Source organism: Falco punctatus, assembly GCF_963210335.1.
Source record: "Falco punctatus genome assembly, chromosome: 7".
In the NCBI taxonomy this organism is placed as follows: Eukaryota; Metazoa; Chordata; class Aves; order Falconiformes; family Falconidae; genus Falco; species Falco punctatus.
The window spans coordinates 39,607,940-39,680,028 of record NC_137587.1 but is presented as its reverse complement, the minus strand read 5'-3'; the positions used below and the strand labels follow the sequence as shown (position 1 = coordinate 39,680,028).

The 72,089-nt window shown below is 45.1% G+C and overlaps 1 protein-coding gene across 4 annotated transcripts; it reads right to left on the bottom strand.

Moving 5' to 3' along the window:
- Positions 1–24,201: 24,201 nt before the first annotated feature.
- Positions 24,202–64,402, bottom strand: TMEM260 (transmembrane protein 260). Of its 4 annotated transcripts, none has more exons than XM_080394488.1 (16): positions 64,027–64,402; positions 58,686–58,717; positions 57,773–57,924; positions 44,316–44,493; positions 41,855–41,968; positions 39,312–39,491; positions 36,844–36,884; positions 36,394–36,477; positions 35,902–36,019; positions 35,554–35,726; positions 34,279–34,450; positions 33,163–33,311; positions 32,100–32,276; positions 31,480–31,533; positions 30,962–31,052; positions 24,202–29,870 (listed from the first exon to the last, which is right to left on the bottom strand). In XM_080394488.1, the coding sequence occupies exons 1-16, from the start codon at positions 64,283–64,285 to the stop codon at positions 29,598–29,600; spliced, it is 2,247 nt and encodes a 748-aa protein (XP_080250614.1). In that variant the 5' UTR covers positions 64,286–64,402; the 3' UTR covers positions 24,202–29,597. The 4 variants fall into 4 exon arrangements, with proteins under 4 accessions (XP_080250614.1, XP_080250615.1, XP_080250616.1 ...); XM_080394489.1 differs by lacking the exon at positions 64,027–64,402 and adding an exon at positions 61,294–62,908; XM_080394490.1 differs by lacking the exon at positions 57,773–57,924 and having other exon boundaries at positions 29,284–29,870; positions 64,027–64,165.
- Between the last annotated feature and the right edge of the window lie 7,687 nt (positions 64,403–72,089).

Here is a 72,089-nt window from a genome sequence, read left to right as displayed (position 1 = left end):
GCTGATAAAAATTTACAGAGGAGGAATTGAGCTACCACACCACCCCCCAACCTATGCCCCTGCCCCTGGAAAATGTGTCAGTATTAAAGTGATAATTTACAAACCTTTTGGAATTCAAGTCTGTGACTGATGTTACCTCAGCCCCGTGCAAGGCATTTTTATGCAGTTTGTAGAACTGACCAGTCTGCTGTGCATTTCCAAGGTGGATAGGACAAGAAGCAACAGGATTAAGATGCAAAGGAAAATGTGAATTGGACAGTAGGAAAAATCTCTGCAGAGTGAGAATTGTGAAGCGATAAACTAGGCTGGTGGTGGTACAGCTTCTTTTAAAGTGGTGATTTTTAAGAACAGGTTAGTGAAATAGATAGTAGGCCTGATTTCAGTTTTGTTGGTTACTGGGACTGGGAGATTGACTAAATAGCTTCCTAAAAGCCTTTGACCCTTATTCCTTGGTTTTATGAGTAGTACGGGTCTTTCTCAGCCCACCATTGCAGGTATTGTTTCACTGTGTGTGCATTTGTCACATAAGTCATATGGGCACCAGTCCCCTTTCCTGGCTGGATCTTCTAAGCTCTTAAATGCATTCCCCTGAAGAGTGCATAGCAGAAGGGCGTATTTGACAAGCACAATTGGAGATAAGCAGCCCTGAGGAGTTTTAGGACATTGAAGAAAGAAAATAATCTTCTGGTTTCTTCTTTGCACAAAAAAAGATTTAAAATAACTCCATCCCCTCTGGACTGCAGAAAGAGACACTCTAAACCAGATAATCTCCAGCTCTTAGACAGAACATTTTCTCTGTTGATCTCAAAGATCTTTGCTAAGGAGGTCAGCAGTATGATCCTGTTTTGCTGATGCGCACAGGTGTGCAGATCTGAGTTGTGGCCATGCTACCAGGTAAGCAGAAGTGGGAGCTACTTTTTCTGCTTGGAGGCAGATCCAGGCCATGCTCACCCCTTCTTGCAGATGGAAAGCACAGCACCTCCACCCTACGCATCTGTGTGGGCAGACCAGCTGGGCCCCAGCAGAGCTAAGCTTGCCATGTCTAAGTCCATCAGCAGACAGCATAAGACCAGCTCTTTCTTAGCACACTACAGATGCTTTGTGCCTCACTGACTGCTTGGCAACACGGGCAAGAAGCATGCATAGGTCACAATATAGTGGTTACTCTCATTCCTCTTCCTCACCATGCTGTGTAGACATATTACTAGCAACTGGCTTATGTTCACCCCATAGGTCATAGGGTGGAGTAGAAGTACAGCTAAAGGCACCATCCGGTTGTCCTGATGCTTTCCAGGCATGTGTCTTTGCCTGGAGCAAGCACGCTTATGGAAGACACACGTGGTTGTGCACATTCCACCTGCAGAGACTGCAGCTCTTTGTCTCGTAAATGCTGCTGTGACAAAGCTGTTCCCTATCACTCCTTTTTATTAAATATTTCCTACAACAATGGCTCAGTGCTTTTCTCAAACTCCATAGTCTTGGATTTAAGACTGACAATAGAGCAGCAGCACAGAAACAGTATATGTGTGCACAGGGATAACACCTAAAAATTCAAAGTCTGGGGTCCTGACATCACATGAGACTTTATTTGTTTCATCAGCCAAGCTTTGAGGGAAAAAAACAAAACCAAAACCCCCTAAAAATATCTAGTTTATTTTTGTCTAGAACTGCAGGGCAGATGAGTTTTCCAGAAGGGATAGAAAGCTGCCATCGATTTTATTATTGAGTCAGTTTTAATGAGTCACAGTATTTTTGGAAGGCTTTTAAGATTACTGTAAAGTGCTTAGTTACAGTGGCTACAGGTGCCAAAGCAGGAAAGGAAACAACAAAGAAATGCACAGCAGCTGTATTGCTACGCTTCCCCTCAGAACTGGGCTCAGCAGAACAACACTCATGGAAAACGCAAAAGAAAATAGGAGAAGATGTAAGAGATGACAGAAGTCAGCACGGTCAGCTGCTACGCTGAAGCAAAATGCATTTTATTTAAGGGACTGTCCAACACTCCTTAGTTGCAAGTTGGAAAAGGCCACTGACAGACTCTGGTTTGCCAGACATTCAGTGAATCGCATGTTTGCCTTTCAAGCTGTCCTTTGGTTGTAAGTCATTTGCTCCCATAGCTGCCAAGCTCTACCACTGCCATCCTGCGTTGAATGAAACTGTGGAAACATCTCATTTAGCAGATGAGAGAAGGGAAGGCAGAGAAGGGGGAAAAGAGGAGGTCTCAATTGAAAACAAAATTATTTTTTTTTATGACTTAAACAGACTCGCCTTTTTTTCACCTGTACCATTCTGAAATACATAGGGCACAACTTTCAGAAAGCTCACAGAGATGCTCTGTGTTATATGGCAAAAAAATATGCAGTGTTTTCTACTAAAAATAATGTACCAAAAAGTACATTCTGAAGATCTGGGGACAGAAAACAAACAGCCTCAAAAATACAGGGATAGAGAAAATGCTTCTAGTTACTATATGATGTGCCAGCTAGATTTTTCAGATACTTCCCATGATGATTGGACTCAGAGTTAGGTAGAAGCAGCAACCATGATTTCAGCGAGCAAGCTCTGAGCAGGATCCATTTAACATGCACATGCCTGCCTTTGCTTCAGCATAGCAAGTGACTGAATGCACAGCTGGATACTTGCATATGCAAATACTGGTTTGTACATGCAGATAGCTGCACGCAGCCCAGAAATCAGTTCTGACTTTGGAGGCCAGTTTTCACTCTCCTCCTGCTGCCCCCACCCCCTTCACCAGACAGGGACATGCAGAATATTCTCCAGGCTGCAGCAGCATTGCGAAGGGTCACCACCAACTTCACAGCATCTTCCAGCATCCTCAGCGCCAACATTGCTCACCCTGGAGATGCCACATAGCAACCTGGGCACCGGCCGCCCCGCGTTTGCACACAAACACGCATGCATCAGAGTGGGAGGGAGAGCAAAGGAAACTACTTATTGTCTCCGGTGGAGCAGAGTCGCAGCGGATCCAGTCTTGTGTCTGCTCTTCATGCGTGACTGGCATGAGTCCCACTGCTAAGTCCTTGGCTGACAGCCAAGCACAGAGTGGCAGGCACCTGTCCCTGCTGGGAGACCTGGCGACCCTGACTTGCCCTAACGGTTAGTTCTTTTCTAACATCACGTCTACTCGAATTTACCTCAGGATTTCCCCCCTCTGAGTGCCAGGGAGCTAGGCTGATGCCAACTGCTTCACCATGGATAAAGCAAGGAGCGTTCCCAAGCTGCACTCGGGCACCCTTGAAGCATTCAGCTGTACTCTCCTCACTGGAACAGATGGGGCCCATCAAGGTGTTAGCGTCCTCCGCCACATCAGCAAAATGCCCCAGCACTGGGACAAAGTCAGAAGAGAAACACAAACCCCAGCCAGGCTCCCTCTTGACTATCCTTAAAATGCAGTTTGAGACATGTGTTGAGGAGCAGGCCTGGCTCTGTGCTCTCACCTCGAGTGTGGCAAGGGACCTAAGATCCTCTGCCCCCATCCTTCACACAAGGACATTATCTCTGTACCCAGGGAACCACAGCTCCCAGAGCTCTGGGCTGCATTTTGGTTCACTTTCTTTGGGAAGCCTGTTCCAGAATTTCCCTGCCTGCTCTTTAACATCTGCAGCAGCACCTTGCACACACAGATCAAAACCTTTCACAAGTGGCTCTGCTGGAAAGGAGGACAAGGAATTTCATTTCACAGGAGAGTAAACAGAGACCAGCCAAGAACAGGTTTTTTTGCAGGAAGTTTAGGGCAGGGATAGGACCAGGACGTGGATGTCCTTATTCTGCAGCCTGTTTCTTACATAAAACTCTACTTTCTTCAGCGTTACAAATGTGAGTGGAAATATTTCCAAAGCGTGGAGAATTTTTGAGTGATCTCCCATTATTTCAGCTTTATTTATGGTCTCTTGTCCCAATATAGGCACATTTTACTTATCTTTCTGAAGAAAAAGAACAGAAGCTTTTGCTTTCTGACAAATGATCTGCATTGGAAATTGGTGAGTTCTGCACACCTCATCCTCAGTTTTAATAATGAGAAGTTCATCAGATAGAAAGACAAATGGGGTTGAAGAGATCTTATGGTTGGCCCTTGCCAATAAAATTGGAACTTATTGTGTACAACAGAAGCTGCCTGCTCTGTGATGAGGAAGAGAGGGTGGCTGAAGGCAGAGCATCCCAGCTTTGGGCCAGGCACTCAGTGGCTCTGCAGCCACCTTTCTCCTCAAGCAACCATGGCCCGTAGGTTTCCTCTGTCTGCCCTGTCTCCCTGACCACAGAGCTTCACAGCCCAAGCTCTCATCTGCAAGGAGGATACAGTACCTACAGGCTGGAAGCTTTATCTCAGCAGGCTCCACTGCAAAAGAAATAACATGAGGAAAACTAAAGATCCAAATCCTCTCTCTTAGAAATCAATGCTATTTTGTATTTAGGTTCAAAGGGGTGCAGCCAGCATAACCAAGGCTGGAAAATAGAAAGGACCAAGCAAAAAGCACTTTGTGCTAGAACCACAGACCAGGACTGAAGTCAGTAATATTCTCAGGTCTGTTCATCTGTAAAAACAGGCTAAAAGCAGCCTAACAGCAGTGAGATGAAGGAAAAGCCATCATTTAGGGCAGTGGCAACTCGTTAACCCAAATGACCTGCATCTCTGGTGAGCACTGACCCAAGGACTTGCAAATTTACCTCCACTGCCCAATAAACTGTCGCTGCCCAGCTTCTCTAATTAAAATAGTCCTGGATTTGCAGGACCTACCCAGAGAATAAACTGGAATTTATCAGATTAGCTAAGCCAGATCATACGCAGAGCATATAGGCTGGCCAACAGCCTACTTTGGACCAGATTAACCAGCTAAAATAATTGGGGATTTTTGCAAAGTCTGCCCCTAAAGACTGGCATTAAAGAAATGCACCGAAGAGTAAGCATATATTGCAGCCCATTTCTTTTTACCCTGTTTAGTTCTTAGCTTGATGTTCTTTGGCAATTGCCAGGAATCAGCTTTTTATCTTTCACTAACCAGTGAGAAGAATTCTCTCTCTGCAGCTCCTTCAGGTGAGCTGTTTCAGTGGGAAGTGGTGGATCTCTGAAAGGGTAGGGAGGATGTATTTAATGTATTCCTACATCAAAATTCTGTTCCCCTTATTCCTACACTCTGGTCCTTGCGTTATGGGGAGTTTGTGCACTGATGTCTGAGCCAGAGCAGAGCTGCATGCTGTCCTGATCAAGTCAGATGTCCTTGCTGGAAAAGGATGAGCAAATGAGAAAGTCTTGCAGTCTGAAAAGGATAGAACCCAGGTGCCTGCAGAACTGGGGTGCCTGCCTGGGGGCTACATGTGAAACGGGGGTCTTTCTCCTGGCCTTCTCAAGGGAAATGTGTGCAGTGGTGCATCCCTCCACCTGCTCTCACCTAGTTATGCGCATTGGAGCCGGCAGTGACATTCTGGCAGATGTTTCTTCTCTGCAATATGGGCTTCACTGCCACTCAGGCAAAACAGGTTTTGCTACCAGAGCCAAAGGACTGCAGCCACGGGGAGGAGCAGGAGGAGGAGTAGAGCCAGGAGACACCTGAGAGCTGGATTTCCTGCCCCTGTTCTCTGTTCTCACCCTCCCTCTGCAGCCCTTGCCCAAGCCAAACAGACAGCAGAGCCATGGACATCTTGTTCCCCTCTGTGGGTGCAACCACCCACTTGGCTTGTGCCTGGGGCAGGCCTTGGGCATTCAGCACTGCTTTGAACCTATATACAGCCTCTTCAGAGAGGAACGAATCCTGCATTTTTTCAGGGACATTTCTATGAGGCTCTGCTTTTTGATGTCATTGGTTTCAGCCTTTCCCTTTTTCTTTCCTTTCCCCTCCACATTTACTGGTTGGGTTTTGTTTTTTTTTTTTTTCTACACAGAAGCCATATTTAATAAAATATGTAAAACATCCTAAAACCAGGAATGCTGTATTCTGCTGACCTCAGCTGTGACATGTACCAGCATTCACTCACCGCTGTTCCCCTTGTTGAGGATCTGATTGAACACAGCCAACAGGGAAACAAAAGTTTTATCACATAGTAGGTGACAAATGGGGAAATAAGATGCTGCTGTCCTGAGCCAGTGCTGGTCTGGAGTCCTTGTCCCTGAACAGTGAGGCAATAGAAAGGAGGATAAGTCATTAAAGGACAGAAAAAGACCTTCTCCCCCTAGTTTTGACTTTGTCAAGGACACCAGGAGGTTTCTGTTTTGTTATAGACTGAAAAGGGGGGAAAAAATCCCAGTACTCAGTCTTTTCATACAAGAGAACCACAGCTTCCATCAGAGCTGTGGTGGGTTCAACCAGTGGCTAACATCATCACATCTCTGCCTGTCCTGTAACTCACTGCACTCACCACTCTGGATTTTACTGGTTTGAGCTCCACAGAAAAACATGAAAAACCTCACGCCTCTCTCACCAGCTGAAAGCAAATTTCCTTTCTCACGAGCACACATCCATCCGAGCGCTTATTTCAGCCATGGCATTTGCAAAACCCAGCCTTGCGTGCACAAGCTAACTCTTCTTCTGCACCCATAATAGCCACCCACAACAATTCTGCACTTCCAGGCTAAAGTGAGGGAATCTGTTGCTTGCTGCTGGTTAGAGGATATGACCCCAGGATTACTGTGAGGCCAGCAAACCAAATGCTATCTGGCCTGCAAATGAATCTTTACATACCCCAAACCAGGGCGTGCATCTGCTTTTTGGACAGAGGGACAGCTGCCACAGCAGGAGAGAACAGCTCAGACCCAGCATTCAGTCTTGGCTGCAATGACCTGGCTCCTGAATTTCCACATGTGAATTTTCTACTGATGTAAATGAGGGAGCTTCATATACTGAACAACTGCAAAACACAGTACATATCCAAGCAGTAAGGTGTTACTCCTGGGTGCTCAGAGAGCCCACCCAGCTTCATCTATGAAGTACACCAAGGAGTACTCAGAGGGCTTGCTACAGGATCCAGGGCTGAACCCCAAATTTTTCACCAAAGTTATCATTTCACCCTCTTTTCTAGAAGCAAGTCCAGAAGCTGACCTAAGACACCCGCATGGGGGTATTATATAACAATGGAGATTGTGTGTATAGTTTATGTAAAAACACTTAATCTCACAGCTGCTTCCCTCCCCTACACCCTTGGCAAAATTTTGCTTCCATTTCCCATTTAAATACCTGGTATTTGATCATTTCACAGGGTTGGCAAAACAAGCACAATGGAGGCAATGTTTGCTCAGATCTATTTTTGTGTGTATGTGTGCGTGTGAATTTTTGGCAGAATCAGTGTTTGCAAGAAGCAGATAAAACTTTTCTGTTCAAGAACCACTGACAGCCAGGAATTGCTGCCTGCCAGCAAATCTCTACTTACCAAGGGAGATCATGTCATTGTCAGCCAGGTAGAGGGGCTAGAGACAGAAATCTAGAGAGCTTCCTTGTTAGGCTATAAATGAAATACTTGTTTAGCAGTTACTTTAAGACAGTAAATCTCTGTGTGTGAACCCACTTCAAGATAAAATCCAAACTTGGTTTGCCCTGCTTATACAGCACAGATGCATATGCATCCTGGAAGCTACATAACCCAGTAATATTTTATTCACATCACACTCCAAGGAGCTCACTGACTGGAATTCAATAGAAACTGTTCTCTGTGTGAAAGTAATTTCAGAAAGTAATCTAGTTTATGGAAATGAAAGGCATCAAAACACAAAAAACACTGTTTCTGTACAAGTGCTTTGCTTCAAATATTTGACATGGAAATTTATATAATCCCTCTGGGGCACATGGGTTTCACGAGTGTTAACATCTTTTGAAATGAATTTCACAAATGTTTATTTGGAATACCAGGCATACAAATAATTTAGAATATCAAGGCATCTTGTTGAATCAGTCTTAATGATACAGATCTCAGATGGCTGCGAAGGTTAAAAGGTATGAATTTTAATTGGGTGTATGGAAGATGTCATTTTCAATCATTGCACTGCATTACTAAAGCTATCACTTTCCAATTCTAAGCCTCCTGCTACCTCCTCCTCGACTCTCTGTTACTTAAAGACCAAAATGAAACATTTTTCACATTTTATTTGTGTGCTGGGCATGTATTAAATACAGACTTTTGCTGCCTATCTTGGTTTATACAGGACCCCATCACCGTTGTATTGCAACACTTCTCAAGCAATAAAGGGGTTGACTTTTTCCAGACAGATAGTGCTATATTGTCATTCCAGTTCTATAAAAAGTTAAATGATTAAAGGCAAACAGTGTTGAGGCCATCTACAGCACAAATGGTTGCTAAGACTCTGGTCAAAGTCAGATTTTACAGCTGCCTTCTGTCTTCCCTGCTCCCATGGTGGGCCCTACTTAAAATACGATGTAAATCAGAAGTAAAATTATTTTGCTGTTTAAAATATCTCTTAGTTAGTGGATCCATATTTACTTCTGGCTTTGGATAATGTGATGGATAAGCAGGAAAAGAAAAACTAACTGGGTGCCTGTTAAGAGATCTTTGTCCATCCTGTGTGGCAAAGGAGCAAGGATCCTGTGGGAAAAGATATCGTGTGATTGGGTAATTACAATTATCATAAGCCATAGGCAGTAGGAAGGCAAATTAAGCCTGCAAAGGCAGCATGAGTTCTGAGAGCTCCTCAGCTAATGATTACTCAATATTGCAACTTTAACACTCCTTTTAAGTTTGCTTGTAGCCTAGGTTTGTAATCAGCCAGATTTTATCCAAGATACTCTTCTTTATATTACAAAAAAAAGAAACTTGGGAGAGAAAACTGAAGAGCAGTTTGTTCACATGGAACAAATTGGTTGGTCCCTTCGGTGGCTCATTCACTGGTTAACCTTAATGTGCTCAATCAATGTGAGGGTGTTAAGTCAGGCATGTTCTGGGGGGAAAAAAAGTCCCTCTCCCATTCAACAGTCTTGGGCCAGAGCAAGCACTATGCAAACCATGCCTTCAGAGAAATGAAGCAGCCAAATTTCAACAAACCTCTGAAGAACATGTACACTACTGATAACTTGGCCAAACATGGGTGGATTTCAAGAAAGGCGTGAAAAGCACTTTGTTCACAGGCAGCATACAGCCAATTTCCTTTCTACTCCCAAGTGTGATGATAAAAGCTCAGCAAATGGCTCTGAGATTTTTTTCTTTTTACAAGCAAATTTTATTCCAAGAAATCATCATTGTTTTCTTTGAAATGTCCACTGTCAGCAGCAGGAGAAAAATGAGTGTGAGGCAACCATCCAACCCATAAAATTTGAACCACTGGCAGAAAAAACCCATCGGTCTTCTAGTAGGACACATTAAAGGTGCCCTGCTATAGACTGAACTGTCAGGTCTACCTACACCCAGAGTGATTCTGATTTCAAACACATTTTTATTTGCTAGGACTGATGGCCTTAACCATCAACCATTTTTGCATTTTGTAGCAACCATTCTGGGTCAGGCAACTGACGGTCAGATCAACAACTTTGGCCAGTATTTAGAACAAGAAGAGAATCAATATGCAATTGTGCTTCCTGAGAATAAGCTTCCAGCCTCTGGCAATCTGTGCCTTCAGGGCTTATGGGCATCCTGGCCACAGACAGGTAGGACTGAAGGTCACTGACCTGCTGTGAGGCACAAACGTGTCTAGAGCACCCCTGGGAGGTGCTGCGCAGAACCTCTGACAAAAGGGGAATCCATAAGCCTTTGGGGCTGGCTCAGGGTTTCAGCACCTTCACAAGCAGAAAGTATTTCCCAATATCACCTTTAAGAAACTCCCGTTTTAGAGGATGTGGATTGGCCACCAAATCCCCTTTTAGTTTTTGCCCTCAGTTTCCCAGCTCTCCCCACCCGGGTGGGTAGCTGGGCCGTGTTGCTGCTGCCTGGTGGTGCATGTCTCCTCTCCATGGTGTGTGAGCACACACTCCCCACTGCCAGCCTGAAACTCCCCCCTCGTTAAGGCTGGCTGGTAGGAACACAAAGGTCTCTGTTTTGCTTGAGTCTCTCCTGTGAATAGGCGGAACAAATGGTAAGCACAGAAAGCAAGAAGAAAAGTTGTCCAAACGGCGCATCAGTTTCCCTCATGAGAAAGGCTTTCCCAACCCTCCCCTTCCCCGCTGCCCTGCTCGGATGGGAGCGAGCCTTCTGCTGCGCAACCTGGACAGCAGCTCCCCCCATCTCTCCACTCGTGTTAACTTTCTTTCCCCCTTCCATTACACGCATGTCCTCCCTTGCAGCCTTGCAACACGTGCAGGCTGTGTCAGACCGTGAGCAATGACAAGGTGGTTGAGCTGGCTTCCTAAACCCCTCTGTTAGCAGAGCATTGGCAGATGTGTCCCTGGGAAGAAAAGCACTGGCAGGAGATCCATAGACTCTTCTGAGAAATGTCTGTGGTTGTGATGTCTTTTCTGCACTACAAACCACCCTTTCAAAACAGCAGAGCAGGGAAGAAAAGGAGAGCAGTGTCTGCCACAGAGCTGCTGGCTGTGCTGGAGAACAAGTTCCAGTTGCAGGCTGGAGGGACTAAAAGACTTCCTTTGCTGGAAATGAGGTGGCAGGATGGATCCCCTGCGATGAAATGCCTTTGCTGCCCTCCCTTAGGGAAGCAAATCACCTGGTGCTGCTGCTGGTTTGCAGTGATGGTTGGCTGAGGAAGATCAGCCCTAAGGACACTCAAAGCACTGGGGTGCAAAGGAGTCCCCGACACAGAGCGGGGCTGATGCTAGGTGCAAAGCAGGGCAGAGGCTGTCTGATCCTACAGTGGCTGCCAACAATACGTCCCCTGGCTGAGCTGTGTGCTTGGGGTGTGGAGCATTCTTTTTTGTTCCCAAAAGCGTACTACTTTGTTAACATGCAGTGGAAAAATACCTTTCAAAGGAGCGTTCATCCCTGAGTTTTCACTGCACGCAGATAGCAGCACCTTTTCAAAGGTCAGTTCCATTTTGTTCAGGTCTTCAGTGTGCAGCAACTGCATCTACTTGAGCATCTGCAGGTTTTACAGGTATGCTGAGGACTGCTCAAAACAGACCCATGGGCACAGAGGAGTTCTGAGTTCTCTTCTTCGGCAAACCTATTAACAACCAAGCAGCACCTGGAAACCAAATGCTTACACAGTGCTCACTGGTCCAGAAGGTCTGCTCAGGCAGTAGTAGTATAATGCATGATTTAACTGCCCAGCATTGACTGATGCATTATTTCTTCTACTGATGGGTGTATGTGCAACACACTGATTTTGCAGATACCCAAAGAACAGGGAAATCAGTCTGGAAAGAAATCTTTCAAGGTCAGGGTATATATGTGTATAGTACACTGTAGGATATAAGACTCTGGGAAAACCTGGAGTCTTTAGGAAGCAAAAAGTCTGCAAGATCCCACAAGTGACTGGCTTAGGAGGGGCTGGGAAGCTGACAGGCATACAAAAAGGAACAGGTATCTCCATACAAACCTGCAGCAGAAAACAAGCATAAGGTAGGGGGGGATCTTTTCAGTTATCAGATCCAAACTCCTGCTTTAAATGATGTCATACACTCCCGTACTCAAACCAAGTGCCAAGATGCCAGTCTGTATTACAGAAAGTAGAATAGGCAGCCACTGGATTGGCTACTTCAAACACAAATTTGAAATTCTGGAAGTGCTAAAAATGGCCTTTTGCAATGTATGTGATGTCACATTAGAGATCACAGTTCAGGGAAGGGGCTCAAATGAATGGTTGCCAGTTTCGTATATACTGAGGATAGGAAAGCAGTGCAGACCACCAAGAGGTCAAGGCAGAGCATTTGATTATACCAAAACAACAGCCCTTCATCATCAGCAAGCCCAACATCAACAGCAAGCAGAGTCCGACAGCACTTCCAAGGCACACATTTCAACCAAGGCACACTTCATCCGTGTCTGCCAGAATATGCCAAAAGCCTGAAATGCGGTGTAAATTGCCATGGTCATCAAAACATGACAGCAGCTCCAGGACTTTCTGGGAAGCACCTCCAGCACCAAACAGGAAACTAAAACACCCTAAAACCCATCTGAGGACAAGAAGGGCCCCCTTTAATCACCAAGTCCTTCCCGTCACATTCCCCGGCAACCAAGTCATACAATCCCATTTCACAGGCTGAACAAGCATCAGCTTTAAATGAGCTGGAGCATTTGCCCCAAGGCCATTCCCAAATCTCTGTTGTCTGAGAGTCTCAAACTCTCTTCTGATATCCAGCTTGAATATATTCTTCATCATTTCATGTCTCTCTGTATTTGCAGCAGCACGGTCCATTAAAGCCAGGCAGCCTCACCCCTCTCACAATCAGGCTACGCACAACCAGCAGCCTTCAGCACGCATCAAGCCAGAATAAATCATCCTGGCTGTGCCCATCTTCTCTCTTCATTCCTGCCCTAAATTCCAAACAGTCCCCTCTTTCTGTTCCCATCTGATGTCCCCAGTCTCAAACCCAGACAGTGCACCAAAGGAGCCCATGCAGAGATCTATCTCAAAAAGCAGAGAACACTGCAAAAAGGAGATTATGAAGCTGGGGTGGAAGAATGTCCTTAAAGGCTTTGGACTTTGGGATGGTTATACCAGCTGAATGCAACCTCGCAGATGTTCATCCTTTGCAGAATTTTTCTGCTTCACACAGTGCTGGTAATTTTGGGAAACTCTCTTAAGCTGGGCCAGGTGACTGTTGCTCTCATTACAAATGTTTTGGAAAGGAGTTTTACAAGCAGTCTCGATCTGGGTTGCTTGCCTGGTAATTGGGGCACACATTTTTTTCCCCCGCTTGATACAAAGCCCCAAATAAGCTAGCTGTGCAGGTCAGCAGGAATTAATGTTTCTTCTCCCCACCGCTCCCCCCCTGCCCCGCCCCTTCCTCCTCTTTTGTTGTAGTATTGGAAGCACTGGTTAAAAATAACTATGTAAACCCGCTGCGGGAGGTGAACATCCCTCACTCAGCACTTCCAGGCAAGCTTCTAGCATGGTCTATCAAAAAGCATTCACCAAGTCTGCATGCACTTTGGGATCAGCCTGATGGCCTGGGCCACCCTGCAGCACCATTCAGCACTGGGTGTAGCTAGGGCAGCACAGAGGCAGGCAGAGCAGTGCTGTGCACCCCTTGGTGGCTTAGGAGTGAGGCACCCCTGGAACTAGGGAACCTGAGGTGGGAACCTGCCATCAGGACCTATGTCTCTCCCACCCAACAATCCCATTCCTCACTGTCCTTTGGCTAACAGCAGTCAGAGGATAATTAGTCTCCTTAGATAGATGCTAACCCCAGTGAACACCCTGCCTCCCCTAAATGAGTTCCCAAGGTTGGAGAGGAATTTGGGATAGAATATAGACATCAGGATGGGCTTTCCGAGACCTAGAAGGGTACCCTAGGCACCTCTCTCCTCTGTGACAGATGTGCCAATGGTTAAGTAGCCAAACTACCCAGCAGGAGGGAGCTGGTCCTCAGGACTTCATGCTTGGGACAATTCACACAGGAGAAAAAACAAGACCCCTAGAAATGCTGGGTGTCAAATTAAGAAGGTGACCAAGAATCACCAAATTCTTTCCCAGCCATTGGCTTTATTTTAATGTTGCTTGAAGTACCTTTTGATGGATTTTCAAATCCATTTCAGTATTCATGTCAGTTTGATTACACTCTTTGCAATCAGTATTTATTTGAATTTGGACAAGGATTGTTGTGAATGGTGGTAAGGAAAGATCACATGTACAGTTATCATCTTGCTCACAGAAAGATAAGTTTAACAAAATAACAATCAGCATCAAGAAGGATTGCTTGGGAAATAATTTTCATTACAAAATGTAATCATCTATATTGGATATGATGTTTATTTGTTAAAAAGAAAATAAAAATGGAGTTTAGGAGCTCTCATGTCTATAAAAAGACTACTTTTCCTGGCATTTATAAATATTAATATGGAACGCTAGTGAAGAACAATACATAACAATAATGAGAATCACCAAATCCCATCATTTTTGACATTGTCATATCAACAGCTTAAGGATTAGCAGGTGAACTTTAAACATATTGCTTCCAAATAATAATAATAACAGTAATGATAATAACATCAGATGAAAAAAACTCCTTACTGCATTATATATTCTTGATGGCTTTCTTCTTCTAATAGCATTTACAGGATCATTGCTTTGAACATTTGGATGACATGCTTAAAAAATTAACCTGAAGAAGGGGGAGGTCTCCTTATCTCTTTCCATTCTTGCAAAGCTTTGCTTTAGCTTCCTCTTTGTTTCCCACTAACCCCTGACATTGACAGAGTCAAAGGCCTATCAACTAATACCCTAATTTCAGCAGGATTTTATATATACATATATCTATGCGCATCTGCAAATGTTTTGTGCACGTGTGTACATATATGCATAAAATGAAACAGTGTTTTAAAAGATAAAGTTGCACCAGGTGTCAATTTTCACACCTCTTACTAAGTACGTATGGTAAAAAATGATGCCACAATTTCATTGAAAATCCAAGCTATTGAGATCTAATCGCTGCTTAAGCTGTGGCTTTATTCAAATCTGGATCACCAATAGGGCTCAGGATGTAAATGAAGTGCAAAGAGAAATAAAGCAAAGGAAAAAAAAATGTGTGATAGCCCTTTCCTTCAGCCATTTGATTCCCAAGTCCTTATCAGTCAATTAATGCATACTAAAACTTTAGTGGCAGCCTCAGTTTAACAGACCTAATAGCTACAGCAAGTCCCAAGCATTAGCCAAACAAAACACACTTTCAGCAGCCTTAATATGAGACTGAAAAAAGGTCAAAATAGACAGGCTTTACAGAATAAATCCTGAAGATCCATTCTAATTTCCACTCAAGGATCTTTTAAGCAGTTCTTGGATGCTCTTTATGGTACTTTGATCCAAGCATAGTTTCATTAAAACTTTGTGGCTTGGTATTTTTAAACCTGATAGCTTCACTAAACTAGTTCTCAAAATGTTAGCTAAGCCGCTATGCATAAAACTACTTTACTGTCATGGTGTCTTCTAATATCACCTAAGTACAGGCTGTTGCAATTTTGAAAATGAACCTTTTCTACATTCACTAGATCTCAGCTTGGGAATTTTTGCTTTCGCACTTGAAGGCTGTCTCACAGTATAAAGGGAAGGTGCTGCCTTACCCCCTTCCTCTCCCCCTCCTTGAAACCTAAAACTAAAATTAGCTGCTGTACCTTATTTGTTCTGGAAGCAAGTTACACAGTACTTTTATCCACTGTGGTTTCCAATTGCAGGATTAACACTGGATGCTAAAAAAACACTCTGGAAAAATAACAAAACATTAAATGGTGTTTTAAAATCCAGTTTAATGATGGCAGGATAAATTCCCTAAAGACCCAGGAAAACAAATGTTACTTCCCACCTTCATAATGTGGCATGTTAATAAATCTGATTTAACTGCCACAGATAAAAAACCCTGTGTCTCCAGAGATTGTCCTTTGCTCCCCTGAAAATGAGGATGGCTGAAAGGTTAGGCGACAATTTTCTTCCTTTCGCCTGGTGTTCACAAAAGCCTTGATTTCTCGAGGAGCTTTTGTGGTGAGTTTGCATTACAGTAGTTAAGAGAATTACAGAAAGATAGCTTCAGAAGAGGCTGGGCTGAGTTTTAGAGAGAAATATAAACAAAGGATTATTTTTAATAATAATAACAAAACCGAGGAGATGGGATCCACACAGACACCCTGTTCAGCCCTGCTCCAATCTGAGCCAAGGGCCAAACACCCACTAGCTTTCATGGGAACAATTTGGCCAGCATTGGAACAAATCTTTCCCAGCAGGGGAAAAAAAACATGTAAAACTTGCAAGAGAGCCAAAAAACTTCTCTGGGCTGTTGGGTGGGAGACTACTTCTGTGCATGGTGGACATTTAAGGCCAAAACAGGAGCTTATTTCTATAAACATACATGGAAGTGCAACTTCTGTTATCTGCATAGTCACTCCCTGTCCCACATGGGTACAAAACATTACACCGACATGGGCCTGATTCTGGTTTTAACCACAACCCAGTGACTCCCTAGGTCTGCCCCAGCCAGGGTCTGAGCCTGGAATCCCATCCTCCAGCCTCACCTCTGGCCCCAACACCACCAACAAAGTGGTTTGCAGAAGTAAGCATGGAACCCTTTGGCATCCAAAACCTCAGGAGATATTCATGGGTTTGGGAAAAAAATTGTCCCATTGACCACTTCTTGGGCAAGGGTTGCTTTTGACTGTGTTATGGGAAAGGCCACCAAATCTTTGCTGTTTAATTCCCTCAGATGCTCTCTCAAAACAACCTGTGATTTACCGATTTTGTGAGCAGCCACTGCCTGGTGGGTTGGGATGAGACTCTCCCACTTCTCCCTGGGTCCCCATCACCTGGCAGAAACAGTTTGGTTGTTTTCACTGCTTCACACACCTCCAAAGGGTCAGCAGAAAATCCTGTCAACTGAACGTCTGACAAAAGCATCCTGATGTCAGGTATAAAGAATGCCACCTACAGCTTAATGTCTGCAAAAACCCCTCTGACTTCGGGCAAACAATGAACGTTTTTGTCTTCTTAATGCCCAGTATGCAATCGAGTGGAAATGCTACTTCCATCCTTAATCTACAAATGAAATTAAAGTTGTTGAAAGACACATGATAAACCAGGATCCTTTGTTTCTTACAGAAGAGGGGAAAAAATTGAAACCACTAAATATTTTAGCAGATTTACTAAATTTCCAATTAAATCTGGAATTATGGCGGAGCCTGTATCTCCCTCTCACTCCACCACACACATTTTCTATTTGAATAAAGTAGGTTAGACGCGGCGCTCCCTCCACCCACCCACCAGAGCAGGAATATTAATGAAGCACATCCGTCGCTGGCGCGCTGGGCCAGCAGGGATGCTCGGGCATCCCTGGGCCCGAGCGTGTGGGAAGGGCTGGTTTATAGGGGAACAGCCTTGGCTATCCGGAGGGAGCGGGATATGCTAGGCAAGAGCACCCTCTGCCCGCTGGCAGGAGGGTCTGGCTCTATTAACATGCCCCCCATCCCTCCCCCTTCTTCCCTTTGCCGAAGAAAGGTCACGGGAAGCAGCTTACACAAGCCAGATGAGGTAGAGACCAAATCAGGACCAAGATTATATATCAGGGACTTAAAGGCAGGAGCAGAAGAACAGCGTGCAGTGCTGGTGCATGCTTCCTGCCCATTCCCAGCCCTTCCTCTCCCCCCGCAGAGCACTGGTCATGTCAAAGTGAGAATACCGGGTATCTCCTCACTTACGGGTTTCCCATGCGGGTGGCCAAGTTGGCTCAGACTTGGCCAAAAAGGTTTGAGAGACAAGGATGTGCTTACAGTTCTTCCAATCTGGCCCAGTCTCGTTTGAAATCGAAGGGAAAAGGGATGTGATGGTTGGCCCTTGAGGGAGACACAACCTCACTGTCCCCTCCTCTGCTGGGAGGAAAGGTGGGGATTTCTCCCCTGCCACAGGTCAAACAACAAGGGACAGGCAGACCCTCAGTGAATTTCTGACCCTGAAGACTAGACCAAGAAAAGCTAACACCAGCTATAAGAACAGGGTCAGGTCTGTACTGGGTCAGGTCTTGTGTCCAGCCCGTGTGTTGTCCCACCTCCCACACCAGCCACACTTCAGAAATTAGGCGAGGGAAGAAGCACAGAGGAATCTTCCCCAGCCATGTCCCTCAGCTTCCAGCAGTTAGTGCTTTAAAGATGCCTTGAGCTGGGCTTTTGCATTTAAGACCATCCCCTCTATGTTTTGGCTCCATATAATTTCCGACATCTGTGGGGATCTCAGCTCAGAGATGTACAAACGCCAAAGAGGCCAGGGAGACGCTCACCATGAGCACTGCCTGCAGCGTGAGCCCAGCCACGGGAGCATGCTGTATGGGCTGCTGTGCCAGAAAGGCGTGGGCAAGGATGCCCACCTGCACGAAGGCAACGCCAGACCTCCCAGCAAGGCTCTTGGTGTGGCTTATCCTTGCACACCTTTTGTCACACCTGGGTGACACCCGCTGCACAGGTATCACTCACAAGCACAAAGCTCTGCTCCACCCCTGCACCCTTGAACATCTCTTTGCAGGGAGAGCTGATGAATTTCCTTCAGGCTACTGCTACGGCAACGTGCCTCAATGGAAAGCAACTTGTGATTTTGGAAAATGTTTCCTGTCACCTAGTGAAACCTGAGCTCCAGAGGAGACCAGGGGAGTATTTATGCACCCACTCCTGAGTTTGTCCTTATTAGCCACCAGGACATGTCACTCTCTTCTCCCAGGTATTCTGAGCTGGGTTGTGAGGCTGCCTGCTCAGTGCACACCTTCACCATAACCCTGGGCAGCTCTCAGCCCACCAAGCCTTCCTCAGAGGGACTGGGAGGCAGTCGTGTAGGACAGGAGGGACTCACAAAAATTGCCTTTGCCTCATCACTGACTGCAGATCACTTGCTTTTCATACGCATTAGCTAAGACTTTCCCTCCCTGGAGGCTCTGTGCATCACTCCCTCCCACGTCTCTGCTCCAGCTGCTTGTTGCAGTGTTCAGGGCAGGCACCCTCCTTTTTCTTCTACTCGTGGGCACTATCTTGCACAGAAGGTGGTTTCTTGGTACCATTGAAACAAAGTAACAGAGAGGAAGCTTCTTTTTTTGCCTTGTGTAGCAGCTAGGCCCATGCAAAGTTAGTACAAGACTTTGCCACAGCACAGAGCAGTGAGAATAAGGCCAAAAGAAGAAGCAATTTTGCTTATTTTTGCCTGTTAAACCCAGCTCAATTGGTCCATTGCAACTTATTCCTGCTGTCTCTATTCATATATTTTCTCCTAGGCAGCTGCCAATTGATGTTGCATGTTTGTATTGAGTGGAATATACCAGCAGGTTTTAGAATTCACATGTTGTTTCAGTCATACTTCAACATTTAGCTTATACACGTCTGTATAAGGCCTGCTTTTTTCATAACCTCGTATGCCAAAAGAGCTAAACAGTATTATTTGCTTGTGGTCAGAAAATGCAAATTGCAGCTGCAGAAGGGTTTGCCACCTTGTGTGGGATTTCCTACACTGCAGATGCCCGCGCCTGAGCTGGCAACCTGGGCTCCCTCCAGCGCTGACCAAGAGAAGAGGACCCCTGACCACACGATCCTCCCAGTCTCCCTGGGATCGCTGCCTTGGGATGGGATAAATCACCCGGAGCTGTGCTGGCTGGGATGCAGCCGGGTCCTCTTCCAGGAGAGGTTTCCCTGGGCTGCTGGGAAGAAAAGGCTGAGCTGCAAAGAGCAACCTGCAAGGGGGGATTTGGAGAGGTGCCTTCATGCTGTGATGCTCCCACCCTGGAGACCCAGTCAGGAGGCACGTCAGGATACATCTCATTTCCCATGAGACATCAGTAAAGCTGAGGAAACAGGGGCAACTGTAGGAAATTCAAGGAAAACCGGCAGAGATGTGAAGTTACTATTGCAGGGATGTGCTGACCTTCCAGAGTCACCTTCCAACCCAAGCTGGACATGACTGGAAACCATGGAAGGAAACCAAGGTCAGGGCAGGAGGGGGAGAGCAGTGACATGGAGGGATTCCCAGCAGACAGGAGCAGCAAGGCAGTTTGGGGGAGTGTGGACCAGCAATAACAGCTCAGAGACAAGTCATGTTACCAAATCCTCATCCTCTCCACCATCTCGCAGCATGATGCTTGTGACCCTGGAGAGGACTAAACTGATTTTTATTCTTCCTACATTTTTGTATTTCTCTGCTCTAGTATTAAAGGACTGGGAAACATATCTACCGTCTCCCACAAGGATCTCAAATCTTATTTGCAGTGGTAGGTAAAGGTACATAAGACATTTTGAACAGTCACTAGCTAAATCAAAAACAGTCCTGAGACATCAGACCCATTGCTATATTCAGGATGATTTCAAGACATTTCAACCACAAGAAATGCATTAGAGATGCACAAAAAAATGCACAAGCAAACATCTAATTATTATGATTTTATATTTTCAGAATTTAGGTCTGAAAATTCATGGGTGAGGTTTTTTAAACCAAAAGCATGACTTCTCATTTTGAACACAGTCATTTCCATTTAAAAATGGACCTATAAGGAAGATGGCTGTGAAACTAAAAGGCTCAAATAATCCTCCAAAGGAGGCAAACCATTTTGCTGCTGGCATCACAAGGAAATACTTCAACAACAGAAAAAATAACCTAGTCTAATCTAAACTGACTGCCCTCCAAATCCAATAATTTCCAGAATTCCCAGCGGGAATTCCTCCTTGCCATTGCCATGTAAGTGGTAAAATAGCCACTACCACCACCCTGACCCAGATACCTCGGAGGGAGATGGTCAGCCCCAGGCACCAGGACATTCACCTTGGGTGGTGCTGGAGGGAGAGCTGCGGAGGGAAGGTCTTGGATGAAGGATATGTGGACAGGCTAATGGGAGTGCTTTGCCAGAGCAAGGGCCCCGGTTGCATGAGCCCGTGGAGGGCAAACAGCCTCTTCCTACCAAGTGGACAAAAAACTTCCTTGTAATGGGTTCAGTCAACCTCCACAGCTTTTACTCTCTCTATGGGGAAAAGCAACTACCTGCCAGTGGGCTTACAGGGAAGGCACTGCTGCAAATTTCCAACATACTGGATGAAACTCCACCAAAGGGAAGACCAAGAGCAGCCTTCTCTCCTCCTTGGACCCTGCATCTCCATTTCTGGGGGTCTGGGGTTGACCACAACAGAATAGCAGCACCATTGCTTTCCTGCCTCATTAGAGGTGTCAGTTTTCCACTTCTCACCAGCCTCAAGTTTGGTAGAAGGTGTGCAAGGCATTTAGGGTCTGAAGGACAACCTTGCCAACCCAACAATGATTGCACAATGGCTTGGGATTGCAAGAGTTCTTGGCTGCTTTCTCCTTACAGAGACCTACAAGTAGACCTCAGACCCTACCAGCCTGGACTGGGGGACTCAGTGATCTGTGTCCCTAAAAACAGTCAGCAGAGGCCTGGGGCAACTTGCTTCTGCAGGTCTTGTAGGTACTACCATAGGTTTTGTGATTAAACAGCAGCACTGAGTTGGCAACGCTGTCAATCCCATACCTTTCATCAGCACTTAATTCACAAAATAATAATAATAATAATAAAAAAAAAAGCGCCACACCAGCCCTTAAAAGCTTTGGAGCTGCATTTCTCATGGTTGCAGTAATACTTACTTACAATATGGACTCTAGCTGCTTTTTATGTAACTGCTGCTCTTAATCAGCTCAGTATTAGCAGCTCTAACCTGCTCTTGCTTGATTTATTTTATTTTATTTCTAAAACAAACATAGATTTACAATCTCTCTGATTTCCCAGCTTTTATGCCACTCCACTGAGGCGCTTTAAACATCTCATTTATCTCCCATACGTTGGGAAATTACAACCCCCTCCTCTCCAAAACAAACAAGCAAGCAAAAAAACCTCCAGCTAAAATCTACACAGTTGGAAAGTGTTGATTTAAACAATAACCCTGAAACAAGATAGGCAGAGACTAGAACATGAAAACAGACTTCTTTTTTTTTCTTGCACAGATTGAGCTCTGAGGTTGTTTGCATCAAACGTTGACTTGTTCCAAGGCAGCATCTATTTATATATTGTGAAACTGGAAGGAAGCAGCGTGAAATATATTTTTCAGTCATTTGAGAAAGACTGCACTGTTGCATTTGTTCTAGCACACATTTCTGTCTCCTTCCCTTCCTGCCCACTTTATCTGTACTTGTGCAAAGGGGGCTTGAAAGAGTGGGAATAATTTGAAGTATTGGGCTTTCTGAACAGGGTTTGGGTGGGAAGCACATGTTAGCATTTTTTCCTGATCTGTATCACTTATGAAAAAAATTCTTCCCTAATCAGACAGATGATTTAAGGGTTATGCTTGTTCCTGGTTGATGTGTTTGCTGAATACAAAGGACTGCACTTAAGAAGCATATCTATCCATTTTGCGCTACTGAAAGCAATGCTGTGTCCCAATGTCCTAGTCTGTTTTGTTAATTGCATAAATCATTGAATGCAAATAATGGCAGATTTTTTTTAAATGTGTTGCTTTAGACTTTTCTTACATCTTTTCCCCATCTATCTCCTGCCTAATGCAATCATAGATTCTTTATGCTATAGTATGTGAAACTAATGGGAAAATTTCTCTTCCATATTACTGTTTCGTTATATACAAACAAGCAACTTGCATTCTTCCATGAATAAAAGGGACAATATTCCTCTACTTATAATTATCTTGAACCTCCCCTCGTCCCCCTCCTCTGTAATGACATTTATATTTACTCACAGAAACCCATGTAAAAATACTGCTGGAAAAAACACAATACTACAAGATGTATCACTTCCCTATCAGCAGCCAAGGTTTGAATTTTTAATTCAAGTTATCATCCAAACACTGAACCAGTTCACCATACTTCAACGAGCAAACCCAGCAATTCAACAAAACATAAAGCGGGCAAAACATGAAAGTCTCCTATGTATTGACGGTGGGGAGGGAGGAATAGTTATAAATCTAAACCCTCCATTCCAGACCACATCCCCAAATGTAAATAAGCACACAAGCATGTTGCTACATATTTTTACAGAAATAATTACAAACAGCCTTATCAGCGGCGACGAATTGGGCAACGCACACATCATTTATCCGTTGTGCCCTCTGCTGGATAGAGCACACAAGGCAAGCAATATTATTTCCAATTAATTTTTGGCATCATCACTTGGCATCTGCTTTAGGAATGCAAAGCGTGAAATTTGTAGTAGCAGGTTTAATATTTGATCCAGCCAAAAATATTTTTGCTACAAGGACTTACCTTTGGTAGTGTTTTCCTCCTCGCTCCCCCCTCCTCCACTCCGTGTTGTTTCGTTGCCACTGAGCCTTGTTTACGGTCCAAATGAAAAAATCTGCCACCGAACACCATACATGGCAGGAATAATTTCATGCTGTGCAAAATTTGTTTCATTTCACATCCTGTAAGAATAATTACTTAGCATAATGCCACTTAAGCTGTATTTCTAGCTGCAAACATTAAGGAAATGGTAAAAAGCTAGATCCCGGTTGGGAGAAAAAAAAGGGTATTTAGGGGTCCCCGGGGTTTCTTAAAACTAGTCGCTTTTAACACCAGGGACAACAAGAAGAATTAAAAATGTTATAAATGATGTCACTGAATTTAAAAATACAATAAATCTCAATATTTTCAATGATATTCGAGGTCACCCGTGTGCTGGGGACCTCGATAAAGATACTGTCTTCAGAAATAGAGGACAAAACACCTGGCCCATATTGACCACATATCTCATGTTTTCTGCAATTAAGTTTATTTGAAGGTGACAGTTCCACAATCATTCCTAACTAAAACAGCAAGTGAAGAAGATGCATCCTCCTCACATCACATCACCAACTCTTTAATTCTTATGTGATGGAAAAAAGGGCTTAGTAGGTTTGGCAGAGAGTTGATGCGATGGATGAGCAGGGTGTATAGACCAAATATCAGCATAAGTTGTGCAAAAAATACCTTAGCTCTTCGGGGCAGTGTGATACACTATGGCAAAGGAGGCTCCAGCCTCCCTCCAGGGCCCCCCCAAGAGAGAAAAATCCTCTTTCATATCTAGTCAGAATTATTCATCGTTCACTTTTATCTTCTAGTAAAACTAAACATGCAAAACTGGCATGGTCTAGTAGAATTAGTTCAATGAAGTTCAAAGATGAAAATTATGATTGTGGATTTTTTTAAAAAATTAGTTTTCTCAATGCCAAACCACAGTTTGCAATCGAGTAGCAAATTCTAACTTTTTCTTTCCCAGATGTTGGCAGGAAATAATCACTTACAGAGGACTTCTGGAGAGAAGTACCTTACACCCCTCATTTTTTAACTAGCACTGACAACACTTGTGGACACCAAACATCCAGGCTGACTTTCATCTTCCTTGAGGCCACTGTGTCTCTTCCCCATTCAGCAGCAAAACCCATTTTTGCTGTAGTTTGACCAACAAGGATTTACTGATGAAATTCACTGATAACCAGCATGTTTGCGTTGGGTTTGTTCAACCCAACAAAAGACAAAATCTCAGGTTTGTTAGAAGCAGGCTGTGAAGGATCGCTGGGTGGATGGAGGCTGTCAATCACAGCACACCATCTCCAACCAGCCCTCCGTTGGCACAAATTCCCTCAGCTCCACTCATCTGAATAAAGTTATTCCAATTTATACTCATTCCTTGTTTTCACTCTGTTTTGAAAAAGCCTTTATTGAAATGTCAAGTTTGAATATAACAGGGGTGTCAAGAGGCAACAAGGGAGAAAAAATAAATTTTAGGGGAAAAAAATGGCAACAATTTGAGCATGCAAGTCCTTCTTCTGGCCTGAAACAGGCAGCAGATCCTCCCTGGGGAGGCTTTATGAGCAGCAGAGTTCTTCAGATGCCATTTTTTTAAGTGGCTTTACTGCCAAATCAAAGGACATGACAAAAAAGGCCCTCAAAACCATCCAAAACCATACTCCTCTTACACGCTTTTCCCCCAAAGTTCAGCAAGCTGCTGTTGTATCTGACTAGCAGCAGCAATACAATAGAACTCTAAAATACCCAAGAGCACTCAAATGCTCCCATAGAAGGGACAACACATGGAGGACACAGAGCCACCAGCACCCTCCATCCTCGCGGCGTGGTCCAGTGTGGCCATGGAGCTGAGCACCACCTTGCAGCCATCTGGCAAGGGCAATGCTGCAAGCAGTCACTCCGGCTTCGTCGGACAGATCCAAACCAAACAGCCTTTTGGAGGGTACTGACAATGATGTCTTCATTCCCTACCACAAGCAGTGCAGGAGCTTTAGCCGCCTGTTTGCTCACATAGTACCATGCCAAGCTCCCAGTCCTGGAAGTCCCTGGAAAGATTGTGAGGGCTTCAGCATGCGTGGGCTTCGCCAGGGTACACACACTGGCATCCCAGTGGAGATGCCATCCTTAATGTAGGCACCTTGTTTCACGAGTCCCCCAGATGAGGAGGGTGGGGAACACATCAATAGGATTTTGTGCTCCAAAATCCCCAGCTCAGTGTCTTCCTTCCAGACTGTGGCCCATGACATTGTCACTGATGATGTATAAGATGCTTTCGCTACCTGTTTATTCTTTATTTAAAACATGCAATGGGGGACACGTGGAGGGTAGTAAATATGATCAAATTAATGCAGCACTTAACAATATCAACATTAAAAAACAATTCACATGAGAACATCCAAGTGCCCCCATGCTGAAATACCTCTCATCTATAGGTCCCATCACCAAACCCAGGGATGACTCGAGGGCAGCTAGAACTGTCCCCAGGCATACGGAAATCTCAGCGCTGCTCAGCTTGACCCTTGAGTGGCTGCAAACTCTCAAGAATGATGGTGCTGCCTTACAGATCATCTCCCAGGCTGCTTTTGGGAAGCCTGGACCACGAGCAGGTTTCAGTAACACACATGTACACATGTAAGACATGTGGATTTCAACTGCATTTCAGGATAGATCACCGTGTGCTGCACCTGGCTCCGTGACTCTTTTTTTAAGAGCAAATATAAGTTGCCAACATCATCATGAAGAACAAGCCCAACAATTTAGCAGTTGCCTCTTTTTTTCTCTAATTTTTTTTAAACACCGCACTGAATCCCAATGGGACCTTTGAGTTTTGTTTTAATGGTGAGGCAAAAATTTGCTGATCCTCCCCGTGGTAAAGTTACTTTCAAGTCAGTGAAAGTTCTTGGCCCGCGATGAAAAGTCTTTGCCAATTAGCGCTCAACAACTTCAATTCATCCCTCCTGGTTCAAGATGAGTAGGAACCTAATAAGGCTGTGATAAAAGGGCAAAAGGCACTGAGTACCCAAAGGGGATTAATGGGCTCTTCCATTTATTTGTCTTCCTAACAGCTGAACTGTTACAAGTATTGACGGTCTTCAAACGGCCCGGGCGCCGGGGTCTCCAATGGCCATCTCCAGCTCCCCGGCCCCGAGGGGCGAGGGCTTCCCCCTGGGCGATGCCAAAACCAACAAAGCCCCGGGGATCAGGTAATGAAACTTCAGCTTTCCCCCCCTCCCTTCTTTGAGATTTATTTACTGGCAGCTGACAAGGGGCAAATTCAGCTGGAATTGTGTAGTCAAGGCCCTGTCAAGCCTTCAGAGGCACCCTTATGTCGAATCACCTTCCTGACTGGCATGTCGCTGAAAAGCCCTCGGCACTGGTCCTTAACAGCTCCCGACAGCACAAAGGACACTCCAGACAGATGCCTACATGGCATCCTGCAGCATTTTAAAAGAGAATTAGTGGTTTTAATTATGGTCGTCGTATGAAAGGAAACCATGCAAGCTCGGCAGGAGACCTTTGATCAAACCCTTTTGCTAGCACAATGCCGCGGAACTGTGACTATTCCTAGCAAGGGGCCTTTTCTCGCTGAATGACTCACCAGTGATCTTTGAATGCAGACAAGTTCCTCGCCCTCCCTCTTCATTAGCGAGCATTTCTATACAGGCCCTATATAGTGCGCGGAGTCTTGGAGCTATACAATGGGGGGGAAAAAAGAATCCCTACAGATTCTGGCCTCTACTTAGGAAGTGCTGAAGGACTCTGAGTGACTTTATTCATTAAAACAGGTTGCTATTAATTAACTGTCATAATAAAATAAAGAACTATTATTTGCATTTCTTAGTGCACTCCCTTTAGTAATATGTATAAAAGATGCTTGTAACAAAAATGAATTTATAAGGGAGAAAAAACCCTCAGAAGTCTTTTTTTTCCTACCCCCCTTTATTTTATTTTTTTTTTAAGTCTGGGCAGCAGGAGCCTGACTAATTATTAGGACCAGTTTTGCAAGAGAACAAATAGAGGTAAAACACAAATATGAAAGTAATTAGGAAAATGCAAAATCCTGTTTACTTGGCAACCAATTCATGCAACTGAGACTAACGAAGAGCAAATCAGCTTTGCTTGTTTGATAAACTTAAGGGTGCCACCTAAGAGGAGCTGATAAAAATTAAACTTCTGCCAGCATCCCTCAGCACCGCCTTTTAGCGAACAGGTTCAGAAACATCCACGCAACTGCTTCATCTACAAGCACCAGCAAATCTCATTTGAACAGATTTGGGGGGAGGAATTTTGTAACTTCCATCACTGTCAAATATTTCCCCCTTCATGATCAGTCGTCAGGGATATCTTTGAGCTGAACAGCCAGCATGGACACCTGTATCACACGTGCACAAAATTCATACGGACACAGCACATGTGAATGCCATGGTTGCAACCAGTTCTGCTTTGCTCCCTAAAAAAGCATCACATTTCCATTGCTGTTCACACCTGGGAAGGCTTTTGCCAGTGGGAAAGTTCTTCTTGTAGTTTGCATCGCTGCTTATTACAACACATGACGATAAGTTACTCGATGTGGGCTGCAGCCTGGGATACCTTTGTCCAGCCCCTCTTTTCTACTGAGTAGATAGTGGAATCCACAAAAGCTTCCAATTATTTCAAGACTATGCAGCTAAGGAGGGGCATCTAATCAAGATAAAGAAAACCCTCAGCTCAGTATATTTGCTTGAATGGATTTTCAATAATGCAGGTAACAAAAGCATTCAAAAATTGGATTCCTAATGCTTTTCTGCTAGGCTGAAGGACTGATTTTGAGAGGGAGAAGAAAGCCAGCCCTGAGAAAGCTGCATGGAGGAATGTATGATATTCCCCCGCTCTGTACAAACACTTCTGTGGGGACTGAGAAAAAGGAAGAGATTTAAGTGAGGCACGGTCGACCTGAAATGTAGTCAATTACAACACAAAGAGTTAAAATGACATCCCTGAACTGCTCCTCTTCCTTCTTTCCCCTCTGCTTTGTGGCTTGCAAGCCAGAAGCTGTAGTTGTCTTTCCTTTTATTGCTCATTTGTCATCTGCTGTTTGTACAGGAATCATTTATAGAAGTAACCGGGAGAATTGCTATGGAAATCATACTATGAACATAAATCAGAACGAGAAGGAGAGAAATAAAGGATGTTATTTTGCAACCAGAGTTAGAGATTCCTAGACAGCAGCTTGGTATTTATACAGGCAGCATTCAATGAAAGTCGATCTGGGAAAAGCAGCAGTCGGAAAGAACAAAAGTAGTCTACTTTTAAAAGGATCTGTTAGGATTAGTACCAACATGAGCCTAAATCTGTACCTACATGCACCTTCAAACTACAGACCAACAAAGCAACATCCCTTGCTCCTGCACACATCTTGATCTGCTCCACCAAGCCTCTAGGAAGCTTTCAGAGGTGCCAAGGTGCCACTTGGCAACGTGATCTTTACAGAAGTATTTCTTTCTTCTCTGAAAATTTTACTAGGCCAGATGAAATCCTGGCCTGGCAGACAGTCTCCTATAAAACACTGGGCTAAGATCTCACAGAACCACACAACAAAGTATGAAAATTTAGACTAATAGTAACTTTCCAACAGCAATACCAGGTTTTGGGTCCATTTTAAAGCATTTAAAGTACATGTTAATTGACAACATTTTGAAAAACATGCCTTTTTTTTCTCTTTTTTTCAAGCAAGTAGCTGACCTCTTGTTAACCAAGTTGCTTGGCTTTTGGGATAGACTGAAAAGCAGGACAGAGTCACACTCCGTTCTTTTGGTTAAAGCCCCTGACATCACTAAAACTGCAGTTCTGGCATCCCCAGTACCTGCGAGGACATGGCAGAGCAGACGAGTGTTACGTACAGGAAAAGGCCACAGCACAGATGCCACAGCAGTGTCCCAGGGGAGCTGCTCTCACATCCCTGTGCAGGGTCTCAGCACCATGGTCCCTCTGTCCCAGGTGGAGCTGCCTACAGTCACAGCGCCCTGCAAGGGAAAATACACAAGTTGCTTGCTCGCTGTTGGAAAACTAGAGCAAGACTATCCCAACATAAAAAAAAAAAACCAGCATAAGGGAAATAACCATCCCTGCAAAGCACAAAAGGCAGAAAGAGCTGGGTTGGTCCCTACCCACCATCCCATGCCAGGAGGACATCACGTCTGCAGCACCCCTGGGCATGGGCACAGGCGCAGGCACAGCCAGGGGATAGAGCACATCCAACACAGCAAATGATCAGGCTCCCAAGAAGGGCACCATCCCACATGCTTGTCCTGATAGAAACCTACCTCACCATGCTGCCCTGTGTCCATAAGAACCTAGCTAGACCCAGCACAGCTAAAGGAAAATGGCTGTAGAAAACCTTGTCTCAGTAACAGAAGAAACATTTAAAGGCGAGATACAATTTTTGCATCTATAAAGGATGCTGCATTCATAAAATTAATTAAATGACCTTCACGTACAACAGATTCACTGGTTTACTTTAAAATAAATTCTCCTTTTTGAAACCCAGTATTTTATGTAGTGATGAGCTTCCCCCCAGAAAAAAAACCCACAAAAACAACCAACCCTCAAAACAATGCAAACAGTTTTTGGCAACAGCAATCAAAGACTAAACAACAGTACATTCCTGCGGAGGCAATAAGACTCAACTTCCTCTCTGCTGCCATTTCTGTCACCTTTTAAAACCATTCTCAATGTTGTCAAGAACCAGCTCAGATTTTAAGTCCTGACTTAATTTCAGCACTTCGGCAGGCGGGTGGAGGACTGGGTGCTACCCAGCTCCCTGCCTCAGATCTTCTTTCATTTTCCTCAGCCCCTGCAACTCTTTCTTCAGGTGTTTTACAGCCTGCAGAATATCCTGCCGCTGGGGATCGTCTTCTGCTTTCTCAGTGTAGAGGAGGAAATGTTTCACAGTTTCAGAGAGCAACGTTTCAGGATCCACATCCACCCGATGGAGACGCAACATCCTCTCACAGGCAATGGCATAGTTTTTGTGCCAGTTCACTGGGTGATTTGGATGAGAGTTGACAATTTCTTTGTATAACTGTTAAAGGGACAAAAAAAAGGGGGGGGGGGATGACGACACAACACAAATTAATTGAATGAACAGGACTAACAGCTCTTAACAGTGCTTCAAAACTGCCCGTAAAGGAACAGATGCTATTTAGAAGTCCAAGTCCAGAAGTGGAGCGTTTCTGTAACTGTGTGTTTACCATGTGATATGCAACAGCATGAATCAGAAATCCAAGGGGGGCTGAAACATCTCCCTTCCTACAGAAGCTGTTCGTTTAGAAGCGTTACAGATGATCATGATAACCCCACTGCACATTACGCACTTCCCCAAGAGAGGTGTCACACCAGGCTGGGGCATAAAGGGGAGTTTTAACTGCTGTGCCTGGAAAAGACTTACTCAGTATTTCAGGAGAGCAGGACATCTTCCACAGGACTTAAACAGTCTGTTGACTTGAGTGGGAATATTCATAAGCTTAACAGCAGGCATGTGCCCAAGTACTTTGCAGAACAGCAAACATCACAGCAAAACAGGCAAGAGCTGAAAGGAAACTATTTGGTGACTCTTTGCTGGAGTATGAAACACTCCTCCTCTCTGCTGACACACGCTGACTGATTTGTGCATCTCTTGGCATCTTGGGCAGTCCAGTATTTCCAGAGATACCTACACCAGCTTATGGGTGTTATTCTTTGGTGTGAAATGCAACAGAATTAATTCGCAGTGAGAAGACTGTCGGATTTTACACTTGCTGGCTCAGATGCACGACTGTGTAATGACAGAGGGGACAAGTGCATAGAGGGGACTTCAGGACAAGCAATCTCTTGGCATGGGTTTGGAGCCCAGCACAGACAACATAATTACAGCAAAAGCAGGGTGTCGACTGGTTAGCTTTTGGCATCTTTTGTGACCAAGGGGGCAAGTAGGAATGGATAAAATCCCTGCACAAATCTCTTTGAATCTGCTATGCTCCCAGTTTGGATGAACAAAGGAGAATGCAGATTACAGGACCTATATGGAAACACTGTATTTCTATGGAGTCCAGAAACTAAAAGAAAAAAAAAAAAAAAGGACCGAGCCTGCAGGGATCCTGCAGGCAGCATGCATAACCAAAACATATGACTTACAGTGTATGCAAATGTGTAAAGTTGTGATTTCATTTCTGCAGTCACACTGGCAGTTTCTGCAAGGTCAAATATAAAGAAAGCTGTTTTCATCCTAGGAAAACAAGAAAAACTTCCATATAATAATTGCTTAACATAACCAACTCACATCACATGTTTATATACATCATCAACATGTCCACGTATGGGACAGTACCCCAGCATCTCCATTTAAGTAGTCAGTGATACCAATTTCTCCCCATGATGTATTTTCTCACCCTATGTCCCAACTACACTCTACTCATTTGAGATAATTGGAGGGTAACTTTATGGTGAACAAAATGACAACTTTCCTGAAGTGACCTCTTGCTGGAGTCCATGCATGCTTCGCTTCACCCTACCAACCTTTTCCTTCTGAAGCTTGGCACACTGAGATCTCCAATAAGGCCATGCACCATCAAGCTGCCTGCTTTGGTGTGTATTTCCATGCCAGTGAGCTGGCATTGCCCATCAGCTGTTGGAAGGGAGCAAACGAGAATTACCTGGCTTGCCACATCTCTTCATTGGCAACAGCTTCCCAGGAAGAGGGCTTGAAACTAAAAATGGGAATGAGAATAAAATTCAGCTGTCAGATCCACATCACTGTTTTTCACCCACCACACAATCAAATCATCTATATCAGGCAGCTACAGCCCTCCCAAGCAGAAGAAAACCCGTCATGAAGCCTATGGCTCTGACAGCAGGGAATTCAGCTGATCCTCAGTTATTCATAAAACTTTATTCCTCTTTCTTCATAGAAGGAGCCTCTGGTATATCAGGTGTTTCACAGCATCCTAGCTGTCCTCAAAATGAGCAATGCTTTTTACCATCCGTCACAGTTCAGTTCTACAACATTTAAAGCTTTGGATGTCCCAAGTCCTCAATATTTTTTGGCTCCTGATCAAGTTTTAAGATTGGAATTGGACCTGATACTTGACTAGAAATGTCCTCTTTATTTTTAACACTAATAAAAGTACCACAGGCAGATTTATCGTATGTTCTAGAACACAAAACATGACGATTACAGCTTATGTTTAATTTCTCTAACACAGCAATGGATGCGGTTATGCTGCTGGCAGAAGAATCATGAGCAAGAAGGAGCAGAGTTGCTTCTGCCTCGTACCTGCCATAGTCTTCAGTCCAGTTGTAGAGATTTCTTGTAAGATGAATCCACTCTCCTGGGTCAAACACAACATCAGAAGGAACTAATTTTTCACAGGTACCCCAGGGCCAAAGCGAATAGCTCCTTCTCCAGGTTGAGTCACCTTCATGAAGACCTATGCAGACAAACACCTCCTTGCTGCCAAAAAAACCAGAGTGAGCAATCATGAAGCCATCCCAGAGACCGCGGGCCACCCTGCCTGCTTGAGCAACCCACACACACCACACCAGTGCAGCAGACAGGTCTTAAGTGGCACAACATTTTCTGCGGCACGGACACCCATCTAGACCATTTCACATCAGAAAGGGCATGTCTTTGGGTCAGTCTGCAAAACAGCTCTCCTGCTGCAAGCAAATACCCCATCTGGCATTGCACACCTTGTGCAGCCAGCACAGGAGACACATCCTCTGCCCTATGCTGGATGTCCAAACATGCCAGAAGCCGTAGAAGCAGCCCATTTCTTCCCAACGGCACGTGAAAATGCTCTTCTGCCTACCCACACTCTCAAGGCTCACCCTGGCTAGTCTAAATGCAGATGCTATTCTTATTCATGTGAGTATCTAATCCTTTCTCCACTCTTACTAAGCTATTTTTATATGATGATTATTCCTGGAATACATTCATTCTATGCTAATCAGTTGGCCACAATGTTCATGAAGAAGAAGCAGTAGCAATTCGCTCTCCAACCATCGTCATTTTGAGTACGCAGGAATGCTCTTTTTTTTGTGATGAATTGTACCAACAATAACAAAAATATTTGGTAAATGCTGTCTGCTGATCACCTTCTTATTTTTCCTTCCCAAAACCCAAACCAACCTCAAAAAAACAAGCAACATCATATCCGGATGGAGTTACTTCTGCATAGATATTTGCTTTAATTGCGAAAATAATCTTGCCACTGGGGAGGAAGTCAGTGGAGAAAATTGGTCTTCTGGATGCAATTCCAAGCTGTTCCATTAACAATTTCAATAAAAAAAAGGTTGAAGATTTTAGGAAATCTGTTACATATGAAAGAAATGCTTACTGTTTATTTACTTTGAGGAAACGATGGAGATTAAAAGCAAGTGTCCCATCAGGTAATACTCCTTCCACAGGATTCCACCGGTTCCCAGGAAAATAAACGCCAGGTAAATGTTTTGCCAGCTTGGGTAAGTACCATTCATAAGTCATCATCTATCACCAAAAATATTATCACAATTAAAACAAGAAACAAAGGTTTTGTCCATTTTACACCCAGAAGAAATGGTTTCTGCAGGAGTAAATGACATTACTTGCTCAGTAAAGTCACCTCCCGTTTCAGATCAGGTCCACCAGTGGTTTCTGATCAGAGGCACATGGTCCTCACCATGAGCAGGCAAAACTTAAGAAAACACAAAATAGTTACAGGTGGTAAGAGACACAACAGGGCTTTGGTCTGGTTAAATATGAAGCACTGGGTTTGGGGTTTCTCAACAAGTCACAAACTCCTGTTTGCAAAGCCAAGTGCAAGGACTGATGTGACAGTGGAAATGTAGATGTCTTGTTCTGTAAGAGGGAATTTCTCCTCCCATTTCTCAGGAAAAAAGGAAAGACTGTGAACACCACCCAGGGACACACGGCACCTTCTTTTTAATGTAAAAAATAGAGGCAGAAATCTGCAAAACCACCTTTGGAGGACCAAGATAACAGAGCGGATGAAGGGAATGAGCCTCAGCATGTAAGAAATGGGAGAATCCCCAAAGCCGCATCGCTCATGGGTGCTGACCTGCTGCCCTACAGGCTGCTCCCAGAAGCCTTCTGCTGCCCCAGCATCTGCATTTCAGGGAAACTGCAGGAAACAGCTGGGACAAAGCTTCTTCAGCAAAGCAAACATCACCCCTGTGCCACATCTGGATATCTGTCATGATGAAGGATTCGGGCTTCCCCTTCCACTACCCACTATTGCCTCTCGCTGGCTTTTTGGGCTTGAATGGGACTTGCACACTACACTCCATCCAAGAGCTACCCACAACCCTTTAAAAAAATCAGGTTTATTTATTTCTGCATCATGAGTTTTATTTGAACAGAGACCTCCTCGAGGACAGAAAGGAACAACTGAACTTTTGCCTCCTAATTTTTAAATCTACAATTCGACTCTTTTAATATTACTTTCTGATCTTACCTCCTGGTCCACTAAGGTGACATCTGGCCTCATCCCTTCGCAATAATGGACGTAACGAAGACCATTCCCGGGTAAGTCTCCCCTTAGCAAGATGACTGCACCCATCGGCATAGAGGACAGCAGATTCCTTGCAAACTTATCAACAACATAGTTGTTGCTTTGATCACAAGCGCTTAAGAGAACACATAAAACCCAGTATCTTAAAAGCAGGTATTTGCATGGCTTTGCACATCTGCAGAATAATTTTATGCAATAGACATCCACAGGGGAAGTCCACCCTGGTCAGATCTTGCTGAAAAGCAACGTCTCCATTTGCCGAGAAACTGAGACAGAAATAAAGCATTTAGACTACATTCTCCCAGAAAGCAGCACCAGAGACAAGCCACTACAGTTTTGCCAAAATACACAAAATACACACTCATGGCATGCCTTCACCTTAATACTGATTTTTTTCTTGGGCTAAACCTAAAGACTTACTAGTTGGTGCTGGAACAACGATGGTTCTGCAAAGTATTTGAAATCCTGCCCACCCTTTTAATGTTCTAATTAAACATTAAAAAGGCAAGTTTTTGTAGCATCAGGCAGAAGTAGATTTAGTGTGCACACACTGCAGGTATGGACTCAAGAAGAAGACGCTCCATGACATGGCTCAGCACATGAGCTATGCTTGGCTCACCTACGGACCAGCGTTTGGGAAAAGATGTGTGCAAAGGAAGGATTCCTTAGGATGAAGTCTATGCTTTGTTGGTCAACCTCTGTGTGAGCATCCCTACTACTACACTGATTCCCACCCAAGCCAGTGCAAGCGTGGTTAAGGGATAAGGAGGCCCTACACTACAGATCTAACTCTTCGAAAAGGAAACAAAATAAAAACCGCAGAGCACAAGGAAACCTGAAGCAAAGCAAGGGAAGGAAAAGGTGACTGTTCAGGTCAAATGAATTCTGCAAACCTCCTTAGGAAATAAAGCACAGATTTATGAGTTTCTTTCATTAGAAGTTTATGTATCTACAGAGTTTTCTTCTTTCAATCTATATGACACCCCCATTCATGGCCTGGAGCTGGTGCTTGGTGATTTTGAGGGAGATCAAACAAGGGAGTCCTGCAGTCTGTGACCATGCAAGCTTAGGTGGGATGTGAAAAGTGTCTTTCCCACTTCAAGCCAAGGACAGAAACCCCATGAGCAGGGGTGGGGGCTTTACAGCAGCACCCCAACCACACAGCACCCTGTAGCCCCATGAGGCTGCACCAAGACACATGCCCAGGGGATTTGTTACCTGTAATTTGCCCAAACTTGAGAAACAACAAGAGCGAGAGCAGAAGACCACTCCAGCCATGGCAGCAGCCGGCTGCCCTCCAGCATGGCACTTCCAACCGAGGTGAGTGTGGCCAGCCCCAGCCCTGCCAGCACGGCCACCACGGCACTGCTCTGCAGCCAGAACCGCTCCACCTAGGAAACAAAATCCCAGAGACCCTATTTCTGTTTCCCTAGCCATAAGGCAGAATAAGTAGCTCTATTTTTGCACCTTGTGCAGCTTCAAGACAACCACCTGCTCCTGAATAGGTGGTTTTAAGGCTTTTTCCAAAAATTAACATGCTAGAGCAAGTTTTGGAGTGCAACTTACCACGCCCAGAAAGAGAGGTTTTGTAATATCCAAATTTGCTCTCCAAGCAAAGAAGAGGGAATAAAGACAGAACATTCCACCAAAGAGCCAGGTCACGGATGATTTTTGCATCTTTGGCCTATTAAAAAAAAAGAAAGATGTAGCACTCTACTGGCATGATGAAAAAGGAGGCAAAAGTTCTATGTGCTTGAAACACATTCTCTCTCTGCATACCTAAATGCATTTAATAGAAAGAGCTGATTAGTCTTTCTTTACCTTTGCAATTTATGAAACTTCTGTTTTCAAAGCACAAAACTATCAGGATTTCAAGATTTTTAAGCTTGCCATCTACAAAGCCACAGGGTTACCAGGAACAGGGATATTCTGCTCTTAATTGATAGATGACCACAGCCAATTGCTGCAATTTTTCACCCACAAGCAGAAGGCAAAGAAAGCTGTCTGTGCAGCCAGTAAGAAAGTGCATGTCGGAGCAAATATTCTCCTCCAACTTACAGCAGTGCTGTGCTCACACAGGCCACGAGTGCCAGGATGAGGACGGGAAGGGAGAGCTCTGACTTCATCTGCGCCAGCTGAAAACTGCAGAGAAATTAGTGCATGGATGCATCACCCCCAAATCGTCCCTTGCACTCAATTAAAGTGTCAAGAGAAGCAGGGAATAAGCACAACGTAACATTCCCATTCTGCTGCTATTAAGTCTACAAGAAATGGGTACAAGCTCAGTTTACATGTCAGGTTTTTGAATGAAAAATCACTGGGGAGGAGGATCCAGCATCTTTACTTCAAAGGGAAAGACAGACAGACATGCATGCTGTCCCTGCACCAGACACGGCTCCAGCCCCGGACCAAGCCAAGGAAAGGCAGGACAGGGGTCACTTTGGCCAAAATGACAGCAGCAGCAACAGGTTTCTCTCCACTAGAAGGCACGGTCAAGATTTTACTCACAACAGCATCTCTCTCATACTGGATCCTGTCTCAGACTTGGCCTGGATTAAAAAGAAAGAAAAGCCATGAGAAACTCACATACTGATTGCCATATCACTGGGGCAAGGAAGAGTCTTTTTGTTTTCTGTTTGCAGAGCACTGAGCACACTGGGCTCCTCAAACCCCTTCAGGTGGTACCCCAAGGGTAGTCACAGAGAGCAGGAATTGCTTAAACAATAAAAACCCAGCAAACTCTACTCAAACCTTCATTGCAAGATTTTCTCCCATGTTCTTATTTTACATTATTCCACTGTGCAGGTTTACCACCTGGATAAGCATTTATTCAGGGTGCTGCCAATCCATTACCCTGTGACTCGAGCACATCATATGGTTTAGCTATGATCTCTGCTATATCATAGAGTCATAGAATCGCTGATGTTGGAAAAGACCTTTAAAATTATCAAGTCCAACCGTTAACCCAGCACTGCCAAGCCCACCAATAAATCATGTCGCTAAGCACCACACCTACACAACTTTCAAATACCTCCAGGGACGGTGCCTCAACCACTTCCCCAGACATCCTGTTCCAGTGTCTGACAGCCCTTTCAGTGAAGAAATTTTCCCTAATATCCAATATAAACCTCCCCTGGCACAACTTGAGGCCAGTTCCTCTTGTCCTATATCTGCATGGTGCAATTATTTTCTGGGACATCTCCCCACAGCCTGAGACAAGCACATGGGCCTCAGTTTCTGCTTGCTTACCAGACCCAACACTGTCCCTTCTGGAGCCCTGATGGAGGTAGAGCTGTATGATATTTATATAATATATGAAATTTTTTATTGCAGAGACTTGCAATCCATAGCACAAGTCTGGGGAAGAAGACATGCTCGGTGGAGGTGAGGAACATAAGTGCTTGTTGGAAAACCAGTGGCCACCAGATAAAAGATAAGGTAGACAGACCCAGGAGGTGTGGAAGGAATATTTAATCTCAGTAAAAATGGAATAGTTGACTGCACTCAAGATTTAATTGAAAAATAAAAGTGTTAGACGATGGAAAGCCAGCCCACAGCTCCTGAAGTACCACTGCCACCTCTCTGTTTCTTGCAAAGTCCCACCTTGGTGACAGCTGATGGCTTCTGGCCCCAGACACATCCCTCATAGGAGATGACATTTCTGATCCTTGGCTTATAGGTGGAACCCTCTCCTGAGTGTTTTTTTGGGTTTTTTTTGATCCTGCCTGCCCTTAAAATGGAGCCATGGGACACAAGGGCTGTCTGTCCATCCATGCAGGGCTCTGGCATTAGCCCAGCTAGAGTCGGGACCAAATGCTTGGATTTTGCTGCATTTATTGCTCCTGCTTCAGACAAGTTCATCGTAAATGTGATTTGTGGTGTAGGATGACATGCAGTCCATCCCTAAGCCTCCTGAACATCAACTTGAATTCATCACATTTGATGGAGGAGTCAAGGGATTTGCATGCCTTGGTATTACTCTGCCCAATAGTCTCATTCTCAGGAGATGGCTGGGAATAGGACAACAGGGGAAATCTTAGAAGTCCTTCAGAGGGTGGATCTTATTTCTGCAGCAGTTTTGGAGAGATTAAGTGGCAGCAGCAGGAATTTTCAAGTCTTTTGCCTTGCACCCCACAGCCACCTGGCTGTCTGTGAAGGTTACAATGGAACAGCAACAGTGCTCACCGTGTCACGTTGGCTGGATACAGGGGCTTAATTTCTAAGGACGTGGGGCTTCAGGACTCCAAGGAGTGATGCAGTATGTAAACCATATTTTTTCTCCCTTTTCCCCCCAGTGATGCAATTTTCCAGCCTTATGCACTGAAATCTCTGCAGCAGGAAGGACGGAAGGGGTGCTGGGCACTTGCTTTCCTTGAGTGGCCAGAGCCAAACACCTAAGTCAGGGTTGGAGGATGCAGATGCAAACCCTATGTTCTGCAAGCAACCATGCACTACTTCCCTCCCTTGCCAAGAGCACAGACTAGTCAATAAGACAAATCAGAGTTTCTGAGACCCCTCAAACCTACCATTCATTTAAATTCAGTATTAGTAAGAAGTAGGTTAAGAGGAATCTTTTTTATAGGTATAGCAATGAAGACCTCCAAATAGCTGAGTTTAAGATAAAAAAATAAGACAATTATTTGTCTTAAAACAAGAAAAACACAAAATTGATGTCACCATCTCCCTCTAGCACAGTTTGTTCTTTGGGCTCTTACAAATACAAGACACCTGTACAGCTCCCAATAAATAACATGTCTCACCCTGTAAAGGGAAAGAGAATTATTTCTTTGTTTTCCCAGCCACGTGATCCATTCCCAGAAAACCTGACAGATCAGAAGGTCAAAATCAGAAGTAAGTTTTTTTTTTTAAAAAAAAACATTTTCAGTTTCTTCCCCTGTAAGCCATTGTCACAAATAGAAAGGTTCTGCTATTGCATAAGGTAAAAGAAAGTAATTTGGGAAATGACCCTTATTTACCAGATTGAATGTCCCATATTCTTCCCTGAGAAAGTGGGTCAAAAATCCTTGAAAAGTCGTCTGGTCTCCCCATGTCCAACGGGCTCGATTGAGGTAGGACGAAGCCGGCAGATAGAGATAAGGCAGCAAACCAGCCAAGAAGCATAAACCCAACTTCAGCAAATGGCCTAGGGACAATTCCTGCACCAGAATATGTCATATTGCATAACAATGTTTATTTTAGTTTAATCACGCTGGAACTTCAAGAACAGATAAAGAAAAAACATCAAATATATTTACACAGAGCTGATCTCTCAATTTATAGTAAGTCCCTACAAAATGCTATGTTAAACCTTACGATTTTGTGGATTACTAGGAAACTGCATCAAACTGATCTCCTTTGCATGGCAGGGTGAAATTTAAGTGAAGCAAATAATATTAGCTAGGACTCATGAGTATCATACTCATTGCATCTTTCACATTTAAATCATGGCATGACATGCATAGATGGCTGAAGCACTGCAAGGCTGAGATAACCCACTTTGCAGCGATTAAGAGTTGGCTGGTATTCCATCTGGCAAAAAAAAAAAAAAATAAAAAACGCTGCTCTAGTACAACTACACAGATCATCACCATCATCAGGAGTCAGTTTTGCCATTTACTTTATCACGATTACACTGGCTAAATTGGATAGGCCAACTTTTGGGGTGGGATTTTCAAGACTGCCTAAGGGGTCAGGAAGACAAGACTTTCAAAGGGACTTCTGTGCCTAACTCCTTTAAGTGCTTTGGAAAATCCCACCCTAGAATATTGCACGCTTGCTTTATCGTTAGCCACTGCCCTGTCAATCAAAGCAGTTGGGGTTATGGAGAAGAGGCACCATTCAGAGTGATCTACAGAGCAGAAACAGTAGCTCGGTAACAGTGGTGGCCAGAGTTCCTCCAGAAGGAAGCTGGCTCTTTTTTTACTTAAAAAGGCACTGTTTTCCATCAATTATCCTTATTAGGTGGTTTTCTGCCACAGGCACTACTGGGCTGTCTAAAGCATTTCCCAGGAATATTATACTGGCACAGGATTGTCCTTGCTGGACATCGCAGAGGTCTCTCTGGACCTCCTCGTTAAAGAAAAAATGCCAAACTTCTTTTTAAAGAACACAAATATATTGCAGAAGTGAGCGTTCACTGTGTTAAAGGAAACGTAGTCAGAAGGAGGTTTGCTGGAGATGCTGAACAGGTTTGGGACCAAGGTTGTCTGAGTTGAACCTTCCCTCCTGCAGCTCATACGCTTCACTCCAGGCTTAGTTGTAGCCTGTGCCATTACTCAGAACCTCACCTGATTTATCAGGTTAAGTGTAGAAAAATACAGGCAGGACCAGCCCAGCAGAAACCTGTCCAGCTGTCACCTTCACAGGGGCAAAAGAGAGGGAGGGAGTAGGTGGGGGCTTCTCAGGGCCACTTGCAAAGTGATCAGAGCATCTGTGTCATTGAGATGTGCAGCCGTTTTCAGGGCAAAGTAGTGTTTCTACAACACGTCTGCATCCAGCCTGAGGCACTGACTCACAGAAGACCACCTAGAGAAGACCAGAGCATTGCAGGGCCCCTGAACATCACCTGGGAGCCTCCTCCAGATGGACGTGTATCACCTTCCTAAGCCAGGCATGTAAAAATGTATTTTCACCTTCTCACTCAATAAGAAAATTCAATAAAGAGATGTAAAAGGAGGAACAACTCGAGAATGGGATCTCTGGTAGGAGATGAAAGGGACCTATTTGACTGGATCAGAGGCTTGCTGTTTTGCTGAAGGTCAGCCTTCCTTTGGTCTTCTCCAGCTGGCATGAGCCAGGTGCTCTTCACCTGGGAGTTGATCTCTTCTGGGATTCTCAAGTCCTGGCTGCGTCAGAGCTGGAGGTCACCAAGCCTGGCACATCTCGAGGAGATGCTGAAGAGCACTTCCCCCTAGAGATAAGCCTCTGCACCCTTCCTGCCGTGCTGCTAATTCTGGCTGCACCTTCAACTACCAACAGAAGTCACGAGATGCTCTGCAATGAGTGGACACAGCATTTTTTGTTACCACCAGGGAACCAACACACAGAAACTCATCTCCAGATGAACTGATGACATGAGAAAGCCAGTGTCATCAGGCAGGAGAAGCAGCACACAGACTGCACACGCCTGTGACTTCTCACCAACAGCTGTTTATCTGCTCTCCTGTTTGGTACGTCACTGAATGTGCTCTTATTTCCTACACGCTGAGCAGTTTTTAGCTCCAAGTAAGCATTGGTCTCGTGGTTGCTCACAGGGTATTTACAGGCAGCTGGGGCAAAGCGCTCCTGTGAGACACAAGTGGGTTGCAGATTGTTGGTGTGAGCAAAGCCCCTAAATTGTGATCAGTGGTTCTGGTGTTAGTCTGACGGACTATAACTTCAGCGGGTTATGGGTGACTAGTTTAGACAGACCACTGGCTGTCCCTGTTTGTGCATCAACATAGAAGTGGCACAAGTACTTGGAAAGAAGAATTATTCACCGCTTTATAAAAATAGAGGTATGGGTCAGCAAAATACGTACCGTCTTTCTGAAAAGCCGGGAGAGAACCCAAGGCACAATACAGGCAACATAAAGCACTATTGTGTGCTGATTACACAAACTGAGCCCGCAGCAAAAGGCACCAAATTTAGAGATCTGGAAGGGAAAAAAAACCACATTCACAATTACTCTTTACAGCTGCAAAAACATCCAGAGACCAAAACAGCTTCAGTGCAGCCCACAGCACCCTTACTGGAGAAAGGCAAATACATCAGCGAGCGCCGGTCAGTTGCAGCACACACAACACAGGCTATTTTTGATCATTTACAGGAGATTTCACTTGTTTAACAGAAAACATTCTTTAAGAAGCATCCAGCTGAATGGCTATGTCTCCATGTATACAGAGATCCTTTGTAGCACCATCACATCCTAATGATGTGATGTGGTCCAGTTGTTAAACCCCTGCTGCACAGGAGAGACTGCCCAGCAGTTAACTCCAAACGATGAAAATTTTGCAGAAACCATACCCTACAATAATGCCATTATGTACAGAGACCTCATTTCATATAACAGGAATGATGTCTTCCTCTTCTTCAGGGCTACACAAACTTCCTGAGCAAAGGGAATTAAATGTGCTATCCCTTATTAGTCTAGAACTTAATTTTCAAGCATCTTCAAGAGTTTTCTGATAAAATGGGTAACGTATCCAGACAATGCAGCACAGTGCAGGGTATTTCTGGTACTCATTGAGGATTATTCACAGGTTCATTACTGGTACCATGGCCATCCCTGGCTGACGCTAAGGAAAGCCTCTCTCTGCCCCATGCTGCCATATGCTCTGCTCTGTCCCAGCATCATCAGGCCAGCGCTGAGTCCTCTTCAATCAGTGGGGGAGGACGAGGCTACAAGAGCAACTCCATATAGGAACCCTGGGTCAGTGCCACGTACACCACTGGCCACCGCTCCTCCCCTGAATCTGCCTCCTCCTCCTCCTCCACCATCACTGGCCACTTGGTCCATGTTACAATCTGAAGCCATGCCCCAGGGCAGCTCCTCAGTGGGCAAAAAGCCACCAGAGTCCCACAGACATTGCCGGACAGGAGCCAACAACCCATCCTCACCTCCCCAGCCATTCCCAAGGAGGATGGCACTTCCAGCTATCATAAGAGCATTGCCCATGCTTATTTCAGTCACCACTGAGGATGGCGTGTGAGATGCAAACACTTGCCTTGGCATGGTGATGGGATCACCTCATCATTTTCAATGAACTGCTCAGCATTCAGTGTTGAATGCTGCCTTGCCATGGGAACACCTGACATAATCTCAGAAAAACATTTGTGGGCTTTAGAGCTGCCTTGCAGGACTCAGAACCTCGGTAATTTTTGAAGTATAACGATGAACTCCAAGCACACCCCTGAAGATGTTTGCATGACCATCTGATTTATGAAAAACATGGTGAGTTTGCTGTTCGCAGCCTGGCTTCTTCAAGGTGTGGGATGCCAGACACCCAAAAAACACTGACACAAGCTCCTTAACTGCTTCTGAAAATCTAATCTGAAAATCCCATTGGAAATCTGGCACATGAAACATGGGAGCAGGTTGGAAAATGCCCAACTCCATCTCCGTGGAGTTCAGGTTGTAGAGATCTTGCGAGAGTACTCATAAAAAAAATAAAAATCCAATCGTGTAACAAAGTCTCCATAACCACTGATAAAACATGTTATTTGAGAACTCACAAAGCTGAGTAAACTACTACTGTGGACTCCTGAAATTCTAGCCTAGACTGATAAAAATCCTTTTATTCACCCAATTTACACGAGTCACAGCAGGCAAGTCTGTCAGAGGAGAAGAGATCAGCTGTTCAGGCACACAAAAGTAGAAAGAACAAGACTGCTGAGTAAAAAGATCATTTGGCTGCCTCGTCTGTTCATAAAGTAGAGAATATAGCATGAAATTTAAAATCTCGTATTAAGAATGCCATTATTTTAGGGGCACATTTAATTTCCAAAGAAGTGACTGAAAATGTGGTTGTTTTTTTTTTTTCCATAGAAACCTGGGTTTCTGACTAGACAAAGTCTTCTGTAAAATCTATTTACCCCAAAGAAAAGTATCAGTTCTGAAAAGAAAAACTTGAACACCCACAGCCTAGCTTGAGTCTTTGATGCAGAAACCCAAACTTTATGCTAAAACATTAGATGCAAATTATTTTGCTTCTCCTGTTTTCACCCTGTATTAGACAAACCAACCCCAAACCCATCCAACAGGTCCCAACTCAACCATAAAGCGAAGTGGACAGGTTTTTCAATGTTTGGCACTTTTGAACATCCAGGTAGGTCAAGGATGGACACCACCCAGAACAGGTGCTAAATCAAGTCCCAAAAATTTGGCCTTATTTATTTAAACAAAACTAAATCAGTACTAGAAGAATAAGAAATTAAACAAACGTGACAACTAATTGAAAAAAAAAAAAAAAGGACTATTCACTTTGCTTGAGATGTTTTACCTTTGATCTCTCTTTTGCAGTGGATGCCTCCTCAAAATGGGCGGTGAGAGCCATCAGCAGCCCCACAAACAGATTGTTTAAGCTGAAAACCTCCGCCGCGATGGACCACTGCCATGTTAGACGAGAAAATGAAAACACCCCCGCAGCAAGGATTCCTCCAGCGTACGAGCCAGAAAGCCTGCAAACACAGATAACATGAAATCTTCTTTTCCAACAAAAAAGCCTACTTTATTGTCCTTTTTTATTTTTTTTAAACATACTGTAGCAGCAGAAATGATGACTGCCACCCAGCACCCTGCCAAAACATTATATGGTTAATATCTTCCTAATAATTTCTTCACAGAGAATTGCAATTAGGAAGAGCAGGCATTAGCCAGCCCGTCTATTTGCAAGCCACCCAACACCAAACAGTCGGCGGCTTCTCGCAAGTGCCATGAAAACTTCCAGTCCTGAATTTGGTTCAGAAATCCCGACGAGCAGGTCATGGTACACCAAGCCAGAGTCACACCTCTAACGGGATAGTCTCCGCTGGAGGAGACGCTAGCAAGGGTGCAGCCTTTGATTCATCAAGGTGCTGAATAAAGAGTGGATTAGAGCTATTCAGGATGGACAGCATCAGCAGAGCTTTCCTGGGGGGGTGCTTAGTGGCTTGGGGGTGGGTGAGGATTGCAGGGCCTGTGGTCCCAGCAGGGAGAGGTGCCCATCTGGGTCAGGAGTGGGGAGAATGGGTGTCAGCTCTGGGCAGTGGGAGGGAGCAGAGGAAGTGGGTAAAGCACCCATCGTTGGGATGGCTGCAAGCCCAAAAGCCTGGCACCTCTGTGGCTCCCAGATGGGATTATGGCACGCGCATGCCCCAATTTGGCTGGATGCTGCAGCCTGCGCAGGGAGCCCACGAGGTGGGATTTAGCCCAGGAAACCTATTACACCTGTTCTGCAGGAGTGGCTCTTCCAACCCAGTCACATCGAGGGCAGCTCCGGCTCTGCCAATTTGGAAGGTCTTCCCTTTGGGAAGTCACCCTGAAAAGATGCTGGGCAGAGCACCACAACTGGTTCAATTAAGCCTTATCCAAAGACAGAAATAGGTGCAGCTATGGTCAAAGTCCCTCTCCAGAAATTCACCACCCCACTGTAAGACTAAGCCAGGCGCTATCACAAATCGCCCCACCCCAGGTACGCACACTTCCATTCACTCCTAACACTTCCAGCAGGTTTAAACCAAAAATTACAAGCTAGCCAACTTCTTCAAGCTACACATGTAATTTGCTCCTAAATACTGGCCATATCCTCCAGCACAGCCAAAGTCCACAGGTGGCTTGTTCTGCTCATCAGGGATCGGGGAGTGGACATCCACGTAGGACTTGCTGATCAGGTTCCTCATGTAACTCTGAGATAAATGGTGAGCAAGGAAACAAAACCTACAGCCCCTATGAACAGAGATGAGAGCTGCTGGCACAGCACTGCCTCACGAGGGCTCCTCTCCTTGGTCATGCTTTCTTTCCACCGTCCCCAAATGACCTCAGTACAGCCAACCTATTTCTGTAGATGTCAAAGAAGGACTTGTGCAGTCAGAACAGGAATTTTTAATCCATTAAAACTAGGAAGCAGGGTTCATGGGGAGGAGAAGACTGGGATGAGGGCTTGGCTCTCTATTCCTCCTCCTGGAACCGACATGGGACATCCTGGGTGGTCTGGGACAAGCTACTTTGCTGCTGTTGCCCCTGGTATCTGCAAAATAGGACTAATGGTTTTTATCTCCTTTGTAAAGCACTTTGAGAGCTGCAGGAGGCAGCTGGAGAGAGAGATGGCAGTTCAGGTGACTCTGGGGAAAAAGAACTAAACTGTCAAGTGTCTGAGGCCAGAATGAGACAAACACAGGGTGACACAGAGCTTCAGCATCAAGACTGTAGGAAAGGGTCTTGAAAAATGAATGGAAGGAAAAAAAAAAAAGTCTGAAAATTCCTAACTGACAGCAGGTAGAAGTGTTTCAGACCAAATCTGTGTCTGCAAAGTACCCGATACGCTTTTGAAGAAAGCTGACATGGAACCTTTTCTGTAGGATATCAGGCAAACTACCAGTACCTGCTGTTGTGCTCACTAACACATGCCACCATGGCAGACTCTTCCAATGTTTAAACTTCACTGCAGTTCAACCCAGGTCTGGGTCTTTGGCATGAAACTCTCCAAGGCAAGACCTGTCACCTACTGCTGTAACGTAACGTTTCAAAATCACACAATTGCGTACAGGAAGGCATTCCCAGGCATGAATGCTGCTCCATCAGTTCTGCAACCAAGCCAGCCCAGCAGCCCTGAGTCCATCTCCTCCAAGGGAGAGGTGGGACACACACGACTTGTGCTCTCCTCCTCCCTGCTACTAGAAAGATGTTGCACCCGAATAGAAAAAGGAAAGATGCAATGGATTTTGCAGGAACTGAGTCAGGAGCAGTTTCTGCTCCTACAGATACCAGGAAAGGGCAGCAGGGCCATGTGTATTTAAAAAACTAGAGATCTCCCAACACACAAACCCCACTACACAGCATCCCTAAGTTTTGACTACACCTTTTAAACAGCACAAACCTTTAGTTATAAAGAAACAACTTCATAAATCCCTTTGAAATTCTTGCGGGGAAATAAGGTAAAAGAAGGTAAAACAACCTTCCCAAAAACCTTCGGATGAAAAGCACCATTTTAGGCAAATGTCCCCATCGTTTACCAATTCTCCTTGTCTTTCCCAGAAAAGACTTGAGCGTATCATTAGTTCAAATGAGATGAAAGAAATCCTGTCCTCTTGATAAAAAGTCTGAAACCTGCAATTCAAGTTTTATGAAATGAGGCTTAAGCAAAAGCTACTCAACCCAAAGCTTAAAGACTTATCCCAGCTATGTGGGACAGAGGACACCTCTGCTCACCGAGCAGTGCAGGGTCAGGATCCAGCACTAAGCACATTCCACAGATCTGTTTGTCAACAGAGCCGGTGTTGCCTTTAGCTTCCTGCGAAACTCGTGGGAAAGCCAGGCTGCTAAGCTCACTTTGCAAAGGCATGTTGTGTTGCATGGAGCACTAAGCTCCTACAAGTATACTAGATGCTAAAAAAACAAATGGAAATGTGTTGCATTCTCGAAGAACATCAGGATAGTAGCTTTGAGAAATGCAAGTTGGAGACCAAAAGTTTTTTGCAGATCCTGTTACCAGCAATGGAAATGATGGATTTACAAGTCTGCCAATTCAGAAGGAAACGCTCTTGGAAGAGGAAGCGATCCCAGCAAGTATATCCAGATGAGGATGAAGACCACCTGGCAGAAAAAAAACCATGTCCAGCAGGTCCAGCCAAAGCAATGGCTCATGGTGCAAAGTAGCACCAGCAGGACAAGCAGAAATTAATCCCCTGCAGCTATGTTAGCATGATGCTGAGGCCAAATTAAATCAATCCTGCCTTGCAGCTGGGCTAACATGGTTGTACAGCTCATTTTGATCGACACGAAGTTCTCCATGCACCACTGCACTCTGCCATTTGGTAGCCTCTTGGACTTCTCCAGCATGGAGTGACACTGTGCTGCATCTCTCTTGCTTTAGCACCAAGATGGCCCCAAATGCACACACTGTTCAAGGAGGTGGCAAAGCAACTCAGGCACGGACAACGCAGGTCTGCCACCTACAACACTCTGGACTAAACAATATTAAGGTGGGAAAGACATTGGTTTTGTTTAGTCAGGTAAGGCAGAAAAAGATGAAAGAAAGGAAAAGACACAAAGACGACAGTAAAACAGAGATGGGAAGAACTTACAGAACAAAGGGATGGGGCAGAGCTCTGGACCTGACGTCAAGAAGCTTGAAGCCAAGAAACAGGATTAAAGGATCTGCAAAGGAGGACAGTGCAATCTACAACTGAAGATGTTGTTGGTGACATTTTGCACAAGGAAGCAGGACATTAGGAAACCATAAGATAACAGCTGCTTTAATTACAAGCATAGACAGCATTGTTGTGGTTAAGGCGGGGTATGTTGTGGAAGGAGGTTAAACAAGAGGTAAAGGAGACTTCCCATAACTGCAGCAAAAACTCAACAACCCAATTACCAATGTTAAAACAAGAGAGGGAACAAGGGCAGGAAGGCATCTGTTGTGTGGAAGGTGAGAAGGGGGTTCCTCATGGTACGCAGACAGATGCCTCACCAAAATCAAACAGCAGGTCTGACACAGACATTGCAAATAATTCCTGCAGTGAAGCCTTGCTGGACAAGAAGCAAGAACACAGCCTCCGGTCTCTGCCACCCAGCCTGGAGACCCACGCTCTTCCATATCCATTGGCTGGAGTCTTGCAGGCGAACTGTGGTCAGTTGAGTTTTTTAGTTGTTTAACACTGTCTCTCTTTTTGACAGCACAACTGGGCTCCAGAGCAGAGAGCAGCAGAGATTTATCCTCACTTGACTTCTATTCATGCTTCTGTCTTTAAACACATTTTTCAAATGCAGTTGAGGTGCTACAAAAACAAGGCAAAACACCATGACAGCTGGATCCTCCACCACTCTCATGCAAAAGCAACATCTAGGAGGGCTTTTTCCCGTTGCTTCTGGGGAGCAGGGAGGGTAGCTTCCTGCTCCCCCAAAGCCAGCATGTTTCCCCCAGTCTTTGGAACTGGTATGAGAAAGAAGAGACAACTGGAACAAGACGATCAAGGGGTTGCTGATAGCGAAGCCACAGCAATGGTAATAACCATCCAGCGTTCATCGGTCAACACAGTGCAGGCATAAAGCTACCTTGCAGCAACACCCTCAAGAAGAGAGGCTTTACAAAGAGCAAAACGTGGGCAAAACCCCGCTATAAGGCTCTGTCCAGTGGCGGGGGTGGATCCTAGGCTCGGGCTAGTTAGGGACTATCTGTTGGAAAAGACTGGCCACCTAGAAGAAAGCATTCAGAGGAGTGATACCCTGCCATTGGAACAGCCTCAGCACACAGAAAACACTCATGAAAGAAGAAAAGATTTGCAGCCAATGCAACAGTGGGAAAGTCTTCCTAACTTCTCCCAGGGGCGTTACAGCTACCACTGCCAGGCCCACTTCGAGAAGGATGGAAGCACCGAGCTTGAATAAAAGCTGCCTTCCAGGCCTGTTTATCTTACGTGGAGCAAAAGCCAACGGTACAGCTTGCACTTTGATTTTGAAAAATACGGAGTTTGGGGCAAGACACGGAGCACTTTATCAAGAAAAAGCAAGTGGAAAGAAGGTCCCTTCCTGTCAGTCAACCAACTATAACCTTCTCAACATGGGCAGAAATCAACATCATCTGAAAACACACTCAGAAGGGATACAAACAGCAAAGGAGAGGTCACACAGTCCTTTGTGAGAAATATTTTCCCATGGCACCTCTAAACAAAAATGGAAAAAGACTAAAAAATAATAAAATTATTATTTTTTTCCTTTTCAGGCACCCAAGTGAAAGAATGTGCAGCCAGGCCTCAGCTCCAAGGACACAAGCAGTAGAAACTTGCTTTGATCAGGAGTATTTTAGCTGCAGGTTTTTATTAAGAGTTTGCAGGAACAACCCGGAAAACTGAAATCAGGTATTTTAATCTGTTTCAGCATTTAAGAGTTTTTTAGCTTCTCATTTGTTGGCAGTCACTAAAACATGTCAATTTGTGACTTAAAATTTAGCCTCTCCTCTAAGTTTGGTAAAACTTTCTAAGCCAAGAGCATGGGTTACATTGATACGCATTTAACAAAGAACTCAATCGGCATTTTTACTTTTTCTTTAGAAAACAGCGGCAGACATTTGGTATTTAATAATTTGTAAAACCTGATTATATAGCTGGTATAAAGCTATATATGGATGGGAATTGGAATTTAATTAAAATGTTTTCATTAAACGCAATCTTCAGTGCACTGGATTCATAAAGAAGACAAGTAAGATAATTGGAACATTTTATATATGAAGCTCATGTATTAAACACTGGAAACACCTATCTGTACCTAGTGAAATAAGCTGATTATTTCTGCCTCCTGTTCCCTCCAAAACTTTGCAGGTAGCAGATCTTAGCCTCGTATCCAGGTTGGGTGTTTTTTAGTCAGTGGAATAAGAAAAATACTCTCCTGCTTTTTAAAATCTCTATTAATAAACTATTTAATAGATTATTTTTTTTTAAATTTCAAACTCTCCCTACACCTGCAGATGATGACCTTGATGTCAGCACTTCCCTGTACACTTGCCCAGGCACCAGGTACATCACCAGCAACTTCTGTCTCTGCAATGCTGGGACATCGCTTTGCAGTAGCAAAGATATATCCCTCCAACGTATTTTTATTTCATGGTATAACAGACTAGTGCATTAAAGATTTAGTATTTTGAATTTAACATAAGAGGTTTCACTTGTCTGATTTATAAACATCGTCGTCGTCATCCCCCCCCCCCAGTTTATTTTGATGTAGGTTATAAAGAATGGGACTTAGAATACTCAACAACCAAGCTTTCCACAGATAAATTTTAATTGTGCATGTGCACTGGGGCTGAAATAGAACTATTTAAAAATAAAACACAAATAAAAACCCAAACATGAGTTTAGGACCCAAGTAATAATTATCCCCCCAAACCCCGATCCCTCTGGGTTTGCCTGCCTCTTAGTCACAAACACTCAATGGACAAAAGGCGGTTTCTCTTGCTCTCAGCGCTGAAGAGCCCGCACAGGTACCACAGGGAATAGCAAAACAGATTTTATTCTTCCTCAAGGACCTGGAGCTGAATAGCCACTTAAGCCCTGCCCGCAGCCTCCGCTCCTGGCGTGGGAGGAGGAGGAGGAGGCAGGAGAGCACGGCTTGGCTCGCCTATCCCGGTTGAGACTTCATGGCCACAAGGAGAGAAAAGAAACCAAGCAACTGGGCTGGACCACCATTAAAAATGCCCCAAACCCCAAAATGGGCACTTCGGTTGTAACTAACTGCTGCCCTTCGCATCAAATGGGACTTCAGCATCACGCAACTTCAGTGTTCCAGAGAGCTGTGATTTCTCAGGCTAGGAGCAGGCAGGCAGCATCCTCACCACCCAACACATGCATTGACCACCACTTCTACTTGATACACCCTCACACCCAGCTAGGGACTGCTACCATTTATTTACCTCTTTTCACCCCACTTTTAATTATTTTATCAAAATAGCACAAGTTGAAGAGGGGATGGTCCAGTCTGGTTAAGGAGCAGTGAGGATTTTGGCTAAGGGGAGCTGGCCTTTGTGCCCTCTTGCATATGTTCTCCTGGACTGGACATGCCCAGTAAGGACACCACCTCTCTAGGGTAATATTAACTCTTTACCTGTCCCCTTGGTAAATATGGGCCTGTCAATGTCGCCACCATGTGTAAAAGGCGTCTTGCATGCCATCCCTTGTGTCCTGGGGCCATGCCACCTTGGCTCCTCTTGCTAGGAGGATCAAGCTGCCCTTGAGGCGAGATGCCCCAGGATGGGAGCAGGGACCTTGGTGGGAAGAGCAACCCAACAGGGCTCATCAGGGGAGCAAGGAACGGGACTTCCCGACCTCAAACCTCATGCGCTTCTGGACGCCCACCACCACGCTGGAGCAGAGCCTGCCTGCAGCAGCACCTTCCCAAGAAAGTTTGGCAATTAAATCCAACGCCTCCATGCCAAGCTATTCCACAGCAGTTCAACGAGTGAAACAACTCATGACAGATTGATTAAACGCATATGCGGCTGCGCTGCTTTAATAAATACCACCTTGTACTCACAACTTTCTAAATAGCAAGTTGTAAAAACTGAGCTTCCAGCCATTGAAAATGAGAATTTCTCTCCTGGTGTCTTTGCAAGCAGAAAGGGTACCTTAGTTAGACCCATTATTTGAGTCGCAATCCTTAGAAAATAGGTGCACCTTTATCCCAGGCGCCTGTAATAACTGGTGCCTATTTCCACCAGCCAAAAAAAAAAAACCCAACCCTCAGTAGGAACCGACTTTAGCTATTTAAATGTTTTATAAGTTTTTTTTTTGTAATTGCAGAAACTTTTCCTAATCTGACATTTGTTAAAACCCCTTATTAGAAATTATGCAGCCGCAGAAAAAAAAAAAAAAAAAGAAAGAAAAAAATTGAATAAAATATGAAATAAAATAAAAATGAGCTGGCTTCACAATTACCAAGTCAGCCCATGCAGCCCTTCGCTATTGTACGGAGTGGCATAAACCCCCCGGCGGCCTATCAGCTCCCTGGCAGGCAGGGGGCTGCGCTATTCAAAGCGAGAGATACAAGCTGCAGGGCAAAAACCTGGCAGCTCCCATCTGACCCCCCAATCCCCGGCTGGTGACAGCTCCAAGCTCCATGGCAAATTAGCCCTTCTCACATTACAATTGCAGGAGACAGATTCCATTAGCGGTATCTGAAATTGAGTGGAGAGCTGCTCCGTTATCAGACTTGACTCATAAGCGCCGCTATTAATCAGAGCTATGATAGCATTTATATATTTCAAGCTATCTGCCGCCGCTGTGATATTCTGCTACAAAGGGTTGATGGGACTTAGGGAAGGGAACAATGGAGCTTTCTGGGAAAAGCAGAGTAAATCAAGAAAGTCTGTGACTTCCGCACATTCTGAAGGGATTGCGGTTTACATAAATTTTCTCCCAATTGGAGATTGAGCTCTTCCTCATCTTACACATGGGATTTAGTTGTCACTCAATGGTAACAGCTGTGAAAAGGTGAAGCGGCCCACCGCTCAGAATATTGCCTCCGCTTTTAAAGCAATTAACCCATGAACAGGAGGATACCTGGTGATATCAAAGGGATTAAGCCAGGCAGTGCATTATTAACATTTCCTTGAACTAATTCTAACTCTGACTAGCTGTCAAAAAAGACTCTTCAGTCTTAAAAAAAAAAAAAAAAAAAAGGAAAAAAAAGAAGAGTTTTTTTGCCCTTCTTCCCCCACCCCCCGCCTTCAAAACGGAGCAGAGTTATTGCAGCCTAATGTGTCTACTTTAGAGCAAAATGCAAATGAACAGATTTGGTAATGTCGTCAAACAGACTGAACTCACTGCTGGTTTATTACAGGGACACAGGGGAAAAAAAATTACATATCTCTCTCTCTTTCTATGTATATATATATCTAAAGATCAATTAGCCACGGTAGATACTCTTCTACAAGCAAATGAATACTTGAGTACCCTTCCTCCTCTCCCCCCCTAAAACTTCCCAACTAAGTGTTACTAAGCACAGCTGCTTTTGAAACAGCCAAGATCTTCAAGCTGTGCTACAACGGCTATAATCTACAATAATCTGCAATCTGGAAAAATCCAAATGCACCCTGTAAGGAGATTCCTCCTTCCCCAAAGCCCAACATTTTCATTTCCCGCAGTGGCTGTGTGGGCACTGGCATGCCGGGCAGGCAGGAGCGCTCCTCTCTCATCCCTCCATCTGCCCCAAAAAAGGGGTTAAAGCAGGGACGACTCCTGCTCCAGCACACCCAGTACCCCAGGGACACGGAGTATTTCCCCACCTGTTGCAGGCAGCAGGCAACTTTTCCCAGCACCCATTAATTTTAAGGAAGCATCAGCCATGAGGGCCCCCGGAGATGGCCATGAAGGTGACCCAGCCTCCTGGTGCTCCAACGCTCCCGGTCCTTCCAGGGACCTTCCTGTGAGAGCTGCAAGACCCACATCACTGCAGCAAGAAACCTCAGAACCGTCAGAATGGTCAAGTGCCATTTCCAAAACATTTTGATGATTTCAAAATGATCAAATGATTTTGGTGATTTCATTACATGACATGCCTAATGCTCCTTTTTGTTGGCAGTGGCAGAAGAGTTGGCTCCAGTTTTCATATACTTCCAGAGTGTGCTGCTTGGAAGGTTTGGGGGGCAGGAGATATATATATATATTAAAAAAAATATAAAATATATATATAAATATACATGTATTAACTCAAAACTTAACATGACACCCAGTACAGCAAACCAAAGAGGTGTGAACTGCTTAATTCAGTGCAACATTTCCCCCATTTTCAAAAACCCCATGTGCAACTCAGCCAGAATAAAGCCGGCAAAAAACTTACCAGGAGTACTTGGGCAATGACTCCTTCTACTCTGCTACTGCCCCTGCACTAAATTAGCTTTGCATATTTAGGTACAGCAAAACAGCCAAGCTACAAAAGGTATATGCTGGGGAAAAAAAAAAAAAAAAAAAAAGCACTTAAAGCAGGGGAAAGCATCCCGTTTCTCTTTACAACAGGGAATGCAAAGAATGCATCGTCTGTGCAGAGAAAATGACACTTTGGCAATCACATTATAAGAAGATAATTGGTTTACTTTGTGAACGTGCTATGCTTTGCCTCCCACAGTAAAACAAATAAATAGTTGTTTAAAGAAACAATCCTATAGCCGCACTTGCTGCGTCCTGAAAACATAAAGCAGCTCCCCCCTCTTTCAAAGCAAAGATGAATTATTTGCCTCAGTTATAAGCAGTCCAAGAAAACTCTTTGTAAATGCCATTTTACGATAATTACAAGCAATTTATTAAGACTGTGGAGGGGGAAAAAAACCCCACCAAATTTGAAAACTAATTCAAAGGAGTAAACCGCGCGTTCGGCGATAGTCTGGATTACTGACAAAAGGGCTTTTTGCATCAGTGAGGTTCGACATAACTTTCTTTTAAGAAGCACAATCCAGGCTTAAAAAATAAAATAATGAATAATACAATATAATAAAATGAATAAACGAACAGGGTTGCTTCCTATTGACCCCAGTGGTGCCGGCACGGAGCATCCCGCCAGCCATCACCTGGCAGAGGAGAAATCTGTTTAAGGAATAAATTCGATCCTAATCCCACACACGCTGTAACATCCCAAACACCACCCACCCACAGAGGGAACCGCGACTCTTTCCTTAAGCAGTAAAGGAAATCATCCGGACCTGCCACAGAATAAACTCAGGAAATGCCTCTTAAACAAAAAAAAGTGTCAATGGGGAAAAAAAATAAGGGAGAGATTTACTGTACGGAGATGCTGGGAGGCACAGAAAAAAACCCTGCAAGGGTAAACAGCAACGCTGCCCGGCTGGTGGGGAGAAAAGAAAGGTTTTAGAGGTTAAGTTCAGGTCAGACAACAAATGAAATTGTAACAACCCAACTGACATTGTATAATGTCTTCTTCCACTCGATCAATAGGGCAGCGTCAGCCCCATTACCATAGAGATGGCTTCCTCCCCGCTGAAGGGTGGCTATTGTTTGAGGAGAGAGATTTGCCACTTGAACCGTGTTGCTCCCGAAGGATGTGTACTTCATCAATTATTTGTATTCCTAACATCTACATATTTTCATATTAACATCCACATTTCGTGCAGCAAGAGGATCAGGTGCTTATTTTTCCTCTGGTACCTCGCAGGGGTCACCCTATCAGCTCAATTTTAATTAAAACACAAAAATGCGGGAAGATTTGATAGACCGGTTTAGATCCTTTGTGAGTACGGACAAGCCCCGTTAAAACCAAAGCGCATCGTCTTCAGATAGTTACAGCCTTTGCGCAGAAGGTGCCAGCAAACACTTCCCAAAAGGGGTTTGTTTTTTTTTTCAGAAGTAGATGGAAATAGGAAGGAAATTTTTTTTTTAAAAAAATTAACATCGTAAAAAATAAATAAATTTTAAGGTGCTTATAAGGAAAAATAAACCATAGTAATTTGGACATCAAACTGACCCACAATACCTTACAATTAATTTAAAAAAAAATAAAAATCAATCGCTGCTAGGCTAAATAATTGATCCTGTCAGTGCCGAGCATCTATGAAATGATTTTCTGTAAGTCCTAATAGTTTCTATCATCTCTCGGTTCCAGGTCTTCCGTTCTTTCATGCAAGTTTTAAATTTGACAGAAGCAACCTCTTGCAAATCCCATTAGACAACAACAAAAAGAATTAAACCTCTAGAAGTGTAAAAATAATTCCCAAATTTAGCCTGTCATTTCTCTCCTGTATTCTTATTTCTCTAAAGCGACGTTCCCACGATTTCATACGCGCAAAACAGGCACGGAAGGAACTGTCACACTGCAGTTAAAACTAAAAAGCGGGGCAGATCTTCACAGTAATGGTAATAACAGCAATAACTGTAATTAAAAAAAAAAATAAAATCGGAACTCAATATTCAAAACCTGTAGCAACTCCTTGCAGGAGTTTTTCATATAATCAAAGCAAGTTGTGCTCTGACGCTGCGCGTGGCACTGTGCACGGGAGGGCAGCGCCACTTCCAGTCCCCCAAATAAGCTGTAAAATACAGGATATTCAATTAAATAGCGCCAACTTAATTACATGTATTACCTAACAGTAAAAGCCATCACCTTAAATGCCTGTAGAAATATTTAGGAATTACTTAAGTGATTCCAGTAAGTCTGCTTTGGAGCTGATGCACTGCTACGTGAAAGGGGATGTGCAAAAAGCAACTCCTCTGCAGCAGAGGAAGATGCACCCAGACAGACGGGCCCCACGGAGCAAAGTTTAAGTGAGCTCAGGGCTCTCGGGCTGTGCAGGACCTGACCCCCTCCCCCCCGCCTATTTATTCCTGCTTTTATTTCTAGGTTGCTCTCACTCTCTGGGAAGGTTTCCCCAAGGGGCGATGCAGCTCTGGGAATGGGTGGGAGAGAAGCGCTTTTGTCAAAATAATCACGGCAAGGAAGTGCCCCATCTCATCCCAAAGCACCCCGATACCATTTCAGATTTCACTGTTTGCAGCCTCAAAACGTGCCCTATTTTCCCTGCAAAAGAACATCAGAAATTGTTTGTACGGGTTGCGATAATCCTCTCAAATATGGGTCAGGCTGAGGTTAAGAGCAGCCAGAACTTGCACATCAAAGACGAGCAGAGTTAACAAAACCCCCGACCACGTGTGCATCCCGATTGTTCTCTTTTCTCCCAAGGTTAGAGGTCTGGAGAAAACGGATGGGCTCCAGCCGGTCCCCCCCCCCAGACGGCAGCACCTACGCCGGGGGAAGGCGGCCAGCACCGATGCTCACCCTGGTCCTTGGGTACCACCGGCAGGCAACTGCCCATCCGCCTCCGCCGGGAGCTGCAATTAAACCAAGTTCACGGTTTCCCGATAGGTGAAGCTCATCCTGTTAATTTAAACAGACCATCTGCATCTTTCGAGAACGACAAACTTCATTAGTTCTGGTTAGTTAAACCGAGCGGTGATTTGTGATAATGAGCCTGAACAACCTGTCACGTCTGTGTAAGGGAAAGGGCGCACTTTTTATTATTACTATTATTATTATTTAACAGAAAGAAAGAAAAAATAAAAGAGGAACCTTTTGTGCAGGAAAGAAGGTCAAATTCAGATTAAACCGCTGTTAGGTTAATCAGAGGAACTAATTACAGCTGGAAAGGGAGAAACGCTAGCCCGAAGGCCAGAGGGGAACAGAGGGAGCCTTTGGAAATGTCCCGAGCCAACAGGGATGCGCCCTGCCAGCATCACGCCAACGAAAAAACACCCCCAAGGACTTTACCTGAAAACCGTGTAAAAAAGCAAAGAGGCGGCAGCTGCTCCCAACAAGCCGCAGAGGAGATTGACCCGGTAGGCGGGGGAGCCGATGGGCAGCAGCCCCGTCGCCACTTTGGCCAGCAGCGTGAACAAGGGGTAGCCAGGAGGGTGGGCGACCTATGGACAGATCGATACAGGGCTTGAAAAGGGGGGAAATTCTATGAAATCAAAAGGAGAGCAGGCACGCCGGGGTCCAGCGGCAGGAGCCGGGGGATCTCCCAGCGGCACCGCTCCCCAACTCATCCTTTCCTACCGACTGGAACTCTGCAAATATTTTTTCCTTAGTGGATTTGGCTCCACGCCTCGCCCATGATAATGAGGCGGCGAGAAAAGGAGGTGCCACGTTTCATTAGCGTGCCTTAAAGGGCTCCTTGTTTGGGTTCACAGTATATTAGGGTCATTCAAAAGGCTGTTGTGTGGTGTTTTTTTTCTTTTTTCTTTTTTTTTTTTTTTTGATAAAAACAGCAGCTTCTCAACTATTTTATTGGTTAGCAAGTTGAAAGACCACACTGCTATCGGATTACCACCGCGCTGACAGTCCTAAGGTCTTGCCTAAAGGGATCATGCACCATAATAAAGTTTATTAAATAATAAAACTTATTAAAATTGTTAACCCGATTTATTTTATTCTCCCCAGCTTATACAAAATTTGGGTTGATAATAAGCCAGCTACTGTATATACAGTAAAGCCTTTGCTTTATAATTTAGTTTAATTGGATTTAAAACTTGAAGTAAATTGTCGCGTGCTGTACTTATAAGTTAGTAAAAACTGTGGTTTGAAAATAAATTAATCTACTTTACTCCATGCTTAATTAAACTTCCTTAATTCCTAAAACTGTTAATGAGAGCATTGATTAAACAATAAAACTAATACTTACTCCAAGCTCATATGCGGCTGTGATCAGCTCCCCTGTGAAAAAATAATGTAAAACCAATAATTACTATTAGGAAATGACACTCCTCCAAAGTTTTCAAAATCCAAATGCTTGCATTGGGGTTTTGCATTAATTTGACTGGATAAAACTGTAAATCTGTAGAGATTTAACAGCATGAAATTTTCTAAGAATATTTTCTCCCTCTGATGTCATTGCACAAAATAACTTTTGTATGTTTTCGCGAGACTTTTATGAACAGATAAGTGAAAGTATAGGTAGGCGCGAGTAAAGAATGGACAGAAACATTAAAAATGCAGACATCTGTGCGTGTGCATTTTTAATTTAAAACCAATCGATTGGATAACTTTCAAGCCCTACAGTTTGCAACGCTTAAGCTGCATTGTCTCTTAAACAACCTGGTTGCCTCTCATTAAAATAACAACCACAGCTTTATAGTTTTAAAGGGAAAATATAACCACCGGTCGCGCAAATCTGCATCCATCTATTTGGGAATGCTGCTCTCCCTTGACGTTAAAGCAATTCTTGCAGCATCTGCTTCACAAGTAACTCTTTTACCTGTCAGTGAACGCTGCATCCAGCAGCCGCTCCCATTGAAACACCATTTAGGTTTTGCATTTCATTTGTATTTTACGCCAGGACAAATCACTGCCACAAAAGGATCCACGTTAATGTAACAGTTAATAATATTTTGCCCTGTTAGAGCGCTTGACACTGAAGCATTTTGCAATGCTCCTGAACGGTGTCTATTAAATATATTCAATAGGCACAACACATTCAGGGACGAACCAAGGAGCGACAAAATTAAAAGTTACGCCTGGTTTTCCTTCTTTCCCTCAACTTTTCTGATCCAGTTTTGCAGAGTCTGGTCTTACTGGTCCTTGCCAAGTGCCAAGGTCATGGTAGCTTTGTCCTATCATTAGAAGGCAAAGACGTAAAATGAAGGGTGCTGTTGGCTTTAAATGCTGAATTAACAATATTTTAAATTTTGCACGTAATTACAACCTTACTATCCAACGCAAAAGAGGAGGATTGTACAAATGGCACCTTTAAATATTGACATTATGGTAAACAATGTATTTTAAAAGGAAGATGCAAGTCAACCCACTTCTGCTGTAAAATCACAGCTATCGCCCTGCATGATGCCCAGGGGACAGCCCTGCGGCTTTCTGCACAAAAGCCTCTCAGATGTGGATTTTACGGCACTTACAAATGCCAGCTATTTTTATTGCTACTCTTTTTTAGGCAAATTTCATCCTATTGCAAGACAGCCCTGAAAAAGCAGATGCAATAGGAAAACCACCCATCCCAAACTGAGCCTTTTAGTGTTCAGCAGCTCCAATGTTTCCAGGGCACGGTGAGGCTGGGAAGCAAGTGATCCCCCTGCACGCAGCCAAAGATGCTGCTAATAAAGAAACCCGAAATTCGGCATTGCTGGGGTTCCCCAGCGCCCCAGCATGTGTTACTCTGTGCAGCGGCTGACAGTGGATGCCCATTGCATCACGGGGATGCTGCTCCCGAGCCACGCATGGCTTCACCTTCACTCCAGTCCTTCTGGGATACAGCAATGTGTGTACTTCAAATGGCTGAAGATTAAGTTCATGCACATTGCTACGATATTGGTTCATATCACGGGCAAGAATAACCCCAGAGCAATACAAACACAAACCAACCAGAAAGCTGAAAAAAAACAACCCAAAACCGCTGACCCAACCAAAAAAACCCTGGTGGATACCATTGCCAAGCTTTGAAAGCCAGCAGCACAACTTTGCCTCATAAGAATGGAGGGAAAAAATAAGAAAACCTGCCCAAATAAGCTCCCAGGCTGCAGGCCTTTTGAACTCCACTGGGAAAACCAAAAGGAGCGCATAACTTTAATCACTTCAGGTAGGGTAAATTCTCCACCTCCCACCCACATACCTGAGCATCACTTACAGCCTCTATGGACTACGTCAGTGTGGAGTACTACTATTAAATGACAAAACACAGAGAGGAAGACTACAGCAGACACAAACTTGATTTCAAAGTATTTCTCAGGAGAGAAAACGACCTGCGGCATCTTCAGACACCAGCTGAAACCGAAGAGTTTATTCCTGCATAATCTTGGTGTAAATATGTTTCTGGCTGTCTGGCTTGACTCCCCAGTAAAGGTGTTCAGGCAAGGGGCCCAGCGCTGCCTGAAAACCGATTTATCCCCAGCAAGGTTGGGAGCTGATGTCTGAAACATCAGAGGGAAAGTTTGGGGTTTTTCTTTTAACTTGAGTTTATTTGATCCCTTTTTAAGCTGTTTTAACATCTGTGGAGGTTTCCGAATTAGAATTCATTCTCTCGTTCTTTATTATAACGCTAAGTAACACAAGAAAGCTCCCAATGAAAATACCTATTGCCTTTTACATTTTCGGATTACTGCAAACTTCAGGAACAATTAAAAATATACAGATAGCTTTAAAAAAAGAATAAATAAAATAATAGGCTCCCTGCCTGAAAGCAGATACAGCAAATCCTTAAGCAGCTCTTTACTCACACAAGTAGCTTCAGTGCTTTTGATGGCACAAGTTTGAGCTCTGTGCTCAGGCACGGGCAAGTTAATCACCTTGAGCGGGGCCGTGCAGAGACCTTCCAGGGGACTCCAGCCAGGCGGCAGTGCTAAAGCATCCCATGGGCTCCTGGGCCCATGGGAAGCCAGGGGAATGACCCCAAAAAGTCTTAACACAGCACGATGGGGTGGCTGCTGACTGGGATGGGCACGAAAGGGCAGCGGGGATGAGCCCATCTCTGTTCAGCTCCGGTAAACACATGCAACTCAGGCAGCAGATTTAGAAGAAAATGCAAAAATAAAGTAAATTTAAAAAATAGGAGAGGCAGAGAGTGAGGTCATAGTGCTAGCTGGGGGACACTGTCCTGACAGATTTCCTCCAATACAATAAAGTACCCAGTCTCCCTGTCCGGCCTTTCCTGGGGCACCTCTCTGCTGCACCCGTTTGCAGCTCACAGCCACTCAGTGTCCTGATACCTCTGACAATAGTTATTAGCAGAGGAGCGATGCACACTGCACTTGTGTATGTGCATTTCTATACACACAGCTGCTGTGCTAGGAAGAACCAGGGTGCCTTTGGAAATTAGGGAAAGAGCAATCCCCCTCCTGCCTCCAAAATGGGATAAAATAACCACAATAACCCAGCACAGTGGGGTGAACCCATGCTTGTGCTGCTGGGCCATTCGCTGCATCTACCGGGATAATTCACATCAAGCAAGGTACGAATCCCAACATTGATTCATCACCTCATCAGGAGAGCCTGCATCCCACTCCGTAAAGGGTGCTAATGGTTATTTACATCCCAGAGGCAAAACCCAAGCTCAAGTACAATTAAAAACCAGGTTTCTGAAGCTTCGTGAAGTATGAACAGCTTGGAGCACAGGCACCCTGCACAGTCATAGGCACGTGTTTCCCATCAGGGAGTACTTTAAAAGACAAAATGGTAGTAATTGTAAATATATCGATCACGTATTAACTGATAGAACCAGAAGAAGCAAAGCCAGCCCTTTCACAGACTGGGGAGCAGATGCACAAGCTGTCAGGGCGCACACTGGCCAGCCTAGCCAGGGCACACTTGCACCCCTCATCTGCAGCATGGGTTGCAAGCTCTATGGAGGTGGTGTTTAAAAAGAAATCCTTTTAATACAGCTCTGACAACAGGGTCCCTCTGATCCAAACATGGGAACAGGGAAAATGGACAACACAAGGTTGCACCTCTGGGAGCCAGCTAACCAGGATGAGCTTGGTGTAATGCAAATATAGCTCCCTCCTGTTATCTTCAAATCAAATAACCCTCACTCGGATCACTGCTCAACTTTACATTTGTGTGCAAAGAGCCACAGTGAGTACGTACATGCTGCCTTACACCTAGCTAGACAAAACCATCCTGCTTTTACCAAGTAGCACCGTATTCCGTGTAACTTTAACCAAAACCAAGAGCAAACTTTAAGGGGTTGTAGTCAAAATACGTATTTCTCTCTCCACGCATATTGAAGCTGTAAAATACCTGCACACATTAAAAGCACATTTATCTATAAGGAATTAGATCCAAAGGCAGCGATGGCCAAGAGGCACTGTTAAACAGGCCCACTCAACGCCCTTCTGGGATACAAAGGAAGGAAAGTACGCTGGGTACCTACTCCACAAAAAAAAGAAAAAAAAAAAAAACCAACCAAAAAAACCCCCAAAAAACCCCATCCCCTGAGAAAATCCAAGCCCCCCTATCTGCAAATCACAGCTGTACACATGCTGCAAAAGCAAGACATTTTTAAAGATAAAACCAGGAAAACCGCAGAAGGACCCAAGAGGAGAATTTTGTCCTGCCTGGTGGGATTGGCAGCGTGAAACACAAAACATTAAATAGTTTGACACTGCTGAGCTGCCCTTCCAGACAGGCTGATCCAGGGATTTTACTGCTGCACTGGCTGTGTGGCTGCACAGGCCAGAGAACGCAATGGTCTGAGCAGCAATACCACATCTGGCTGGACAGCACATCTGCCTTCTGACACCACCAGCCATCTCCCAGGGCCCCCAACTAAACCCTTCGCTGAAAGGCTCAAACACAGGCAAACTATTTACTACAAAGCAAACAGGCTGGGGAGAGGATCAGGCCAACATGGGGTGACCAGCCCCAAGGGGGAACCACACCACATGGACCCCAAGGGGACAAGCTGCAAGGTGTGACTGCGATGCAGCAGGCTCAGTGGGGTGAGCACCCAATGAGGGGAATGACAATGCCCCAGCCCCGAGGGTGTGCACCCCAATACAGGGTGTCCACAATGCACCAGTCTGTGGGGCAAGTGCCCCCAATGGAGGATCAAATGCACCAGCCCCAAAGGGGTGAGCACCCACCAGTGACTGCAAGGCACCAGCGCCTATGGGGGGCTTCAACCCTGCGGGGTGAGCAGCCCTCTGGGGTGACAGCAATGCACCAGCCCCTATGAGGTGAGCAACCATAAGGGGTGACTGCAACCATACAGGGCCACAGCAATGCACCAGCCCTTCTGGGGTGACAGCAATGCACCAGGCCCTCTGGGGTGAGCAACGCTATGGGGTGACAGCGACGCACCAGCCCCCATGGGATGAGCATCCTTATATAGGGAACTGCAATGAGCCTGTAAGGGCACAACCCCCCGCCCCCGAAGGGTGACCGCGATGCACCAGCCCCCACGGGCCCAGGGTCCCTACGGTGCCGCCTCCCCGGTGGGGTGACTCCAAACCCCGGCCCCACTGGGCGCCCCGCCGCCCCTCCCCCGCTCGCGGGCGGGCTGGCGGCGCTGGGTACATTACCCGCATCCCCGCCAGGCAGGGCGGGCGGCAGCGTGACCGTGTAGAGAGCCGCCACGGCAGCACCCAGCGCCCCGGCAACACCGCCCGCCCCGGCCCCGCTCCCGGCCCCCGCTCCCATGTGCACCGCCGCGCCCGCGCTTCCGGGTTCAACACCGAGGGGCGGCCGGGCTGTGCCACTCCACCGCCTCGCGGGGGGAGCAGCCCCGCCCCGCCCGCCTCCCCGCTCCCCTCGGGGCCGCCTCCCGGGCGCTCCCGTCATCAGCTGCGCTCCGATAGGGAACAGGCAGGGCTGAGGCCCCGTGGGGCGTCAGCGCGGTCTCCCGCCCTCTTGCTCTTCCTCGCCCCTCCCGGCCGAGAGGAGTTGGTGTAGCCGGAGAGGGCGGGGCGGAGGAGCGTGGCCCGGGGTGAGGGCGGCCGGGCGGGACCACCGCGCGGGGCGGGGCGGGGCGAAATCACCGCGGAGCCGGCGCGGCGTGGGGGGAGCGTCCGGGGGCGTCGCCTCAGCGGGACCTGTCGCCACGGCCACCCGGTCCCCGGCGGTGTTGGTGGCTGAGCAGGACCCCCGCCCTGTCCCGGGCCGGGCGCGCTGAAGAGGGGACACGGTGGGGCCAGCCGCGCAGGGAGGGGACGGTGCCGTGGTGCCCGTGGGCCACAGGCTGGGCCTGGGCCTGGGCCTGGGCCTGGGCCTGGGCCGGGGCCGGGGCCTGGGCTGGGCCCGAGGCCTTCTGAACCACCAACTTTATAATGTATTTTCCCTGCCCTGCTCCCAGCCCAGCTCGGCGCCTCCTGCCCGCCGCTCTCGGCCCCGCGGGGCCAGACCAGCGGCTGCTGCGGCAGCGGGGGCCCGGGGGGCGGTGGCTGGCTGGGGTGCGAGGCCCCAGGCCGTGGGCTGCGGCGCCGCGCTCCGAGTGCCTCATAGCCTCACGGAGCCCTGTGGCACCGCGCAGATAATGAAGACTTAGACCCAGAACGGGGTGACACGAGATGCTGGTGAGGAAAAGGATTGAAGGTGTCAGCGTATAGAATATTAAAAGCAGTGATTCCTGCTGCGGGAGTCGTTAAGGAAGGCAAATAGCATCCTGAGACCTATCGATAGAAGACTAAAACACATCCATGGAAATCATTATGGGATTGTACAAAAGAGCGGTGAGGCCATACCTGGAGAATTGAGACAGATTAAAGAGAGGCTTTTGAATACAAATGAAAAAGGTATAGAAGAGGGTAACGAGGATAATAAACAGCCTTATGGATTAGATCTAAGTGGAGACGTTAGAAAATTAGGTTTGCATTTATTAAAAAAAAGAACAGGATTAAGGGTTGACACGACTGAAAAACTGCACATCGTGTTCTGGGGACTGGAGAAGCTGGTGCTGAAGGGCCCTTTTGAAACAGCTGGCACAAAACCCCCAAAAGGACACAAGCCGAAACCAAGAAAGGTATTAAGGAATTCAGGGAAGGTCTTTGTACCCGCTCCAGCCAGTAGGTACAGCAAAAGAAGCTGATGTTGCGACTCACTCAGAAGTTAATTGGGTTGCTTTAAGAAACTGGTATTTGAGGGTATAAACACCAGCTGAATAACAGCTGGGGCAACGTGGCTGCCTTCCATCCAGAAGGCAACCGCTTGGCTCTGTGGTGACCAAGTGAGTTTCAATATACTCAACTTGTTGGCAGGTTTCTGCTGTTATTGGCTGAGGTTCATCAGGGAGAAGAAAAAGATATGTTGCAATCCTCCGCCAGCCATTGTCACTATGGTAATGAGAGGGGTCATTGTTCCCGCACCCGTTGGGGCTGCTAAAATGTAATTTTAACAGCGAAGTGTGCAGTCAGTGTGTGAAAGCAGGCTGGTGGCGAGGCTTTTTATCCCAAGCGCGGCTTTTTTCTTCGTGGTATTTTTCTTTCTTTGTATTTAACTTGGAAAAGGCATCCAAAGACAAATGTTAACTGTGACTGATTACAATTATATTGATGGGGGAGGTAGCAATTTAAAAGCAAATATCGAAATGTGGAAGAATGGCTGGTAATAATATGGTAAGGACAAACTGTTCTTTAATTGTCCTGCAAGTTGTTTTATATCTTTGTCATGTAGAAACTGGAACTTTTAGGGTGCCAGTGACATAGTACTTTGCGGTAATATGGCAGGGCCGGCTCACAACAGCCTTTATCTTACTGAATAACTACCACCGTTTCAAAGGCCAGGATTATACGCACACTTTTTGTCGGCAGAGACGCTTTGGAGAGTGCATTTACATTTTTCTTCTGTAAGCAGAAGTCATGAGATTTGACTCCCCCTTCTTCACCAGGCATGACCCAGGGGTCTGACCAAGACAAGAAGGACATGCGGATCCTCTTTTTTTTGTTTTATCAGAGCTGGGCAGATAATATTTGACTGTTTTCACTCATGCTCTGTAAGTTGAGAGTTGTCCTATCTCCAAGTTAGAATCACCTCGCCTCAGAGAATGCCCAGTGACTCTCTGGGCTTTATCAAAGCCTTGAGGGTGGGTTCAACAGCAATAAAAAAAAATTATTGCTTAGAAAAAAACCCACACTAGGGCAAGTGGAAAGCATTTGAAAGATGGCCTTGTCCTACACATATCTACTTATTTTTAAAATATCTCTGGAACTTGTAGCACGAGAGCATACTCTAGTGGCAACTGAGCAAAGAAAGTGCTCGTGGTTTGTGCAGTGTCTTGACGGTGAGACACCTCCCACCTTTCAACAGGAGGCTTATTCTTTCCTCTCTCCTCTGGCTCCACGCTCCGCGCTCAGCCGGACAGGAAATACCCAAGGCAGGCAGAGAAAATAAACAGGAACTTCTAAAGTAATTTTAAATACACAGCTTGAGAACGTATCTCCCCAAAATGACTGTGTACTTAGACCGTTGTCTTTTTACCAGGCTCTATTGCAGATTTTCTCCTGAGAGACACAGTTTAGAGGAGGCAGGAGATAGGAAAAGAGAGAATAATACTTAAAGCAAACTCTGTTCACCCATGGCAGTGTCATTACAAACTTGAATGAGCACAGTTATTGCAAATAAATAAAAACAATAGACCAGAACCAGTTTTACATAAGAAAATACTGAAATACTGTTCAATTAGTCCTAAGCTTTAGTTAAACCTTTTCTTTTGCCCATCAGGTGATAAGGTTAATACCGAAAGCACTCAACTGCTGTACTTGTGTAACAACAGTCAGCATCCATTTAATGAACTTTACATGTATACACATTTAGCAAAGCTTCAATATTGTCAGCACTGGGGTGGTGCAGAATTTTAATGGCAAAGGAGCCAGCCCAGTCTTCATCATAAATGATATCCCTGTGTAAGGAAAGCAGATCGTCATGGGGACCATTAACAATACAAATGAGCACCACTTCTATATTTAAATAAGAACTTTGGCAGTATTTCCACTGATGATATGTGCCTGCCTGCAAAGCACGGAAAGGAAGCACTACTTTTATTTGTTCTTAAGTGGCCTGAATCAGCTGCATTTTATGACTTCTTTGGGTTGGTTTTTTTGGGGGGGATGGGGGAGACCAGGCTCATATCACACATTTATAGCAACATGACTGCAGTTGCTAGTGCAGAGAGAACTTCCAAGAGGAATAAAAACACTTTTCCAGCAAGTGTCTCTCGTCCCTGGTCATAGGGCTCTCACTGCCCCATTCTGCAAGTGCACATGTTCAGTATGCTCAGTATTGTTGAAGTGAGCAGCAGTGGCCTCTGGCTGGACCCAGCTGGGCTGTGAGTGTGGTCCAGGATGGGCTGGGAGAATGTGAGGGGCTCAGATCTGTGGGGAAACAGACTTGGTTCCACCACTCACAGGACAGCTTGCTCATTATTTCAAAAAGCAGTTTCGTTTTTCCCCTAAGTAAGAAAATAGGCTGAGTTAATTTCCCCGTGCAGACCTTGTTTCCCACGATTTTGCAACTTTGTAAGGCAGGCTTTATCGTCTTGCAGAAGACCTCCAGTCCCTGCCTCTGCCAGTCTTAGCAGCCTTCCAGCTGGTTTTCGGACACACTGAACTGTCACAGGTCCCATTCATCTCAACTGGTTTTCCCAGAACTCTGACAATCAGCGTTATGTTTTCACACCTGATTTCCTTGAACTGATATTATTTATTTACCCGCATGCCTTACTGGCAGACTGCACAGGGACTCCACAATCGTGTTGACCATGTTCTCATGAGTGCAGCTGATACACCACATGAGGGCCCCGTTCCCTTCAACCCCAGACCGCTGAATTACTCTGTGATTAGTATTTGCGAGAAGGGAACACTTTTTAGCACTGCAAAACACACTGAAATGCTTTTCATCCTTCTTTTAATTACAGGTGTAGGACATCAATTGCCATCTTGTGATTTGGTGGCCAAACTGACAGCCTGGCCCAAGAAATGCCCAAACACAGCAAGTAGCTGAAGACCTGCAACAGCAAGCGGTGCTTCAGGGGTCTCCTGTGGTTCAAACTCTCCTTTCTTCACCTATGTTTGTGGTTCCAGTGAAACTGAGCAGGTAACTCATTTAAGTAAGAATTTTTCACATTACATCCAGTCCTGTCTGTTTCATTCCCATTTATTATTTTTGATCATTTTGTACCATCTGAGGGTCATGCTGAAGAAATATGCAGAAAGGATGAGTGTCAAGCAGGACAAGAATTGCACCCTCCAAAATCACTCTCTTTACCTGGCTTTACCAGTATCTTCCTACCTGACCCTGCTGTATCTTCATTGTGTTCTTGTGTTGAACAAACCCCTGGTGATGCTACTGGTGGTTAAGCTACCATAGGTTATGTTTTATTCTAGTTGGAAATTGGTGGAGCTCCAGAGTCAGGTCAAAAATCTGTGTTCTCCCAAAAGGTTGTTGTATTAGTCTCATTATGGTATGATTACAGTAGGAGGCTTTTCTCCTCCAAGGTGTTTTGCAGAGATGAGTTTACTGACCAGGACTGTGATGTGTTTATGTGGCCAAAATTAACTTGTGAAGATGCAGGTAGTGTAGAATAGCAGGAGAGAAAGTGATGTAAGATGCATTTCAGCCAAGGACTCCCATCTTTTCATCAGTAGACTGCTCCACAAAGAGGAGTTTCATGTCCCATCGCCAGGCATGTGCCTCCTAGGAGGAAGGCAGAGAAAAGCATTATATATAGGCAGGGCTAAGACTGTGCTTATAACCAGTCTCTGAAGGCATATAGCCCTGCCTGCTCCTACGATTGCAAGTTAGATCTGTTGCAGCTTTGAACTCCGGGGAGACAATGCTGCTAAACCTTCATGAGAAGGGGCTTGCAAGGAACTCCCGTTTTCCCCATATACAAGCAGCCCTGCTGATTTGAGGTCTGTTAGGGATGTGTCAGTATGCAGGACATGCCATTTCTGGGATAGCTGATGTTACCTGGAGACCTTTTCTGTAATAAATCCAAATTTTGGAGAGGGGAGAGATGGAGGGTTAGCCCATGGACAGGATTTTGAGTTTGTTAGGCTGAGTGGACTGGTTTGCTTTTCCTAAGCTTACTAGGGGAAGATGTCTTACTCAGGCCCCTTAGTCCTTGCTCCAGTGGGTGGCAGTCCTAGAGACTGTATTTTTATTACACAGGAGCAACATACAGTAATTTTTCTCTTACATTCTTAGTAATGGCTGAAGCATAAGTCTCCCATAAAATTCAGGCTGGGACAGTGGGATTCTCCATAGCTCAAAAAAATAAGCCTTTGCCAAACCTCACCCGTGTTTCCTTCAGTGTGCTGGTGGCTGAGAGATGTATGTCCGACCTCAGCAGCTACCTGTCTGTGGGTGACAGCAGCATTCACAGAGCTTGGAACGACCCGTACCCTCTGTATGTGGTCTTCCAGGCAAAGCTCCTGAATGTGTTCTGTCCACTTGTTTCAAGGTCTGTATAGGTCCTGCAGTTGTTCTCCTTAGAGGTGCGGAAGCACAAAAACAGAATAAAGATATTTTGGCTCCATCTCCATTTCCTGTAGAAGGCCAGGCTAGGAAACAGATTAAATGGATTACATTAAATCCAGATTAAATCCTGGCGTATACCCAGACTTGACTTGCCCATTCACATCACCACTTGCTCAGCACCCGTGTGGTCAGAGCATTGCATGGGGAGTCCACATTCCAGCTAGCTGCCTTGTGGAAGATGTTGTAGGAAGGACCCTGAATTCATCTGCTGGACCTCAGCTGTGGGATGTGGCTCCCAACAAGGAGCCGTGGCCCAACAGCAAAAGACCAGATGAGGGAACCACAATCTGCCCAAGCTGTCTACATCACAAGTAAGGGCACAACTGAGCACATGTTAAAACACAGTCCAAACCCAGGTCTATCCTGGTTGTGCCCCAAAACTTGCTTCAAGCTTGCATCTAAACATCAGCTGGTAACCTTATAGGATGGCCATAAGGTGATCTGGAGTGTGGGCCCAGGTTCAAATACAGCCTAGTTCACAGGTGCTGTCAGGGCTTTTCCTGCTGAGGCTGAAGCAGTGGGATGGACCAGTTTCTGTAGATCAGGCTCTCAGGAGTTAGAAAACAGCAGCTCAAAACTTCAGTATGCCTCTCTAGGGCATAAGTGTTACAATAACCTTTACCCAAATGCCTGTGGCTGAATTTTCTGGGTTTTTTTTTTTTTTCCACAGGTCATACCTCACTTGATGCCTAGGGTGGATGGTGATTTGGAAGTAAATCAGGGAACATTTTAATAATAAAAAAGAGCTGATGAAGATGCTGGAGGCTCTAAGGTGGCTGATATGAGGGGCTGCAGACCATACAAATGAAAGGGGAACCAAAGGCCAAGTCCCAGAAAATTGTCATGTGAGTAAGGTTTTCCAGCGAGGGATGTGGGAGAGTTGGACTGGTCCCATTAAGAAAGAAAACTTCCAATGTGGCACAGCCTAATCTGGGATTTGAGGGAGAGTGATCTTGCCCTGAGCATCTTTTTCACACCAAATAGGTGTTGACAATGACATAGAAAAAACATTTAACATAAAGCAAGGGGCCAAGGTCTTTGCAGTGTACCTAGAATGGTTATTTCAAGGATGGATAAAAAGAGTATGCATATAGGGCAGTTTCTGAGACCTTCAAAACCTTCATGTTATGTTAATGGAAGGGGAGCAGCTTCTACAGCCTCCTCCTCCTCCTCCCCTCTCTTGCATCTAAGAGCCCAAGACAGGTGACTACAGTGTTACGTGGTCAGTAGTCACTACAAAGGCTGTTTCTGTGTTAATGCACCTGATGTTGCCACCCATTATCATTTAGAAGCCTCAGACTTCTCCTCTGCTTTCTGTGTCCTGATATTTTCAGGCTTCTCACAAGTCCGAATGAGAAAAATGCATCTCATTTTTCAAAGGCTAGAACTGCTGGTGCAGAAAATAGTGAAGAGCTCTGCTCTGCCTTCATTGGGATAAATCCAGCATCCCTCACTGCCTTCAGCTGATTTATTCCCCATTTGGTGTAACTGAAAGCAGAATTTGCCTCTTGCTGTTTTTCGATGGCATTAAGGCCTTTAAACAAAATCCTGCAAAAAGATTTAGGTGCAAGCAAAATCTCCTGCCTTCCACAAATCTGGCTGAATTTACACTGTGAAAGGAAACACAGAGGAACTGAGACCTCTTGCAGGGGATGGGGGACTCTCTAGCAGGGTCAGCTGTGCATATATTTACACATGATATTAGCAGGAAAACAGACAAAACGGGTGCATCGTGACCCAAGATGGTCCAAATGTTCTGTGCTATCATTACTGCTGGGGTCAAAGGTGTTGCCGGTTGGTGACTTGATAAGCACAATGAGCTAACGAGCGACAGCTTAATCAGCACAGATAATTCTTCTGCAATATATGAGATAATTACACCCTTTTTTCTGATTTGTAAGAACCTTGTGGATTTTTTCACTCACAAATACGAGGTAATGACGTACAACTTGACCTTCCCAAACAAAGCGTTTGCAGAAAGCAGTGTAATATCCTCTGGTTATTCATGAATATAGCTATTGGCATATCTGGTCTGTTTTTTTGTCCGCTGCAGCTAACCAATTGGAAAGAACACCAGGAAAACTGCAAGAAAAACTTAAAATTCATGTTGGTT

Coding starts and splice junctions, on each gene's coding strand:
- TMEM260 (XM_080394488.1), bottom strand. CDS start 64,285: ATGACGGGAGCGCCCGGGAGGCGGCCCCGAGGGGAGCGGGGAGGCGGG. Junction 36,885..39,311: donor AATATGGGACATTCAATCTG/GTAAATAAGGGT, acceptor TTTTTAATCCAG/GCCAAGTCTGAGACAGGATC. Junction 29,871..30,961: donor TTTACACATTTGCATACACT/GTAAGTCATATG, acceptor TCCCTTTAACAG/TTATACAAAGAAATTGTCAA.